A 72,089-nucleotide genomic window follows, 5' to 3' on the forward strand; every position below is an offset into this window, starting at 1 on the left:
CACTGCACTTTTTCTTTTTTTTTAAGATATATTTATGTATTTGAGAGAGAATGAGAGAGAGAGAGAGCGCATGAGAGGAGAGAGGGTGGGAGGGAGAAGCAGACTCCCTGCCGAGCAGGGAGCCCAGTGGGGACTCCATCCTGGGACTCCATCCTGGGCCCCCAGGATCATGACCTTAGCCAAAGGCAGTCGCTTAACCAGCTGAGCCACAAAGGCGCCCCCATTTCTTGATTGTTGTATTAGCCACAGATAGGAAACCTTCTGCTTCTTGTTCCTCTATCAGTCCCCTTGCTGAACCATTTTCTGAATTCTTGCCTTATTTGTATTTGTATCTTGTTCCACACTGTTGGAAAAGTTCAAGATATTTACGTCTTCTGGAGCTTCAAGCTCAGCTGCATTGGCTAACACGCCTTGAACCGCGTGGCACACAGGTGCTAACAGAGCCGCGTGATTCTGCCCAGGTGGTGTGGAGGTGTCTCCAATGCTGGAACGTTGCTTTGATTTACATACTGTTTGACGTGGAAGGAAACTACATCCCAATCATGTTAGGCATGTGTGTATGGACACCTGCTCATTTATACATGAAGTAGGGAAATGTGCGAGGCTTCACCAAGACTTAAATTGAAATGATCTTTCTCCCCCCATAGAGAACCCCATATAGGATCTATCACAGTGGACCCACTGTGAATCCCTGGGATAAATCCAATTTGATTATATTCGTCATTCTCTAACTTACTGGTTATCTGGCTTCATTTATTGGGATAATTGTTCCTCTCACTCACCCGTAAGTATCATAGATTTCCTTTGCATAATAAGCTGGATGGTCATACATCTTTTGTTCTTTCCTCAACAACAAAAAAAAAACCTGTATGAAATGGAAACGATCTTCTCTAAAATATAACACCGCCTAGATCCAAAGCCTCTGAGGCATTCTTCTTTGTTCTATTTTTTGTGTTTGTTTGTTTAATTTTGCTTCTTTCTAAATGTGTTTTCTTCCATATAGCCAATTTTGTTGGAATGCTCAATTTTATGAGTGAATGAGAAGCCAGAGTGGTGTTTTTTTCTTGTTTACATTTTCTTTGACTACTGTTTGGTGTACCACTCTTAATGTACCATCTTTATTTCTTCTTTAACCCTACTGCTCTTCCTTCTTCATAAGGGAAACTTGAATATTTTCCTCTTTATTTGCTCTCTACTCTTAGAGGAGGGGTGAACCACCCAATGGAAATTCAGGATGTCAGACCCGCAGAGGGCCAGCCATCAAAGAAGAGATTTTTCTCCACTCTTGCTGGGCTGCGCTTCCTGTACCTTATTCAAGAGGACTGTCTGAATTTCAGGGTTTTTTATGAAGTGTTCCCCCACTCCCCCCGTAATCTCTACACCCAATTTGGGGCTTGAACTCAACGACCTTAGGGATCTTGAGTCATATCCTCTTCCGACTGAGCCAGTCCAGAGTCTGTCCCAGCCATTCCAACCCATGCTCTGGATTCCACACTACCTCTTCTTGAATCTGTTCATTTCTTCAACAGTTATCTTAAAATGTACTTTTATTGTGATTGAAGCAATAGCTTTGTTTTTCAGGTTTTTCAAATGGCATTTAGAAGCAGTTTTTTACAACTTTTATAAGGCTACTCTCCGGCTTGTAACAAAAAACAACCTGCTGGGGCGCCTGGGTGGCTCAGTGGGTTAAAGCCTCTGCCTTCAGCTCAGGTCATGATCCCAGGCTCCGCAGGGAGCCTGCTTCCTCCTCTCTCTCTGCCTGCCTCTCTGCCTCGTTGTGATTTCTCTCTGTCAAATAAATAAAATATAAAAACAAAACAAACAAACAAACCTGCTACTAGTCCCATGCCCAGTCATATAAAATACAGACTTTCTGTAACGGTAGATGAAGATTTAACTCTTCTCTATCGATGTTCCTGCTATCCTCTTCCCAGTATAGTTACAGGACAGTTCTGATTAAGTTGGTAGTTAGTGTTAATGATTCCGTAACATTGTAAACCTCATTTAGCACAGCGAGAAATCCTATATTACTATTAAATTTCATCTCCTGTAACATTTGATTTTTTTTCTGGATCATCTAATTGCCTTTTGTTTTCCTCTTCCCTTGCTTTTCTAATTGTTCTCCCACTTGCTCTGAAAGAACACAAAATGCCTAACTAAGATTATTTTCTGAACTTTCAAATCAATCACATAATCAGTTAGGTCCCATCTTGTTTGTTTTTCTGGAGACTGCTATCCTATGCAGTGATTCATACCTCCCTAAAGACTTCCAGATCCTCTCTTCCTTTCTGGGGTTTTTTATTTCCCATGTGGCTGTGAAAACATTTCTTTACTCCCCTCTGCCATTTACTGGGCCCTTTCATTCCAGTGACTCTCTATTCTTTTTTTTTTTTTTAAGACTTTATTTATTTGACAGAGATCACGAGCAGGCAGAGAGGCAGAGAGAGAGAGAGGAGAAAGCAGGCTCCCCGCTGAGCAGAGAGTCCGACATGAGGCTTGATCCCAGGACCCCGGGATCATGACCTGAGCTGAAGGCAGAGGCTTTAACCCATTGAGCCAGTCAGGTGCCTGTGACTCTCTATTCTTAAATTCTGAAACATTTGCATAAAATTGTGTCTCTTTTGGCTTTCTTTGTTCCCTATTTCTGGAATTTCTTTCAGTGGCATTGGCTCTCTTTCATCTGTCCTTGAGGTTTTTAGGCTTTTCCTCCTATTTCCTGTTTCTCTGTCTTTTTGTTATACTTGCTGATAACATTTTTTTTCTTTACCAAATCTTTCATGGATTTCTCCCTCCCCATTATTCTATTTTTTGGATATTTTTATTTTTAAATAATTTTAAAATAATTTTAATATCTTAATATCTTAATTATATCTTAATAATATTTTTAAAATAATTTTTAATATCTACCATTTGATTCTTTAATGTCCAAGAGCTTTCATGCCTGCAGTTGAACACCCATAACTTTATTCATTTTGTGAGTTTACTAAATATTCTCCTAAGTATTAATCATCATTCTTTTAAATATTCACATACTTCTTTAATAACAAATCAAAATATATGGATTTAAAATAAGATGTCTTCCTTTTGAATGAATTGTGTCGTGGCCGGTGCGACAGATCGACCAGGAAACGTGAGGGTAAGAGGATGGTGAAAAGAAGTTAAAGAGACAAAGAGATGGGGGCAGGAGGAGCACTGAGGAGGATGTCCAACAGTGCCGAATTTATTCAGGGCAGTGAGGCATTATATAGCCAACAGAAATAATTACAAAGAAGTATCCATCATTAGGGGCGCCTGGGTGGCTCAGTGGATTAAGCCGCTGCCTTCGGCTCAGGTCATGATCTCAGGGTCCTGGGATGGAGCCCCACATCGGGCTCTCTGCTCTGCAGGGAGCCTGCTTCCTCCTCTCTCTCTGCCTGCCTCTCTACCTACTTGTGATCTCTCTCTCTTTGTCAAATAAAAAAATAAAATCTTTAAAAAAAAAAAGAAGTATCCGTCATTAGCTAATTACGAAAGAATTTGTTACATATGCATAAAACCCTCCAGGCTTCCCCATTAACTACTTCTCAAGGTCTAAATGCAGATCTTCCAAGGCCAGTGGTCTTTGTCTTCAGATAATAATTACGAAGAAGTAACATCAAACCTGAGAGTGTTTTTTGAGCTGTGCTGGAACAGCAAGGACCAGTTAAGAATTTATAACCCCACCCAAATTGCTCTCATCTCACTAGTAAACATGTGGGAAGTCACGTAGGCGAGCGCAAAAACACATAGCACAGACTCTTTCTCAGTGCAACTCAACTTTTCCATCCTAAGCCTTTTGTTAGACTATTCAGACTTTAAAGGGGACACAAGTCAGGGCCTGGTTTGGTCCTCGTCTCAAGCCTTATCGTGGCCTCCCACAGAACTGCAACCTTATCTGACAAATTACTTTTAAAAATTCAATTCCAGGGCGCCTGGATGGCTCAGTGGGTTAAGCCGCTGCCTTCAGCTCAGGTCGTGATCTCAGGGTCCTGGGATTGAGCCGCTCGTTGGGCTCTCTGCTCAGCGGGGAGCCTGCTTCCTCCTCTCTCTCTGCCTGCCTCTCTGCCTACTTGTGATCTCTCTCTGTCAAATAAATCTTTTTTAAAAAATTCAATTCCAGGGGCACCTGGGTGGCTCAGAAGGTTAAAGCCTCTGCCTTCGGCTCAGGTCATGATCCTAGGGTCCCGGGATCGAGCCCCGCATCGGCTCTCGACTTGGTGGGGAGCCTGCTTCCTCCTCCCTCTCTCTCTCTGCCTGCCTCTCTGCCTACTTGTGATCTCTCTCTCTCTGTCGAATAAATAAATAAAATCTTAAAATTCCATTACCGATCTAATAGATCTTAATCTCAAGTGTTTTAACGTCTTCAAAAAGCAGACAACAGTAAATACATAAATGATTTTTTTACTTTTGACCAAAATCAACTAAAAAGAGCTAGTTCTATGAATTGAATTCTGTTGCCTCAATACTATTTTTTAAAATTCTAATTTCTATACCTAGCTAAATTTTCCATAGAGTATGGTAATTTTACAAGGCCCTATATTTTCATGCCTCTCTAGGGATGCAGTAGCTTGCAATATCATCAGGAAAAATAATACATTCTGGGAATATGCATGCATATTGTTATCACTAAGTGGTATTTGGTTGGGCCTCTATACTTACTGATTTCTCCTTAAAGGAATTCAGACCTTACCCTCTGTTCAGATTCAGGTTCAAGATCATTGGCCTATCAGTAATACTTTGTCTCCAGCTTTATTGAGATGGGATTGAAATATATAACGTGTGTAAGTGTAAGGTGTATTATGTGTTGATTTGCTGCACACATATTGTGCAGTGATTACCACTGTAGCCTTAGCTAACACCCCACTACTTCACATAATTCCCATTTCTTTTTGGTGGTCAAAACAGTTAAGATGTATTCTTTTAGTGACTTTTTTTAAAAGATTGTATTTATTTGATAGAGATAGCAAGAGATAGAGCATGAGCATGGGGAGAGAGGAAGAAGCAGGCTCCCCACTGAACAGGGAGCCTGACTCGGGGCTCTAATCCCAGGACCTCAGGATCATGACTGAGCAGAAAGCGATGCTTAACCATCTGAGCCACCCAGGTGCCCCTCTTAGAGACTTCTAAGTATGTAATACAATATTGGTAACAATAATCCATATGTTGTACATCAGATGCACAGAAGGTATTCATTTTATAATCAGAAATTTATACGCTTTGATCAACTTCTCCCCATTTCCCCCCACCCCATGGCCTCTGGTCACCACTGTTCTACTCTGAGTTCAGGTTTCTTTTTTGGGGGGATTCCACATCTAAGTGACATCACACAGTATTTGTCTTTTGACTTTTCTGATGGACTGTGTCTGACTTTTTTCACGTAGCGTAATGCCCTCAAATTCCATCCATACTGTACAAATGGCGGGATTTCCTCCTTTCTCATGGCTGAATAATATTCCATTGTGTACACACACACACACACACACACACACACACACACACACATACCGTGTCTTCTTCATTCACCCACTGAAGGTTACTTAGGTTGTTCCCGTGTTGTGGCTTTTTAATGCTGCAGTGAACACAGGAGTGGAAATAATCTCACTGAAACCCTAATCTCCTCTCTTTAACGTATATACAACAGAGGTAGCACTATTGGGTCATATGGTATTTCTAGTTTTAATTTTTTGAAGAACCCCATACTGTTCTTGGTAGTGGTTGCACCAATTTACATTCCCCCCAACCGTGTGCAAAGGTTCCCTTTCTCTACGTCTTGGCCAATGCTTATCATTCTTGTCCTCTTGTTCATCGCCATTCTAACAGTTGGGAGTGATAGCTCATTGTGGTTTGGACTTGCATTTCCCTGCTGATGGTGGTGTTGAGCATCTTTTCATTTCTGTTGGCCATTAATGGGTCTTCTTTGAAAATAAAACCTCTACTCAGTTACTCTGGTTATTTTTTAATGGGATTTTGTTTTACTGTTGAGTTCTTTATATATTCTTATCAGTTCTTTGTATATTTTAGGTATTAGCCCCTCATCATGTATACGATTTTCAAATATTTTCTCCCATTTGATAGGTTATTTTTTCATCTTGTGGTTTGTTGCTTTGGGGCTGAACAGGAGCTTTTGACTTGGGTGTGGTCCCCCTATTAACTTTTCCTTTCCCTTCTTATGCTTTCATGTCCTATCCAGGGAATATGCTGCCAAGACCAATATCAAGGAGCTTCTTTTGAATGCTTTCCTCTCTCTTTTAAAAAATTTTTTTATTTAAAATTCACTTTAACACATACTGTATATTAGTTTCAGGGGTAGAAGTTAGTGAATCATCAATTGCCTCAAACACCCAGTGCTCATCACATCATGTGCCCTCCTTAATGCCCATCACCCAGTGAACACAGTGGAATATTATCCCCCACCCACCACCCGTCCAGCAACCGTGTTTGTTTCCCAGAGTTAAGAGTTTCTTATGGTTTGTCTCCCCCTCTGATTTCATCTTATTTTTCCTTCCCTTCCCGGTGTTCTTCTGTTTAGTTTCCTAAATTCCACACATGAACGAAATCATATATTTGTCTTTCTCTGACTGACTGACTTCGTGAATGCTTTCTTCTAAGATTTTTATAATATCAAGTCTTAAGCTTAAGTCCTTGATCCTCTTTAGTTTATTTTTGTGAGGGGTGTAAGGTTCTGCATGTGGTATTCAGTTCTTCAGCACCCTCTGTGGAAGGACTGCCTTTCCACACGGAGGACTCTTGGTTCTCTTGTCAAATATTAGTTTACCATTAACTGTGAGGATTTATTTCTGGGCTCTCTAGTCTGTTCTCTTGGCCCATGCATCTGTTTTTATGCCAGTATCCTACTGTTTTAAGTACTGTAACTTTGTAGTATAGCTTGAAATCCAGAAATATGATGCCTCCGACTTTGTTTTTCTTTTTTATGATTGCTTGGCTGTTCAGGGTCTTCTTTGGTTCCCTACACATTTTAGGATTGTTTCTTGTGTTTCCATGACAAATGCTATTGGAATAGTGATAGTGACTGCATTAAATCTATAGATGGCCTTGGGTAGTATGGACATTTTATTAATATTAATTCTGAACCAAGCACACAGAATAGATTTTCATTTATTTCTTCCCAGTTTCTTTCATGAAAGATTTATATTTTTTTTCCAAAGCTCTTTCATTTCTTTGGTTAAATGTATTCCTAAGTTTTTATTGGTTTTGAGGCTATTGTAAACAGGATTATTTATTTCTTTTTCAGGTGTTTCCCAGTTCATATAAATACCACTGATTTCTTTTTTTATTTTTTTAAGATTTTATTAATTTATTTGACACAGAGAGAGAGAGAGGTCACAAGTAGGCAGAGAGGCTGGCAGAGACAGAGAGGAGGAAGCAGGCTCCCTGCTGAGCAGAGAGCCGGATGCGGGGCTCCATCCTAGGACCCTGGGACCATGACCTGAGCCGAAGGCAGAGGCTTTAACCCACTGAGCCACCCACGCGCCCAGTCACAGTTCAGATTTAAGCTGAATAACCTTTGCTAGTATTAAGAACATTGCACATATTTTCAGTAACTTAACTTAAAAGTAAGTGTCTACTCTTCCTATCTTCACTTCTTTTTACTAGATTTAAGTAAATCGAATATTTACTCATGGTAGGAGATTCTGGCATTAACTATAGCTGAGTTTAACAGAAATACAGAAAACCACAAAGATTTACCAAGCATTCACAAATGATCACTTACAACAATTCCAATAGCACCTAAGGTTTGCTGCTTAGTGTAATTCAGCAGAACAGCACTCTGACCAATGATGAACAACTTAATAGGAAATTCTTTCGCCTATTCAAGGTTTCATTATAAAGCTACTATATTTGACCAATATTAAAAATCTTAAAACTCTGTTATATTGCCATTTCCATTATATGTTAACTTAGCAACAAGTCATCTTTTCGATACCATTTATTCAACTGGAAAAAAAAAAAAAGATGGTACGTTCTGGTTTTCTCCTGTTACAGATTTAATTCAATAATTTGATTTCTCACTATATGAAAACTACATTTTTTACCTCAGTGCTGGACAGCACTAAAGTGAAAGCAGCTTTCATGGTCTTTGACGTTCCTTTAAATGAAAGCATTCTGGAATTTTTAGCAGTGAACATTATCTGGTTCCTACCTGAACCCCATCTCCAAGGAAATGAGAGAATCTAAGGTAAAAGTCCCATTCAAGGCAAAAAGGTTCCAATCCTAAATATTTCACTCCAACAACCTTGTTCTATCACTGAGTAGTAAATGATCAATGACCACTAATGATGGTAACAATAAAACAGATATTTTATATCCAAAATATGCATATAAAATATCTGCAGAGACAAGTTAGTATTAAGAATTAAAAACACCTCTACAAATGTCCTTTCTTCTGAAATCTATATAATTATTTTCAAGACCAGAAACCTAAACATCCTGACTACATTAAAAACACATGTCTGGAAAAAAAGAAAACACATGTCTGAATACACATTATGGGAAAGTTCAGAACTAATCTTGTCATTTTAAAAAAAAACACAAACTTAGAGTACCTTTGTTATTGCTGAGTCTGATGAGACATAAAGGAGACCACTAAATACTAAATTCAGGTATTAACTAAATTGTGTTTATTGATTAACTAAGTTGTGTTAATCAACACTAAATTGTGTTGATTTCCACTCATCAAACAGCCCTAACAAACCAACAGTGGAACAAGGATAGTTTTTCTCTGTTCACTGTCTAGTAGGAAGTTGAAACATTTTCAATTAAAGCCTTCATTTTTCCTGTAGACTTCGACATGTGTGGCCCCAGCAGCACTGTTCTGAGGTGGTCTCTGATGCAGGTTTTGGAATATACCTTGACTATGGCTTCGATATCGATAGGCAGATGTCTTTTTCAGAGCCCCTGGTACAAGGGCAGCAGGGTATGAGGGTAGCATTCACAGGTTTGGGCTCTATATCCTGTTCTGAACTTTTCACTGACCGACATTTTATACTGTTCATATCTTTAAGAATCTCTAACATATTTGTCATATCAGATTTCTTTGGACTGTTCTTAACCAAGGTCTTTCTAGCACAGGTTTTTTTCTCTCTTTGCTCTTTCATCAGGTTGGCAGCCAGTGATACACTTTGGTGGAGCCCCGGTGGGGGAGGGTTGGGGGAGGTGGGGGCGGGGGCTGGAGAGGGACAGAGGATGGTGGTGTAGTAAGGACGTGGTAGGATCTAGGTCACCTGGAATGACATGTTGCTGTTCTTGCTGGGTCACAGTTTTGGCAGTCTGAGCTCTGAGAGCAGCAAGTTCATTTTCAAGGGCACAGATCTTCTGCAATGCCTCCTCATTTGCTAGTGCCGTCTTCTGTGGAAGCTCTTCTGGAGACAGGTTTGGTAAGGAGCACTGCCGGCTTGGCAGCTTCTCAAAGAAAGGAAGGTCATCCTGAAGAGACTCCCTTGATCTGACCTCTGTCCTTTGTCTTGCTGAACACTCTCCTCCTCCTCTGGTTACCCATCCGCCATCAGCAGAAGACGCCACTGCATCCTCTCCAGGATGGCTGGGGCTCCGTTCTGTTGTAGGGCTGGTGAGCTGGAACTGAACTTTTGGGCACTGGAACAGTGATAAATTAGTATCAATTTTCCTTACAATACTTGGAGATGAACCGTGTGGCTTGCAGAATGCATGCTTCCTCCAAGCTGTTGAAAAACCCAGGTACTTTGAACTTCTCCGGCTTCCAGCTTGGCTATCCCCTGATTTTATTCCTGAACAAGGTTAAATAGGAATCGATGAAGAGTGGACATCTTTCTCTTCTACCCAGTCTTAGGAGAAGGATCTAGTTTCTCATCACTAGATATGTGTGATTTGCTATAGGTTTCTGTAGATTTTCTTTATCACATTGAAGAGGTCCCCCTCTATTCTTAGCTTGTTGATTTTAATCATGAATAAGTGTTGGATTTTTTCAATGACTTTATGCATTTATATACATGCGTTGTATGATTTTTTCTTCTTTAGCCTATCAATGTGATGAATTACATTAGTTGATTTTCTTTTTTTTCTTTTTAAGATTTTATTTATTTATTTGACAGAGATCACAAGTAGGCAGAGAGGCAGGCAGAGAGAGAGGGAGAGGGGGAGCAGCAGGCTCCCCGCTGAGCAGAGAGCCTGATGTGGGACTTGATCCCAGGACTCTGGGATCATGACCTGAGCCGTAGGCAGCAGCTTAACCCACGGAGCCACCCAGGCGCCCCTTTTTTTAAAAAAGATTTTATTTATTTATTTGACAGAGAGAGAGATCACAAGTAGGCAGAGCGGCAGGCAGAGAGAGAGGGGGAAGCAGGCTCCCCACCAAATGGAGAGCCCAATGCAGGGCTCAATCCCAAGTCCCTGAGATCATGACCTGAGCTGAAGGCAGAGGCTTAACCTACTGAGCCACTCAGGCGTCCCTACATTAGTTGATTTTCAAATGTTGTACTGGCCTTGAGTGCCAGGGATAAACCTGGCTTGTTCATGGTGTATAATTTTTTAACACATTTTTTGATCCATTTGCTAACATTTTGTTGAGAATTTTTGCAACTATGTTCATGAAAAGTAGTGGTCTGTAGTTTACTTGTAAAGTCTTCATCTGGTTTATGATTAGGGTAATTCTGGCCTTGTAGAATGTGTTCGCAAGAGTTCTCTCTGCTTCTATTTTCTGGAAGATATTGTAGAGACTTGGTATTATTTCATTCTCAATTGTGTGCCAGAATTTACTGGTGAAAACCTCTGTGCTTGGTGCTGTCTTTTTAGAAAGTTATTATTTTAGAATATTTAATAGATACAGCCCTATTCAGATTATGGATTTCTCATTGTGTAAGTTTTGTGTCTTTCAGAGAATTTTATTGAATCTATTAAATTTGGAGGCATAGAATTGTTTGTAATATCTCTTTTTAATGTCTGTTTGCTCAATAGTGGTGATCGCTCTTTCATTTCTGCTTTTTGTGTATTTGTAATTTGTGATTTCTCTCTTTTTTTTTTTCTTGGTTAGCCCTGATAAGAGTTATATCAAAAAGTTCATGTTTGGTGATTGTTGATTTTTCTCTAGTGATTTTCTGTTTTCAAATTCACTAATTTCTGTTCGAATTTTTATTATTTCTTTTCTTCTGTTTGCTTTGAGTTTATAGAGCTCATTTTTCTCTGGTTTCCTAAGGTGGAAGCCTAGGTTATTGATTTTAGAAACTTATAATTTTCTAATATATATATTAATTGCTGTAAATTTCCCTATAAGCCTTGTTTTTATTGCATCCTACGTATTTTAATATGTTCTATTTTCATTTTCATTTAGGTAAAAATATTTTTAAACCTCTCTTTTGGTTTTCTCTTTGCCCCAAGTGTTATTAAAAGTGTGTTATTTAATCTCTAAATTTTTTGGTATTTTCCAGCTACCTTTAGGTTATTGAGTTCCAGTTTAACTCCATTGTGATCTGAGAGCACAATTTGTATGATTTTCATTAAAAGAAAATTGTTGGTTCACCAGGGTGGCTCAGTGGGTTGGTTGTCAACTCTTGATTTTGGCTCAGGTCATGACCTCAGGGTTGTGAAATTGAGCCCTGCATTGGGCTCTGTGCTGGGCGAGGAGCCTCCTTAAGATCCTCTCTCTCTCTCCTCACTTATCCCCACCCCACGATCGAGCACACTTTCTTTAAAAAAAATTGTTAAGGTGTTTCTATGGCCCAGGATGTGGAATATCTTGGTGAATGTTCCATGTGAGCTTGAGAAACATGTGTATTCTGCTATGGTTGGCTCAAATATTCTATAGACTGTCAATTAGGTCCAACTGATTGATAGTGTTACCTAGTTAAACCCTGTCCTTACTGATTTTCTGCCAACTGGTTGGGTCAGTTACTGACAAAAACAAATTTTAATCTCCAAACATAATATTTATCTATTTCTTTGTGCAGTTCTATCAGTTCTTGTCTCACATCCTTTGATGCCGTGTCTTAAGTGCATACGTATTAAGGATTATTATGTCTTCTTAGAGAATTGATTCCTTTATCATGATGTAATGTCTCTGTCTCATAACTTTTCTTCTTTTGAAATTAGCTTTGTCTGGAATTAATATAGCTTCTCCATCTTTCTTTTGATTAGAGTTAGCATGGTATATCTTTCTCCATCCCTTTACTGTTAATCTATATATGTCTTTGTATTTAAAGTGGGATTCTTATAGACAGTATATTGTGAGTCTTTTCCTATTTTAATCTACTCTGATGGTCTCTTTTAACTGATATACTGAGACCACTCACAGTGAAAGTGATTTATTTAGATTAATATTTAACATGGTTATAAGTTTTTCTCATCGATTGTTCTTTAATAAAAAAAACCTTCCCCTCTTTTTCTGCTTTCTCTGGTTTTAATTGAGCATTTTATATGATTCTATTTGTTTCTCCTTTCTTAGCGTATTATACTTCTTTAAAATTTTTATTGGTTGCCCTAAAGTTTGCAATATACATTTTCATTTCGTCTGTCTACTTTCTTCTAATACTAGGCTGTTTCATGGGTCATGCAGTTACCTTATAAGAATATTCCCAATTCCATATCCTTTCCTTATGACATTTTTATCATTCCTTTAACTTATTCATATACTATAATCTCATAATACATTGTTACTTTCATTACTTTGAACAAACAGTAGTCCACCAGAATTTTTTCAGTTAAGTTTTTATTACTGAAATATAGTTGATAAACAATGCTATATTAGTTCCAGGTGTACAATGTCGTGTTTTGACAATTCTATACATTATGCAGTACTCACCATTATAAGTGTAGTTACAATCTGTCACCAGACAGTATTATAATATTATTGACTATATTGTCTACACTTTACTTTTTCATCACTGTGATTTACGTATTTTGTAACTGGAAGTTTGTACCTCTTAATCCCCTTTACCTATTTTGCTCGTGTTCCACGGCCCTCTTCTCTGGGGTTTTGTGTTTGTTGTCTCTTTGTTTTTTAGATTCCAAATATATGTGAAATCATACAGTGTTATTCTGTCTGACTTATTTCACTTAGCATAATACCCTCTAGGTCCACCTATGTTGTCATTAATGTCAAGGTCTCATTCTTTTTTATGGCTGAGTAATATTCGATTGTGTGTGTGTCTGTATACACCTACATCTACTTGTATCCACTTATTTATCAATGGACATTTAGTTTGGTTCCTATCTTGGCCATTGTAAATAATGCTTCAGTGTACATAGATATATGTGTATTTCTGAACTACTGTTTTTGTTTCTTGGAGGTAAATACCGAGTAATGAATTACTGGATTCTGTGGTATTTCTATTTTTAATTTTTTGAGGAAACTTCATACTCTTTACTATAGTGGTGGCATCAATTTATATTCCCACTAACAGTGCACAAAGCTTCCCTTTTCTCAACATCCTTGCCAGCACTTGTTATTTCTTGTCTTTCTGACACTAGCCATTCTGACAGGTGGGAGGTGATACCTCATTGTGGCTAAGATTTGGATTTCCCTGATGATTAATGATGCTGAGCATCTTTCCATGTTAGTTGGCCATCTCTGTGTCTCCTCTGGAAAAATGTCCATTCAGGTGCTCTGCTCATTTTTTAATCTGATTCTTTGTGGGGTTTTTGGGTATTGCATAAATTCTTTATATATTTGAATATTAATCTTCTACTGCTTTTATCGTTTACAAATGTTTTCTCACATTCAGTATGTTGCCTTTTCATTTTATTTAGTTTCTTTCACTGTGTAGAAGTTTTTTAGTGTGGTGTAGTTTCAATAGTTTATTTCTGCTTTGTTTCTCTTGCCTAGGAGACTTATCCAGAAAAATGTTGTTAAGGCTGATGTCAAAGAAATTATTTCTCTGTGTTTTCTTTTAGAACTTTTATTCAGGTCTCACATTTATGTCTTTAATCCACTTTGAGTTTAATTGTTTGTATGGTGTAAGAAAGGGGTCCAGTTTCATTCTTTTGAAGTAGCTGTCCAGTTTTCCCAGCACCATTTATTGAAGGAGACTATCTTTTCCCATTGTATGTTCTTATCTTTTTTGTCATAGATTAATTGACTGTATACGTATGGATTTATTTCTGAGCTCTCTATTCTTTCTTTTTTTTTTTAAGATTTTATTTATTTATTTGACAGACAGAGATTGATCACAAGTAGGCAGAGAGGTAGGCAGAGAGAGAGAGGGAAGCAGGCTCCCTGCTGAGCAGAGAGTCCCACGCAGGGCTTGATCCCAGGATCCCAGGATCATGACCTGAGCCAAAGGCAGAGGCTTTAACCCACTGAGCCACCCAGGCGCCCCTGAGCTCTCTCTTCTGTTCTATTGGTCTATGTGTCTATATTTGTACCAGTACCATGGTGTTTTGTTTACTTTAGCTTTGTAGTGTAGTTTGAAATCGGAGTTTGTGATACCTTCAGCTTTGTTCTCTCTCAATAGAGAACAAAGCTTTGGCTATTCAGGGTTCTTTGTGGTGCATTTTAGAATTATTTGTTCTAGTTACATGAAAAATATAGTTGGAATTTTGAGAGGGGTTCCATTGAATCCTTGGATTGTTTGGGGGTAGTGTGGACATTTTAACATATCAACTCTTCCATGAGCATGGTATACCTTTGCATTTGTGCTGACTTCACTTTTTTCATCAATGTCTTACAGTTTTCAGAATATAAGTCTTTTACCTCTTAAATTTATTCCTCAGTATTTTATTCTTTTTGGTGTAGTCATAAATGGAATTGTTTTCTTTATATCTCTTTCTGCAACTTTGTTATTAGTATATGAAAATGCAACAGGTTTCTGTATATTAATTTTGTATAGTCAATATTATTGAATTCATTTATTGCTTCTAATGGTTTTTGCTGGGGTCTTTATGGTTTTCTATATATAGTATCAGTTGCAAATAATGATGGTTTGACTTCTTCTTTACCAATTTGCATGCCTTTTGTTTCTTTTTCTTGTCTGATCGCCCTGACTAGAACTTCCAGTCCTACACTGAATAGAAGTGGCATGAGTGAACATCCTTCTTCCTGATTTTAAAGAAAAATCAGGTTTTCACCATTGAGTATGATGGTAGCTGTGAGTCTGTGATTTATGACCCTTTATTATGTTGAGGTGTGTTCCCGCTACACACACTTTTGTTGAGCATTTATATCATGAATACATGTTGAATTTCATCAAATGCTTTTTCTGCATCTATTTCATGATCTTATGATTTTTTATCCTTCCTTTTGTTAATTGGATATATTACATTGATAGATTACAACATTTATAGATGTTGCAATCCATGAAATAATCCTTTCATGTATCTTTGAATTCAATTTGCTAATATTTCCTTGAAGATATTTTCATCTAGTTTCATCAAGGGTATTGGTCTGTCGTTTTAATTTTTTGTAGTGTCTTTGGTTTGGTATCAGGGTGATGCTGAATTTGGAATTTGTCTTTTACTTTGTGAGGATAGTTTAAGAAGCATAGGTATTACTCTTCTTTAAATGTTTAGTACAGGGGCGCCTGGGTGGTTCAGTGGGTTAAAGCCTCTGCCTTCAGCTCAGGTCATGATCTCAGGGTCCTGGGATCGAGCCCCACATCGGGCTCTCTGCTCAGCTGGGACCCTGCTACCCTTCCTCTCTCTCTGGCTGCCTCTCTGCCTACCTGTGATCTCTGTCTGTCAAATAAATAAAATTTAAAAAAAAAACTTTAAATGTTTAGTACAATTCACTCACCTGTGAAGCAGTCTGGTCCTGGTCTTTAGTTTGTTGGGAGTTTTTTACTCCTGATTCAGTTTTGTTGCTAGTAATTGGTCTGTCCAGATTTTCTATTGCTACCTGATTGAGTGTCTACAAATTTATCCATTTTCCAGTTTGTTGGCATATAATTTTTATAATAGTCTCTTATAATCTTCCATATTTTGTGGTATTGGTGGTTATCTCTTTGTCATTTCTGATTTTAATTATTTGGTCCTCTCCCTTTTTGCCTTGAGCAGTCTGGCTAAGAGTTTATCAAATTTGTCTATTTTTGCGAAGAACCAGCTCTTGGTTTCATAGATCTTTTCTATTTTTTTTAAGTCTCTTTCATTTATTTCGTCTCTGATCTTTATTATTTCCTATCTTCTATTAACCTTGAGCTTTGTTCTTATTTTTATGGTTCCTTTATTGATAAGGTTATATGGCTAATTTAAGATCTATCTTATCCAGGTAGAACTGTATCACTATAAACTTTCTTTTTTTATTAATATATAATGTATTACTTGTTTCAGGATATAGCTCTGTGATTCATCAGTCTTACACATGACTCACAGTACTCACCATAGCACATACCCTTCCCAATGTCCATCACCTAGCCACCCCACCCCTTCTCCTTCCCCTCTAGAAACCCTCAGTTTGTTTCCTGAGATTAAGAGTCTCTTATCGTTTGTCTCCCTCTCTGGTTTCATCTTGTTTCATTTTTCCCTCCCTTCCCCTATGATGCTCTGTCTTGTTTCTCAAACTCCTCATATCAGTGAGATCATTTGACAATTGTCTTTCTCTGCTTGACTGCTTTCATTAAGTTTATTACTCTGTAGTTCCATCCATGTCATTGCAAATGTTAAGATTTTGGTATTTTTATGACTGCATAGTCTTCCATTGTATATATGTACCACTTCTTCTTTTTTTTTTTTTTTAATTTGTTTTCAGTGTACCAGAATTCATTGTTTATGCACCACACCCAGTGCTCCATGCAATACATGCCCTCCATAATACCCACTACCAGGCTTACCCTCACCCCCACCCCTTCAAAACCCTCAGATTGTTTTTCAGAGTCCATAGTCTCTCATGGTTCATCTCCCTCTCCAATTTCCTTCAACTCCCTTCTCCTCTCCATCTCCCCATGTCCTCCATGTTCTTTGTTATGCTCCACAAGTAAGTGAAACCATATGATAATTGACTCTCTCTACTTGACTTATTTCACTCAGCATAATCTCTTCCAGTCCCGTCCATGTTGCTACAAAAGTTGGGTATTCATCCTTTCTGATGGAGGCATAATACTCCATCGTGTATATGGACCACATCTTCTTTATCCATTCATCCATTGAAAGGCATCTTGGTTCTTTCCACAGTTTGGCGACCGTGGCCATTGCTGCTATGAACATTGGGGTACAGATGGCCCTTCTTTTCACTACATCTGTATCTTTGGGGTAAATACGCAGTAGTGCAATTTCAGGGTCATAGGGAACCTCTATTTTTAATTTCTTAAGGAATCTCCACACTGTTCTCCAAAGTGGCTGCACCAACTTGCATTCCCACCAACAGTGTAAGAGGGTCCCCCTTTCTCCACATCCTCTCCAACACACATGGCTTCCTGTCTTGTTAATTTTGGCCATTCTAACTGGTGTAAGGTGGTATCTCAATGTGGTTTTGATTTGAATCTCCCTGATGGCTAGTGATGATGAACATTTTTCCATGTGTCTGATAGCCATTTGTATGTCTTCATTGGAGAAGTGTCTGTTCATGTCTTCTGCCCATTTTGTACCACTTCTTCTTTACCCATTCATCTGCCAATGGACATCTAGACTCTTTCCATAGTTTGGCTATTGTGGACATAGCTGCTATAAACATTGGGGTTCACGTGCCCCTTCAGATCACTACATTTGTATCTTTGGGGTAAATACCCAATAGTGCAGTTGCTGGGTCATAGGGTAGCTCTATTTTCAACTATTTGAGGAGCCTCCATACTGTTTTCCAGAGTGGCTGCACCAGCTTGCATTCCCATCAGTAGTATAGGACGTTCCCCTTTCTCCACATCCTCACCAACACCTGTTTTTTCCTGACTGGTTAATTTTAGCCATTCTGACTGGTATGAGGTGGTATCTCCTTGTGGTTTTGATTTGTATTTCCCTGATGCCAAGTGATGTTGAGCACCTTTTCATGTGTCTATTGGCCATTTGTATGTCTTATTTACAGAAATGTCTGTTCATGTCCTCTGCCCATTTCTTGATTAGATTATTTGTTCTTTGGGTGTTGAGTTTGATAAGTTCTTTATAGATTTTGGATACTAGCCCTTTATCTGATAAGTCCTTTGCAAATATCTTCTCCCATTCTGTATGTTGTCTTTTGGTTTTGTTGACTGTTTCCTTTGCTGTACAAAAGCTTTTGATCTTGATGAAGTCCCAATAGTTCATTTTTGCCCTTGCTTCCCTTGTCATCGGCCATGTTTCTAGGAAGAAGTTGCTGCAGCTGAGGTCAAAGAGGTTGCTGCCTGTGTTCTCCTCAAGGATTTTTATGGATTCCTGTCTCACATGGAGGTCTTTAATCCATTTTTAGTCTATTTTTGTGTGTGGTGTCAGAAAATGGTCCAGTTTCATTCTTCTGCATGTGGCTGTCCAGTTTTCCTAACACCTTTTGTTGAAGGGATGGTCTTTTTTCCATTGGACATTCTTTCCTGCTTTGTCGAAGATTAGTTGACCATAGAGTTGAGGGCCCATTTCTGAACTCTCTATTCTGTTCCATTGATCTATGTGTCTGATTTTGTGCCAGTACCATACTGTCTTGATGATTACAGGTTTGTAATAGAGCTTGAAGTCTGGAATTGTGATGCCACCACCTTTGGTTTTCTTTTTCTACATTCTTCTGTCTCTTTGGGGTCTTTTCTGGTTGCATATAAATTTTAGGATTATTCCATTTCTTTGAAAAAAGTTGATGGTATTTTGATAGGGATTGGATTAAATGTGTTGCTTTAGGTAACATAGACATTTTTACAATATTTGTTCTTCCAATCCATGAGCATGGAACATTTTTCCATTTCTTTGTGTTTTTGTCTCTTTGATTGGATTTATTCCTAGGTATGTAATGGTTTGGGGTGTAATTATAAATGGAATCAACTCCTTGATTTCTCTGTCTTCTGTCTTGTTGTTGGTATATAGAAATGCAACTGATTTCTGTGCATTGATTTTATATCCTGACACTTTACTGAATTCCTGTATGAATTCTAGCAGTTTTGGAGGGGAGTCTTTTGGGTTTTCCACATAAAGTATCATATCATCTGCAAAGAGTGAGAGTTTGACTTCTTTGCCAATTTGGATGCCTTTAATTTCTTTTTGTTGTCTGATTGCTGAGGCTAGGACTTCTAGTACAGTGTTGAATAGCAGTGGTGATAGGGGACAGCCTTGTTCCTGACCTTAGGGGGAAAAGATTTCAGTTTTTCCCCACTAAGAATGATATTTGCTGTGGGTTTTTCATAGATGGCTTTGATGATATTGAAGTATATCCCCTCTATCCCTACACTTTGAAGACTTTTGATCAAGAAAGGATGCTGTACTTTGTCAAATGCTTTTTCAGCATCTATTGAGAGTATCATATGTTTCTTGTTCTTTCTTTTATTATGTATTGTGTTACATTGATTGATTTGAGGATATTGAGCCAAACTTACAGGCCAGGAATAAATCCCACTTGATCATGGTGAATAATCCTTTTAATGTACTGTTGGATCCTATTGGCTAGTATTTTGGTGAGAATTTTTGCATCCGTCTGTAATTCTCTTTGATGGGGTCTTCATATGGTTTTGGAATCAAGGTAATGCTGGCCTAATAATATTAGTTTGCAAGTTTTCCTTCCATTTCTATTTTTTTGAACAGTTTCAGGAGAATAGGAATTAATTCTTCTTTAAATGTTTAGTAGAATTCCTGTGGGAAGCTGTCTGGCCCTCAGCTTTTGTTTGTTGGGAGATTTTTGACTGCTTCAATCTCCTTGCTAGTTATGGGTCTCTTCAGGTTTTCTATTTCTTCCTAGTTGAGTTTTGGTAGTTTATATGTCTCTAGGAATGCATCCATCTCTTCCAGTTTGTCTAATTTGCTGGCATATAGTGACTCATAATATGTTCTTAGAATTGTTTGTATTTCTTTGGTGTTGGTTGTGATCTCTCCTCTTTCATTCATAATTCTATTAATTTGGGTCCTTTCTCTTTTCTTTTTGATAAGTCTGGTCAAGGATTTATCAGTCTTATTAATACTTTCAAAGAACCAGCTCCTAGTTTCATGGATTTGTTCTGTTGTTCTTTTGGTTTCTATTTCATTGATTTCTGCTGTGATCTTTACTGTTTCTCTTCTCCTACTGGGTTTAGTCTTTCTTTGCTGTTCTTTCTCCAGCTCCTTTAGGTTAGGGTTAGGTTGTGTATTTGAAACCTTTCTTATTTCTTGAGAAAGGCTTGCATGGCTATATACTTTCCTCTTAGGACCACCTTGCTGCATCCCAAAGATTTTGAACAGTTGTGTTTTCATTTTCATTTGTTTCCATGAATTCTTTCAATTAACATCTGTATTTATTGGGTGCTAGCAGTTGGTACTGCCTCTTGTTCTTTGCGGGGAGTTTTTCCACTTTGTCATTTTGTCCAGAGAAGAATAGATGAATGAGAGAACAAAATCGTAAAAGGGTAACAAGGACCCCAGAAAAATACACACTCAGCAGATGAAGAGATCTGAAACTTGGGGGGAAATAAAGGAAAAAAAATATATGATCAAGCTGGTGAATAGAACAGAGCCACAGACTTGATTCGGAGTGTCTTTTGGCCTATTAGAAGAAACGCCTCCCAAAATTTTAAAGAAAGAAAAACATATATATATATATATATATATACACACACAAAAATAAGGGTAAATACAATGAAGGGATGGAATATGACTATAAAGTTGAAAATTAAAAAAGATTTTTAAAAAGTAAATTGAGAAGTTGGTTGAAAAAAGAAAAAAATTTAAAAAGAAAAAGAGAATATGATCAGGCAGAAGACTAGAACAAAGCTATACACTAGATTTAAGGTATATTTTGGTCTGTTAGAAGAAACTATCGCAAAATTTTAAAGAAAAACAAATTATATATACACAAACACACACATATACATACATACACGCATGCATGCACGTGCCACACACACATACGCATACACACACAATAAGGTTAAATACAACTAAGGGATAGAATATGACTGTAGGGATACCTGGGTGGGTTAGTGGGTTAAGCCACTGCCTTCGGCTCAAGTCATGATTCCAAAGTCCTGGGATCAAGTCCTGCATCGGGCTTCTTTTTTTTTTTTTTTTTTTTAATATTTTACTTATTTGACAGAGAGAAATCACAACTAGGCAGAGAGGCAGGCAGAGAGAGAGGAGGAAGCAGGCTCCCTGCAGAGCAGAGAGCCCTGCATCGGGCTTCTTGCTTGGCAGAGAGACTGCTTCTCTCTCCACCTATGCCTGCCACTCTGCCTGCTTGTGTGCTCACTCTCTCTCTCTCTCTGAGAAATAAATGAATAAATCTTAAAAAAAAATATGACTATAAAAATGAAAATTTAAAAAGAGTTTTAAAAAGGTATTGATAAGACAAAATGTTAAAATAGGAAAGGGGAAAATTCAAAGAAAATGAAAAAGAAAATTTTAAAATTTAACTTCAAAAGACTAAAGAATCATGGGGGGAAAAGCCATGAATTCTGTGTGCTGTATTCCTGTATCTCTTGAGTTTTCCAGTTTTCTTTGATAGATGAACTTGATCTTGGCTGGATGTTCTTGCTGATCTTCTGGGGAGGGGCCTGTTACCTGATTCTCAAATGTCTTTGCCTGAGGAGGAACTGCACCGCCCTTGCCAGGGGCTGAGCTAAGCAATCTGCTCGGGTTCACTCTCAAGAGCTTTTGTTCCCTGAGCACTTTCTGTAGAGTTCTGGAGGATGGGAATGAAGATGGCGGCCTCCCAATCTCTGGCTGGAGGAGCCGGGAGCTCAGGGCCCCACTCCTCAGTGCGCCCTCGTAGAAAAGTGCTCAGTCACTCCTGTCTCCCTGGTTTCCGGCCAGCCACGCATCAAGCTCACCCAGCCTTTGACCAAGCATCTCTGTCTCTGGCACATAGCCCCGTCTGGAGTCTCCAAACCCTGAAGATCCCTGCCGCATGCTCCCAGAGAGGAAGGTGAGTCTCCCAGATCTGCCGCTTGTGGGGTCCCTGCTGGAAGAACAGTGGCCTGACTGTGCCAGGGATCATGGTTTAAGGTAACCCCAAGCTGACATCCCCTTCTTGACTGTCTCTGTAGTCGGCTTCCCCGCCCTGACACCTGGCAGCTCTGCCACACTCAGGCACCCCGTCTTTCTGTGATCCCGCTGGTCCTGAGACCACACTGGTCCCTGCAAGGGCTCCACCCCCACCTAGCCTCTGGAGCGACATCCCTCAGTGGAGCAGACTTTTAAAAGTTCCAATTTTGTGCTCCACTGCTTGCTAGGAGCCGGCCCCTCCCGCCGTGGTCTATCTTCCCATCACTTCAGATTCCCTTCTCGGCACGTCCTACCTTCCAGAAAGTGGTCGCTTTTCTGTTCCTAGAATTGCTGCTCTTCTTTTCTTTGATTTCCTGTTGAGTTTGTAGGTGTTCAGAATGGTTTGATCTAGCTGAACTCCTAGGACCAGATGAAATTTAGGTCTCCTACTTCTCCATCTTGTTCCTCCCCATCCACTATAAACTTTCTTTCTAGAACTGCTTTTGCTGTGTCTCAAATACTTAGGACCATTGTTTTTCCATGTTCATTTTTCTCTGTCTTTTTCTCAAAATTTCTTCTTTGATTTCTTCTTTGACCCATTTGGAAGCATGTTGGTTAGCCTCCATCTGTTTGTGTTTGTTTTTCCACTTTTTCTTGTAATTTCTTGTTTCTTACAGTTGTGGCTGGAGAGGATGCTTGATATGATTTCAGTCCTCTTAAATTTACTGAGGCTTGCTTTGCAGTCTAATATGTGATCTCTCCTGGAGAATGTTCCGTGTGCACTTGAAAGGAATGTGTACTCTGCTCTTCTGGGATGGAATGTTCTGTCTATATAATCTCTTCAGTTTACCAGGTCTAACGTGTTATTTAGGCGCTCCTATGTTAGGTGCATAGATACTTGCAATTGTAACGTCCTCTTGTTGGATAGATTCCTTTTTTCATTATGAAATTCCCTCCTTTGTCTCATTACAGTTTTTGTTTTAAAGTCCTTTTTTTCTGATAGAAGTATTGTTATCCCAACTTTTTTTTTCTTTTCATTTACATGGCATATCTTTTTAGGTATGCCACATTTAGCATATACATGTCTTGAGGTTTGAACTGAGTTTCTTTCTGGCAACAAAAAGATGTTTCTTGTTTTTTTATCCATTGGGTTACCTCATATCTCAATTGGAGCATTGTGTGAATGTTATACTTTTTTTAAAAGATTTTATTTATTTATTTGAGAGAGAGAGAGAGAACACCTGAGCATGAGCAGGAGGAGAGGGAAGGGGAGGGGCAGGGAGAGAGAGAAGCAGCTTCCCCACTGAGCAGGGATCCTGACCTGGGACTCAATCCCAGGACCCTGGAATCATGCCCTGAGCCAAAGGTAGCCACTTAACCCACTGAACCACCCAGGCACCCCTAAGTGTTATAATTTTTGTAATTGTCCAACATTTTTTGGGTAGCTATTCAGTTAAAAAAATTTTTTCCGGGGCGCCTGGGTGGCTCAGTGGGTTAAAGCCTCTGCCTTCGGCTCAGGTTATGGTCTCAGGGTCTTGGGATCGAGCCCCACATCGGGCTCTCTGCTCAGCGGGGAGCCTGCTTCCCTCTCTCTCTCTCTCTCTCTCCCCCCGTCTGCCTCTCTATCTACTTGTGATCTCTCTCTGTCAAATAAATAAAATCTTTAAAAAAATTTAAAAAAAAAAAAATTTTTTTCCCTCAGGGCACCTGAGTGTATCAGTCATTAAGTGTCTGCCTTCGGCTCAGGTCATGATCCCAGTGCTCTGGGATCAAGCCCGGAATCAGGCTCCCTGCTCAGGGTCAGGTGTGGGAGGCCGTGATAAGGCTTGAGACGAGGACCAAACAGGCCCTGACTTGTGTCCCCTTTAAAGTCCGAATAGCCTAACAAAAGGCTCAGGACGGAAAAGTTGAGTAGCACTGAGAAAGGGTCTGTGCTATGTGTTGTGCGCTCGCCTACGTGACTTCCCACATGTTTACTAGTGAGATGAGAGCAATTTGGTCGGGGTCATAAACTGTTAACTGGTCCTTGCTGTTCCAGCACAACTCATAAATCAGTTTCAGGTTTGCTGTTACTTCTGGTATCAATACGGGACAATTGTACTAACATCGGCCCTTGCCTGCAGGTGCACCTCGTTCGTTTCTCACTAGTTCTCACAAGAAACCAGAGGGTCTGCAATTAGACCTTGAGAAGTAGGTAATGGGGAAGTCCTGAGGTTTTTTGTGCATGTAGCAAATTCTTTTGTAACCAGTTGAAAATAGTTACTGTTGGCTATATAATGCCTCACTGGCCTGAATAAAGTCGGCTCTATCGGACATCCTCCTCAGTGCTCCTCCTGCCCCCATCTCTTTGTCTCTGAACTTCTTCTTTTCACCATCCTCTTACCCTCACGTTCCTGGTCGATTTGTCGCACTGGCCGTGACAGTCAGGTTGGTGGGGAGCCTGCTTCTTCCTCTCCCACTTCCCCTGTTTTCCCTCTCTCGCTGTGTCTCTTTCTATCAAATAAATAAATAACATCTTTTAAAAAAATTTTTTTTCTCTTTGCATTTCAGTTTGAAACATCTCTACTGACTTACCTTAAAGCTCACTGATTATTTTTTTCAGCTCTGTTCATCTCTCTTACAGGGTTTTTTATTTCTGGTGTCTTTTAATTCTTCATGTTTCCATCTCTCTGCTTATATTAGCCATCTGTTCTTTCTTGTTACCTACTTTTTCCATCAGAATCCTTAACCTGTTAGTCATAGTTATTTTAAAGTCCCGAGAATACCAAAATATGTCCTATCCTAGTCTGGCTGTGATGCTTGCTTTGTCTCTTCAGACTTTGTGTCCTTTGCCAGTAGCTTCATAGGTTTGTGTTGAAAGATAGACATGATGTTTCAGGTCATAGCAACTTGAGGAGTCATGGGAGTTACATTTACTGTTTGCTATAGCTGTAAATGCTAAAGGCTTCAGTTTTCTGATTTTCTTTTCCCCTCCACTGTCATCTTGCTCTGACCTTCTAGAAACATTTCTTAGCTTTTTATCCTCCCCTTACATGAAGCAGGAGAGCTAGAGGTGTTTGAAGTTGTCTAATTTCCCTTCGGTCAGATCAAATGAGGTTCAGGTAGGAAGGTTGGGGGGAGGATGCTGGAAACAGGTGATGGAGATTGGGGCATGTTTGTGTTGTGATGAGTGCCAGGTGTTGTATGGAACACCATACAATGCTATACTGAGCATCTGAAACTAATATTACACTGTGTGTTCAATAACTGGAATTTAAGTAAACCTTAAAATATATATATATAGTTCTATATATATATATATATATATATATATATATAGTTCTGGTAGAGTAATTTCCCTAACAGTGTAGGCTTTTGTTATGGAGAAAGCCCGTAGCATATTTCAAAACAGTTACTTTCCCCTTCTGATACCCAAAACATGAGTGGATTTTTCTCTTTTCCCTAGGAGAACCTGTTGGGCGTCCTGGAAGTAAAATCCGTGAAAGTCTGAGGCCCCCCAAGGACTGATTCCCAGGATCTTTTAACACTCTGTCTAGTCCACACTCAGCCTGATTCATCAGGTGCCCTGTAAGTGTGCCCATCGGTACTGGCTGTACTGTCCGTACCGTGCATACAGTACAAGGTCAGGCAGTCCCAGCTTGGCTAGGATTCCCTGTGTGTGTGTAATTGCCCAGATTTGGGGGTGGCAGTTTTCTCTGTGACCTTAATTTTCTGATAAATCTAAGGAAAGTCATTGAATTCCAGTGTATTCTCCTTTTTCCTGTTGTAAGGATGGAAGCTGAAGTTGAAAGAGGAATCCTGGTAGTTTTTTTTTAATGAGTCCTTTCTGATTCTTTATTTTGGAATTTAAAATTCATTGCCATAGAATCTTTTGTAATCCAAGAATTCTGGACGTCCAGTCGCTGAAACAAAAATCTATGCTTTCCTGAAGCGCCTTTGCTGTGTTCGGCCAACCTGAGAACTCTGATGAAAAGGGTAGATGTGAGTGGATAGACATCCTATGAAAGAATCTTGGATCCATGAAAAAAGGGCCCCAAAAAATTGTTAGCATAAGCCAACAAAGGAATTTTATGGCTTATTATCAGAATGGTTTATATACTGTGGAAAGACTGTAATGAAGACTCTAATGTGTTTGCTTTGGAAATAGTAGGATTACATTCATATTGGAGATCAGGGTGGCCTAAGCAATTCTTTGCCTAGAGGTAAAGTGTGGGTTGTCTCCTGAACTCCAGTCTCCCACCCTGCTCTCCTTCCCAGCCTCCTCTCCTAGAGTGTCCGTCTTCTGCTACCATGTTTTGGCCAAAAGTGAGAAACAGGTTCTGGCTGAACCCGGTCATCCTCCGGGAGGCTCAAAGCTTCACCCAAGGAAAAGTTCCTTTTTAAAAATTTTTATTTGTGGGGGTGCCTTTAACCAGTGGGTTAAAGCCTCTGCCTTCAGCTCAGGTCATGATTCCAGGGTCCTGGGATCGAGTCCCACATCGGGCTCTCTGCTCAGTGGGGACCCTGCTTCTCCCGCGCCCCACTGCCGCCTGCCTCTCTGCCTACTTGTGATCTCTGTCAAATAAATTTTTAAATTTTTTTTATTAAGTTTAAATTTTAATTCCACTATAGTTAACATCCAGTGTGAGATTAGTTTCAGGTGTGCAGTATAGTGATCCCACAATTCTGTACATTACTCAGTGCTCATCATGGTAACTGTATTCTTTAATCCCCAACCCCTATTTTCATGCATCCCCTACCCACCTTCCCTCTGATAACCATCAGTTCTCTAGAGTTCAGAGTCTGTTTCTTGGTTTTTCTCGGTCTCTCCCTCTTTTTTTAGTGTGCTCATTTGTTTTGTTTCCTAAATTCCCCAAAAGAGGTGAGATCTTATAGTATTTATCTTTCTCTGGCTACTAATTTTGCTTAGCATAATACTCTATGGCTCCATCCATGTCTTTGCAAATGGCAAGATCTCATACTTTTTAATGGCAGAATAATATTCCATTATGGAATGGATTATGGAAAGACGATTTTCCACATCATCTTTATCTGTTCATCTATCAGTGGACACTTAGGCTGCTTTTCTAATTTGGCTATTTCAGTTAGACTGAAATAAACATATGGGTGCATGTATCCCTTTGAATTGGTGTTTCTGTAGTTTTGGGGTAAATAGTAGTGCAATTACTGGATTGTATGGTAATCCTGTTAATTTTCTGCAGAACCTCTGTACTGCTTCCACAGGGGTTGCACCAGTTTGCATTCCCATTAGTGGTGCAAGAGGGTTCCCTTTTCTGCACCTCCTAACCAACACTTGTTTCTGGTGTTACTGATTGCAGCCATTCTTACAAGTGCAAGGTGATATCTCACTCTAATTTTGACTTGCATTATCCCTGATGCTGAGTGATGTTGAGCATCTTTTCATGTGTCTGTTGGTCATCTGGATGTCTTCTTTGGAGAAATGTCTATTCTTCTGTCCACTTTTTAATTGGGTTATTTGGGTTTTTGGTGTTGCATCATGTAAGTTCTTTTTTTTTTTTCCCATGTAAGTTCTTTATAAACTTTGGATACTTACCCTTTATCTGACATGTCACTTGCATATATCTTCTCCCATTCCGTAGGTTGCCTTTTAGTTTTGTTGATTGTTTCCTTCACTCCGCAGAAGCCTTTTATTTTGGTGGAGTCCCAGTAGTTTATTTTTGCTATTGATTTCCTTGCCTTAGGAGACGTATCTAGGAAAGAGTTGCTACCACTGATGTCAGAGAAATGACCACCTGTGCTCTCTTCTAGGATTTTTATGGTTTCAGGTCTCACATTTAGAGCTTTAATCCATGTTGAGTTTATTTTTGTGGGTGGTGTAAGACAGTGGTCTAGTTTCATTCTTTTGCATGTAGCTGTTCAGTCTTCCCAACACCATTTATTGAAGAGACTATCTTTTTCCCATTGGATATTCTTTCCTCCTTTGTCAAAGATTAATTGACCATATAATTATGGTTTCTTTTCTGGGTTTCCTATTCTGTTCCATTGATCTATGTGCTTATTTTTGACATGAGGAGTTCTAATATCCAAGGATAAACTCTTCCAAGTGTCAGAGGAGAAACCTGTCAGTGAAGTTACAAAGATAACACCTTTTCTTGGAGGTGCCTTATTAACTCTTTGTTGGCAAGAGGCTTCCTCTTGCCCATGAAGGCCATATTGGAACCATGATAAAAGTCAAGAAAAAGGCAGCTTAGAATAGATATTTAGGCCTGTATTTGGTCCAGGACTAGATCAACAGCCAGTGGTCAGTATCTCATAAACTTGTATGTGAAAATATGTGGGGGAGGTTTGGTTGTCCCATTGACCAACACTTAAAAGGTGGTATTGTTATTTCTTGCCCAGAAGCCAGAAATGCTAAATGTCTTTTCATGCACAGGATTGCTCTAAACAATGAAAAACAATTCATAATGAAGAAAAAAAAAACCATGCAGGAACATGTTGAAGTTCACTAATCATCAGAAGAGTTTAAGGGGAATCCATGAGGTACTCTTTTGTCATTTTTTTCATTTATTTTTGTTTTATTGTTTTGCAAGATTTTAGTGACAGTATGCAATATGTACAGTGATGCTGTGAAGCTTATTTTCCTGCCTGTATTGCTGATCATGTTAATTAACACAACTCTTTGGAAACGTCACTTGGCTATATGTACCAATAGTCATAAATATTCATGTTCTTTCATGGAATAATTACACTTCAAGGAATCTGTCATAAGGGGGAGAATGCAAGTCAAGTAACAAGAACAAAATAGTTTGAGTGTTCATTGAAGATTTTTTTTTTTTTAACTTACATTTATTTCTCACAGTTTTGGAAGCTGGGAAGTCCAAGATCATGGAACCACACTATTTTGATCTGTGAAGGGCTACTTCCTCATCAACTACTGGTTTTTTTTTTTTTCTCTGTGTCCTCACGTGACCTCTCTGGCTGATATTTCATAAGGCACTACTTCCATTCATGAGAACTTCCCCCTCCTGTCTTCATCACCTCCCAGTGGCCCCATGAAGATGGGATGTAATTCACTAAAAATGGAAATTTTCAAGGGAATGGTTAATTAACTATAGTTGGATTTGAATTCATGCACATTTATGCAGATGTGGCTTGGGGGATGAATCAGTTCTGGTGATCTAACATTTAGCGGGGTGACCTTACTTAATAATGCTGTATTGTAAACATGGAAGTTGTTTAGAAAGTAGATCCTAAGGGCTCTCACCACACACACACACACACACACACACACACACACAATGGTAACTATGTGAGTAATGGATGTGATATTAAACTTGATAGTAGTAATCCTTCCATGGTGTGTACATATATTAAATCATACTGTACACCCCATATATACAGCTTTTTAAATTTGTCAGTTATACCTCAGTAAACCTGGAAAGAAAAAAAATGATTCACTAAATGCTATAATCATAATTACAGAGAAATACCCTCTTATGGGGCACCTGGGTGGCTCTGTTGGGTAAGCCTCTGAGCCCTGGTTTCAGCTCAGGTCATAAGCTCCTGGGTTGTGGAATCGAGCCCCAAGGTGGGGAGTCTGCTGGAGATTCTTTCCCTCTCCCACGCCCCCCCTACTTGGCGCATGCTCTAAAATAAAATCTTTTTTTTTTTCCTAAGATATACACACTGAAAATGTGTCTCTTAGACAATTTTTATATTGGTAACTGATAATTTTTTGGTTTTGGTAAAAAGAGCGTTTCAGAAACTACTTGTAGCCAGTAGTATAATGGCTGTACTTACCACCCCGTGTTCTTACCACATCATTTCTCATTTGTATACCCCCCACCTCCCAGTTTTCCCACTGAAACCCTGTCCTCACTTCCTGGGTCATGGAAGCACCAGAAAGGATGAGCGTGAACCACTCTGTATATTCCCCTGAACAATTCTCTGTTCCCGACTACCTCTTGATTTCCCTAATACGGAGTACGGGGCAGTGAAAGAGCTCTGGACGAAAAGTCAAAGTGCCTGGGTTCTGAGCAGAGCTTGGTGAATTAGCAGTAGTGTCAGCAACCCAATGCTTCTGATCCTCAGCAACCTCACCATCAAAGCTAAGAATAACTATGTTTCCTGGGTGCCTTCAAAGAAATTAGCTTCTGATGAATATCAAGTGAGTGATAAAATTATAAAGAGTGCAGGGAGTAATTTATAAAAACAAATTAAGCAGGACCCCTGCCCCTAATAATAACAGCAACACTTTATTGAGCAAGAGTTTGTCTATGGTAGATGCTTTTCTTTTTTATTTTATTTAAATTCAATTAACTAACATGTAGTGTATTATCAGTTTCAGAGGGAGAGTTTAGTGATTCGTCAGTTGCATACAACACCCAGTGCTTATTCTGTCAAGTGCCCTCCTTAATGCCCATCACCCACCCCCCCACCTGCCGCCTCCCCTCCAGCTACCCTCAGTTTGTTTCCTAGAATTAAGTCTCTGTGGTTTGTCTCCCTCTCTGATTTTGTCTTATTTTATTTTTCCCTGCCTTCCCCTATGAGCCTCTGCTTTTTTCTTAAATTTCACATGAGTGAAATCATAGGATAATTGTCTTTCTCTGGTTGACTTAGTTCGCTCAGCATAATACCCTGTAGTTCCATCCACAGCATTGCAAATGGTAAGATTTCATTCTTTTTGATGGCTACATAATATTCCATTATATATATATTCTCACATCTTCTTTATCCATTCATCTGTCAGTGGATATCTGGGCTCTTTCCATAGTTTGGCTATTGTGGACATTGCTGCTGTAAACACTGTGGTGCAGGTGCCCTTTCGGATCACGGTTTTGTATCTTCTGGGTAAATACCCAGTAGTACAATTGCGGGACTGTAGGGTAGCTCTATTTTTAACTTTTTGAGGAACCTCCATACTGTTTTCCAGAGTCGCTGCACCAGTTTACATTGCTACCAGCAGTGTAAGAGGGTTCTCCTTTTTCCATATCCTTGCCAAAATTTGTTGTTTCCTGACTTACTTGTGGTTTTGATCTGTATTTCCCCTGATGCCAACAATGTGGACCATTTTTTTCATGAGTCTGTTGACAATTTGTATGTTGTCCGTTCACGTCTTCTGCCCATTTCTTGACTGGATTATTTGGTTTTGGGGTACTGAATTTGATAAGTTCCTTATAGATTATGGCTAGTAGCCCTTTATCTGATAAGTCATTTGCAAATATCTTCTCCCATTCTGTAGGTTGTTTTTAGTTTTGTTGTTTCCTTTGCTGTGCCAAAGCTTTTTATCTTGATGAAGTCCCAATAGTTCATTTTGCTTTGTCCCCCTTGCCTTTGGAGACATGTCTAGCAAGAAGTTACTGTGGCCAAGATTGAAAAGGTTGCTGCCTGTGTTCTCTAGAATTCTGATGGACGCCTGTCTTACATTTAGGTGTTTCATCCATTTTGAATATATTTTTTGTGTGTGGTACAAGAAAATGGTCCAGTTTCATTCTCCTACATCTGGCTATCCAAGTTTCCCAGTACCATTTATTGAAGAGATTGTCCTTGTGCTCGCTTCGGCAGCACATATACTAAAATATTGAAGAGACTGTCCTTTTGTCGTCATTGGATAGTCTTTCCTGCTTTGTCACAGATTAGTTGACCATGTTATGGTCCATTTCTGTTATGGATCCCTTTCTGGATTCTTTATTCTGTTCCATGGACCTGTGTGTCTGTTTTTGTGCCAATACCATCCTGTCTTAATGGCTGCAGCTTTGAAATAGAGCTTGAAGTCTGAAATCATGATGCCTCTAGCTTTGCTTTCCTTTTTCAACATGACTTTGGCTATTCTGGGTCTTTTGTGGTTCCATGTAAATTTTAGAATTGTTCGTTCTAACTCTGAAAAATGCTGATATAATTTTGAGAGATACTGCATTGAATGTGTTGATTGCTTCCAGTGGTATCAACATTTTAACAATACTTGTTCTTCCTGTCCATGAGCATGGAAGGGTTTTCCATTTCTTTGTGTCTTCTCCAATTTCTTTCAAAAGCATTCGATAGTTTTCAGAGTACAGATTCTTTGCCTCTGGTTAGGCTGATTCCTAGGTATCTTGTGGTTTTTGGTGCAGTCATAAATGGGATTGATTCATTGATTTCTCTTTCTTCTGCTTCATTGTTAGTGTGTAGCAATGCAGCTGACTTCTGTGCATTGGTTTTTGTACGCTGCCACTTGGCTGAATTCCTGTATCAGCTCTAGCCATTTTTTGAAGTCTTTCTGGTTTTTCTGCAGAACATCATGTCGTCTGCAAAGAGTGAAAGTTTGATTTCTTCTTTTCCAATTTCCTATTTGGATGCCTTTTATTTCTTTTTGTTGTCCGATTGAGGCTAGGACTTCCAGTTCCATGTTGACCAACACTGGTGAGAGTGAACATCCCTGCCGTGTTCCTGACCTTAGGGGAAAAGCTCTCAGTTTTTCCTCATTGAGGATGGTATTCGCTGTGGGTCTTTTGTATATGGCTTTTATGATGTTGAGGTATATTCCCTGTATCCCTACGTGATGGAGGGTTTTTATCAAGAAGGGATACTGTATTTTGTCAAATGCTTTTTCTGCATCTATTGAAAGGATCATATGGTTCTTGTCTCTTCTTTTATTAATGTGTATCACACTGATTTGTTGGATGTTGAACCACTCCTACAGGAATAAATCCTACTTAATTGTGGTGAATAATTATTTTAATGTTATATTGGATTTGATTTGCTAGTATCTTGTTGAGAATTTCTGCATCCATGTTCATGAGGGATATTGGTCTGTAATTCTCAGTTTTAGTGGAGTCTTTGGTTTTGGGATTGAGGTAATGTGGCCTCATTGAATGAGTTTGGAAGTATTCCTTCCTTTTCTATTTTTTTGCAACATTTTCAGAAGGATAGATATTAACTCTTCTGTAAATGTTTGGTAGAATTCTGCTGGGAAGATGTCTGGCTCTGTGCTCAGCTTGGAGTCTGACTGTCCCTCTCCCTCCCCCTCCATCTCTTTCCCAGCTCAGGCTTGCATGTGCTCTCTCTTAAAAAAAAAAAAAAAAAGTAAAAATATAAAATACATTCTTGTTCAGATATATTGTTTTTATGTTTTGAGTAAATCCCTCACCATGATTTCCTCTTGATCTTTCTTTTGGCAGGAGTGCCTCTGTCTTCTCATTTTATGTTTCTTGCCCCTGAGAGTAATGCTCTACTAAGAAGGGGTCATGCACTGTGCAGTGTCTGATGCTTCGGGAAGTGTTTCTGGTGTTGTTGTGTTCTGGTGTTTGGCTGCTCTTCCCCACAGGTCAGTCCTCTGCAGAGTTCCTCCTTGCTTGCAATGGAGAGTGTCTGGGCCTTTAGGTGTGCTTTGATTTGTTTAAAAAAAGGGGGTGCCTGGGTGGCTCAGTGGGTTAAAGCCTCTGCCTTTGGCTCAGGTTATGATCCCAGGGTCCTGGGATCGAGCCCCACATCGGGCTCTCTGGTCAGCGGGGAGCTTGTTTCCTCCTCTCTCTTGTGATCTCTGTCTGCCAAATAAATAAATAAATAAATAAATAAATAAAATCTTTAAAAAAAATACAGACCTGTTTAAAAAAGAGAGAGAGAGAGAAAAGGAAAAGAAACAGTAACAAAAACAAAGAGATAAACAACTATAATCCTGACTCCATAGAAAAGGAAAGGGAAAAAAGGAAGCTACCTGATCCAAAGAGAGAGAAAAGAAAACAGACAAAAAACTATAAGCGTTATTAAAAAGAAAAAGAAAGAAAGAGAAAAAAAGAAAGAGAGAGAGATGAGAGAGAGAAAGACTGGTCCTGTTTCCACCAGAACTGAAGCAGATGCTTTGGAGCGTTCTGTGATCAGTAGACTTGGTGCAGGTGAGGTGCCTGTACGGGGTCTTCTGGGGGAGAGGCTGTCTGCGCTGGTTCACGGTCAGACATGGCCCTAGTAAAGACGCACCTGCAGGGCATGGAGGCAGGGTGCGTTGGTGAGTGGGGAGGGTTTCTGTGTAAGCGGTTCCAGCCTCCATGAGGGTGCTGTGTTGCTCACTGAAGCCCAGCCCTGTTGGTGGCAGGGAAAATAGCACTGCCCCACTCTCTCATCTCCGGACGGGGGAATCTCACGCCCACTGCTGCTTGGGAAGCCCTCACAGAAAAGCAAACAACCTCTGCTCATGTGTCCTAGGCCTCTCTCGGGTCCCTGCCTTCACCCTGTCAGTACCCAGGGCCGTCGGCACCGCTGGTACCGCAGCTCTTCTGCAAGAACGTATGCAGCTGGTATTCAAAACTGCAAATCTTAAAGGACCTGGCATGGTGCAGACCCATTCCCCTCCTCTGGGGAAGAGCTGGTTGTGCTGTGTCTGGTGTTGTTTTGTCCCAGAAAAACAGTCGCATGCTTGCACAGGTACCCAGAGTCAATGGTGAAGCACCATGAAAAGCAGCATCCAGGTTCCCTGCCCTCCGTGTGCCTCTGTCCCTGGCCCATGAACATCCGCTCAGTGTTGCCTGCCAGGTCTTTTGTCCTTGGAGAAGCAATATACCCTCTTCCAAATGTACTCCAGGAAAGGGAACGTTCTCTCCCAGTGTGTGTACCCAGAGAATGAACCACCGTGTGAGCCCCTGAGCCTCTGCCCTCCTCCCCAGGAACACATGCTCTCACTGTAGTTGTGCAGATCATTCTCCTAATCCTCAGATCGACTTCCTAGGTGCTCCAAGTGATTTGACGTTCATCTAGCTGTGTTTGAAGGATGAGGCAAGCCCAGTGTCCCCCGGCTACTCTACCATTTACCCCCAATTTTATATTACTAGAAACTCATAAGCCATCTTTTGAATTTGGTGAACATTTTAAAAGCAATTACGTGTTTCTTAAAAAGCTTTACGATGGGGCACCTGAGTGACTAAGTTGGTAAAGCATCCGACTCTTGATTTCAGCTCAGGTCATGATCTCAGCATTGTGAGATCAAGCCGTGCATTGGGCTACCCGCTTAATAGTCTCTCTTTCCCCCAGTCCCCTGCCCGCCCTTCTGCCCTCCCATTTTCTCTTTCTCAAAAAATAAAGCTTTTTATTTATTTATTTATTTAAGATATAATTCATATGCCATAAAATGAACTCATTTAAAATGTAAAATTCAATGGCATTTCATGTGTTCTGAGTTTTAAAAAATTTTTAAGTTTAAATTTTTTAAAAGATTTTATTTGAGGGAAAGAGATTGAGTGGGGAGAGGGGCAGATGGATTGAGAGAAGCAGACTCCCCACTGAGCAGAGAGCCCGATGTGAGGCTCGATCCTGGGACCACGAGATCATGATCTGAGAGGCAGATGCTTAACCGACGGAGCCACCCTAGCGCCCCTATTCAGAGTTATTTGACTATGATCACAATCTTCTTTTAAAATACTTTCACCACCCCAGAAAGAAGCCCTATTCCAATTAGCAGAAACTCTCATCCCACTCACCACCCCTGCCAGGCCTAGGTAGTCACTAATCTATTTCCTGCTTCTATAAATTTGTCTATTGGCATTTCGTATAAATGGAATTACGTAACACATGGTCTTCTTTTTTTTTTTTTTTTTTTTTTGTCTTTGCCAAGAATTATATAACACAGGTTCACTGCAGGAATTATAAATTATAACTGTAACATCTCACAAGCCAATAGGATTAAGAGAATGTCAATTAGCCCACTAATTAAAGAAATTACCTACTACAAACCAATGATAAAGTATACTGTTGTCTAGGCAAAGGGTAGATAATAATAAAGTACAGATATAGTTGAGATGAACCTTTCTACAAGTTGGTTCTCTGTGGAGTCTGTTCTTCCAAGTAAAACTGGGTACCAGCTGAGAGCTTTGGGTCCCTTGATGCTGGGGTGCGTAGCTAGTGGATGACGGCATGAGTGTAACAGGAAAGCAGGGCTGCTCTGAGGGCTAGTGTTCCAGGGACCCTTACATGGCTTGCACCACGGTGCATGAGGAGAAGCCTTGCCAGCGCAGGAACAGGTACCCTTCTTCCTCTGAAACTCTGTATGGCTTAACACCACTGCCCACTGGGAATGGCCTGGCCAACACTGGGGCACGGGTCTCAAAATCTCTGGGGAGCTATTTATTTAGGTCAGCAAGTGTGTCCAGATCAGACACTCTCAGTGAGTCCTCACAATTCTTGGTATTTATTATTTTGTTTTATATCAGGCATTTTATTCATCATGCTGAGTGTATTCTCTACCCCGCCTCTCCAATTCACCCACCCCTCCCCCACCTCCCATCTGGTAACCATCAGTTTTTCTCCAGGGTTGAGCCTGTTGGTTTCTCTCTGTCTCTTCCATTTGCTCATTTGTTCCTTAAATCCCACATATGGTGAGATTAGATGGTATTTCTCTTTCTCTGCTTTATTTCAGGTAAATCCATCTGTTCCCGTGTATTCAAAGCCACTGTTTGTGTTTTGTGTTTGGTTGATCTGTTCGTCAATGTAGATGAGGTGTGAGACCCCCCTAATGTTACTATTACTATTGATTAGTTTCTTTATATTTGTTAGTAACTGTTTGCTGTATTTAGGTTTTCCCATGTTGGGTGCATATGTATTTAAATTGTTATATCCTCTTGTGGGATTGTCCCCTTTGTTATTATGTAATGTTCTTCTTTAGTTCTTGTTACAGTCCTTTTTTAAAAAGCATTTTGTCTAATCTAAGTATTACTTGGGTGGATTTCTTTTGGCATTTATTTGCATACTAAGTACTTCTCCATCCCCTCACTTTCAATCTGCGGAGTCTCTTACAGGCAACATGTAGATGGCTCTTGTTTTTTAATCCACGCTGTCACTGTCTTTTGATGACTGTGTTGAGGACATTTACGTTCAATAGATATGTATTCATGATCATTTTGTTACTTGTTTTGTGGTTGTTTCTATAAATTTTCTATGATTCTTTCTCTTGCTCTCTTTGACCGTTTATTGGCTTTCTTGAGTGATATGCAAAGAAAAAAGAGAGAAGGATCTAAATTTATCTGCTTCTGGTTTTCGATTTGTGGTTACCATTAGGTTTGTGTGTAATGCATCTAGCTGTCTATATGAAGTTGATGGTCACCTAACTTTAGGTGGTCACCTAACTCTTCCTCACATTCTAGGTGTAGAGAGTCCTGCTTTACATTCTACTGTTTTATAATCCCATGACTGATTTTTATAGAAATATTTTTACTGCCTTTGTGTTTTTTTACTTTTCATACTCTCACTTATGGTCTTTCCTTTCCACTCAGAGAATCCCCTTTAATATTTCTTGTAGGACTGATTCAGTGATCATGAATTACTTTACTTTTATCTGAGAAACTATAGCTCTCCTTCTAATCTGAATGATAGCCTTGCTGGATAGTTTTCTTGTCTGTAGATTTTTTTCCTTTTAGCACTTTGAAGATATCATACCACTTTCTTTCAGCCTGCAAAGTTTCTGCTGAAAAATCCAGTGATAGCCTTATCGGGGTTTGCCTTGTACGTAACAGTCGTCTTTTGCTGCTTTTAAAATTCTTTATCGGGGGGGCGCCTGGGTGGCTCAGTGGGTTAAAGCCTCTGCCTTCAGCTCAGGTCATGATCCCAGGGTCCTGGGATCGAGCCCCGCATCGGGCTCTCTGCTCAGCGGGGAGCCTGCTTCCTTCTCTCCCTACCTGCCTCTCTGCCTACTTGTGATCTCTGTCAAATAAGTAAAATCTTTTTTTAAAAAAATTCCTTATCACTACCTTTTGCCATTTTAATTACTGTATGTCTTGGTGTGGACCTCCTTGGGCTGAGTAACTGGCAGGGGGCAGAGGGGGAGAGGGTGGGGATCTCCATGCCTCCTGGATCCCGATAACTGTTTCCTTCCCCACATTAGGAAAGTTTTTGGGTTTATGCCTTCAATTTTCCTGCCCCCCCCTTTCTTTTTTCAGGATTCCTCTAATCTGAATGTTATTATGCTTGATGGAGTCACTGAGGTCTCCAAGACTATTCTCAATTTGCATAATTTTTCCCTCTCATTTGCTCAGCTTGATTACTTTCCATTACTCTGTCTTCTAGGTCATTAATTCATTTCTGTGCTTCTTCTAGCCTTCAATTGATTCCATCCAGTGTATTTTTAATTTCATTAATTGTGTTCCTCATCTCAGATTTTTTTTTTTTTTTTAATCTTTTTGCTAAGGGTCTCACTGATGATGTCTACACTTTTCTCAAGTCCAGGGAGTATGCTTATGATCCTTACTTTAAATTCTCTATCACGCCTATTACATACATTTGTTTCACTTTGATCTCTTGCTGTGGTTTGGTTCTGTTTTTTCATTTGGGAGATGTTTGTCTCTTCATTTTGTCTGACTTGCTTAACACAGACACAGAAAGTCAGCTGCTTCTCTTGCTCTTAATACCCTTAGGAAGAAGAGGCTCTGTATTGTTCTGAAGTGTAGTGTGCCCTGTTCCCCAGGTCCTGGTCTTCAGAGAGTGTCTCCTGTGTGTGTTGCACATGCTCTGCTCTTGAGTCTTGGCCCCTTTTTTGTTCGGTCCAGTCGTATGCAAAGGCTCTGCTTGCCTATTTGGGCAGTGAAGTGTGAGGTGGTCTGCCTGCAAAACGAGACCTGCCCCCACCGCTGCCAGAACCAACGTCCTACAGAACACCTGGGTCAAGAGATGGGGTGGCAGGGCTTGTGCTGGGTTCTAGAAGGAGGGGCTCACAATGCCAGGACTGAGGTGAATGTGACGGGGAAGGGTGGATCCACTGAATCATGGGAGGCGGGGCTTGGTGCAAGCAAGTTCGGTAGTGAGTGTCCAGTGTCACACTGGTTTCTGCCGGTGGCTCTTGTGTATGCCAGGGATGGGGGTGTGAAGCAGGGGAGAGGGTGCCTGGCAGCTGGTTTTTTTTTCCTAGAGGGGTCTGCCCATGATCTCTGTCTCTCCAGGCAGCACTCGGAGTGGAGCAAATCACTCTTCTGTCTGCCCCTAGCATTTTTCAAACTGCCCTTTCTAAGCTGTATCTGCAGGGGCTGTTTGTTGTGCTGTCTCTTTAAGAGTGGGGGCTCCACTTCCGAATGCTGTCAGGGCTCTCCGGGAGCTGAGCCTGCTGGCTTCTAAAATTCTAGGCCAGATCATGGGCATTAAGGAGGGCAGTGTTGTGATGAGCACTGGGTGTTACATGCAACTACTGAATCATTGAACACTACATCACAAACTGATGATGCTAACTGAACGTAATAAAAAAAACTTATGAACAACAACAATAAAAATTCCGGGCTTTAAGTCCTGCCAGTTTTTAGAACTCACTTTCCAAGCAAATACTGTAGAGATTCAGTCCTCCTCGTTTGTGGGCTCCCCGTTGAGTCTGTTTTCCTTCCTCCTCCGGGCCACTGGCTCCCACTGCAGCTCGGATAGCCATGGTCCATTTGGTTCCCAGGCTGCATCTCTGCCTTCCTGCCTTCTTCAGTGTGGCCTCTGCCCTGCCTTTAGTAGTGGAGTTTGTTCTTCCAGTCTTCGGGTCGTTTTCTGGGTTATTTATGCTAATATGGGTGTTCTCTATTTGTTTGTATCCGTAGGATGAGGTGAGCTTAGGGTCCTACTCCCCCATCTTCCCAATTCTAATACGTGGTCCTTTTTATTTTCTGGCTTCTTACTGTAATGTTTTCACAGTTCATCTGTGGTTATGAAATACATCAGCATTTCATTTCTTTTTATTAGTAAATAATCTATTATATGGACATACCAGATTTTGTTTATCTTTCTTCCCCCATTTCTCTTTTTACCTGATTCATGTCTTGTCTAAGAAACTGTTAACCACTGACTATAGGATACAAAGATTTACTCCTGTGTTTCCTTGTAAAAATTCTAGAGCTTTAGCTTTTACATTTAACTTTATGACCTATTTTTTAAGTTTATTCACGTATTCCCTACACCCAACGTGGGGCTTGAACTCACAACCCCAAGGTCAAGAGTTGCACGCTGTTCCAACTGAGCCAGCCAGGTGCCCCTAGTCTAGAACCCATTTTGAATCCATTCTCACTGGCCGTAGGGGGTAGGGGTCCAACTTCATTCTTTCGCATGTGGATATGTAGGTCTATTTTAGAACCATTTGTTGAAAAGAAAATTCTTTCCTCCCTTGAATTATCATGGCACCAAAATTAAGTGCCTATAACTGTAAGAGTCTATTTGGAGACTCAGTACTATTTCGGTGGTTGTCTTCGTGCCAGCACCACACTGTCCTGATTATTAGTTTTACAGTAAGTTTGAGATCAGGAAGCACGAGTCCTCCAACTTCGTTCTTTTAAGATCATTTTTTTCTTTAATTTTTGTAGCTTCATTTTGTAGTTCATAATATACAAGTATTATACTTTGGTTAGTTTATTCCTAAGTATTTTGTTTTTTTCAATGCTGCTGTCAACAAGATGTTTTCTTAATTTCATTTGCATATTGCTTACTGTTAAAGAAATGCGGCTGATTTTTATACACAATCTTGTATCTTTCAACCTTGCTGAAATCGTCTGTTCCCATAGTCGTTTAGTAAATTCCTTTTGGATTCACTCTACACAAGATTATGCCATCTGCAAATAGAAATAATTTTACTTCTTTCTAACCTGAATGCCTTGGATTTTTTGTTTTCTCTTTCTTTCTCTCTCCCCCCATGCTACCCTTTCCCTCTCTTTATATGTCCTCCCCCCCTCCCCCCGCCAGCCATTTTTCTGGCCAGAAACTTAAGTATAATATTAATGAGAAGCAGTAAGGGGATACTCTTAACTTTTTTTGTTCCTGTTCTTAGGGGGAGGAAAGGGGAAAAACTTCGGTGTTTGACTTCAAGTATGATGTTGACCTTGCAGATTATGCTTATTGTTAATTGGTATCTATATTTTGTATTAGCAGTGATACTAATGCTACTATTTAGCTATATCCTACTCTATCCTTTCTAAAAAATGTTTTAAATTACTATTTAATGAACTTAAATTTCTAAAACCCAAATGTATTATTACCTTAAAACACGGGAAAAAGCAAGTAGTGTACGACAAGTGGAAGGGAGCTCATCCTCAGAGTTCCCTAGGATGTGACCGCTGTGGAGCGTCAGAAAGCCCAGCCCCAAAATCTCAGGAACCTGCATGCTGGAGAAGGGCCTGAGATTACTGCAGGGCTGCATGTGGGGACTCAGCAGTCACAAAACCTGAACCAAATTATGGTGCTTGATACTGGGGAAAACATTTCATGACTTTTTTCCTCATACCTTCCACTGAACTCTTGACTAGTAGTCAATACTAGTAAGTATTAAAATGCATAAAATGGTTGCACCCTTTGTTTTCAAAGGCTGTAGGAATGAGACAAACATCTTGCGTACTGGATGTACCTCTCAGTCTCCCATAAGAACAGGTTCATGGTCTCTGGAGTGTCCTCCCAAGTTGCAGAGCTGGGCTGGGCAGAAGGGGCTGACAGACTTCTCCATGGTCAACCAGAAGCGCTGAGGCTCAAGATGGCGCTGCACGATCCCCTGAGGGAACTGTACTGTTGGGGGGAGAAAAAAGAATGCTAGGCTGAAAGAGACACGTTAGGACTGGGAAAAACAACTTGTGTTCTCTTTTGCTAACTCAGCTGGGTCTCTTAGAAGAATCATCACGAAGGGCTTTGTCATGAGGTCCACATCAGGTTGGAGGTTTCTTGGGTTTGTGTTTCTAAGTGGTCTTGGAAGAGAGAGGGTTGCCCTGTGGTTTACCCTCCAAGGGCAAGACTTTGGTCCACCATGTTCTGGGGTCCTATGGGGGCAGACTAGGCCACCCTGAAATCTCTTTGGCTTTGTCACCCCATAAGTGTTTCTTATAACCTCTTAAGTCATAGAAGCTGAAGAAGGCAAGGGTCAGGGTGTTCCTCCTTTGGGTGGGGTGGGGAGCACAGAGCATCCTGCCTGTGTCCGCAGGATGAGGCTGGAGAGAGGAGATTCCCAGGAAGCTACTGAGCAGGTCTTGTAGGTGCAGGTGCAGTGCTCTGGCAGGATGATCCCAGAGCCTAGAGGGACTCTGCCCAGACCAGGCAGAAGCACTAAGAGCGTGGGTGGGAGAGGGAGCCAGGCTTGTCTACTCCCCAGAGCAAGTGCCCTGGAAGTGTTTGTTTGTTTTTTTTAAAGATTTTATTTATTTATTTGACAGAGAGAAATCACAAGTAGGCAGAGAGGCAGGCACAGAGAGAGGGAGAAGCAGGCTTCCCGCAGAGCAGAGAGCCCGATGTGGGGCTCGATCCCAGGACCCTGAGATCATGACCTGAGCAAAGGCAGAGGCTTAACCCACTGAGCCACCCCCCTGGAAGTGTTCCGTCAGCACAAGCAGAGTCTTACAACTGCCCTCTGTCCCTTGACCACTGTCTAAGTCCCCTGGGCCTGACGCAAGTCCCCATTTCCTCAGTTGTGTTCAACCTCACAGGGTTGAGTGTAACGAGCCCAGTGGGACCAACACCAGTGGAAGTGCTCTCCTCGGGAGCAGCTGGAGCTACTTGCGGTCCCTCCTGATTTTCTAGCTGTGGAGGCCAGGGTCTGGGAAGGGAAGGAAGCTGCCGTGTTGTTCTCTCGGTTCCTCTTGTCACTGTGCCTGTGGGTCCCTCTCACGGAGTGTGCAATGGGGAAGCCCTCCTGCTTCCAGCAACTCAACCCTGGATTCTCCATGGATGGAAACCTGGGGATTGTGGGATTTTCCCCCTCTTACTGTTGAAGTGAGCAGCTTCACTGACTGGCAATTGTTCAGACACTGTGTGTGTGTACTTTAAGTTAAGTGTGTGTCTCGGATTTTTATTGACTGGACTGGCTTTTTCCCTAGGGCTTGTAGGAGAAGCATCCAGGACACTGCTTTCATCTGTACCCAGGAGCCTGTGACAGCCATCTTTGCATTACCCTGAAATACAAAGCTGAAGGTCCAAACCATCCCAGCTCCTCCGGGGCCTTCCCAAGGAGATCAGGGAAGGGATGCTGTGAGGTAAGAGCTGTGAGTCCGTGAACTCAGCACTTCAGGGCACTGAAGGTCAGTCCTGCCCTGAGTTCAGAAGCAGAGGCAGGATCTGGGTGGTCACAGTGACAGTCAACAAAGCCACAGGCAGGGGGCCTTCCTCAACTTCTGCTCTCAGGCTTTTCCCTGGCTCTACCCACTGAGTTGGGCTCCGGGCACTGCTGGGAGATGGGATTATCTGGAGGGAGCTAGGCTGCCCTGAACCCATAAGCACGACCTGCAGGCCTGGTCCTTCTCTTTCCAGAATCTGAGTGCTCCTGTCCATGGAGGGTCAGGGGTGACGGGCCCGGGATCAGAGCCAACTTGTAAGAAGAGGCCCTTTTAGAGTGCCCTATCTGGTTGCTCTCCTTGGTCCTGAATTCTCTGGGATAGAGTCAGGGAGTGTTTAAACAAACAAAAAAATCCTCCTATGGCTAAAAACACCAAAGGGAGATGGCTGGAATGTGGCATTTTCATCAGGCTTATTAAGGATGTAAAAATAATTGTACTGATACCCCGTTATTCACATGAAGATGCTGACTGGGACCCTTGCCTGCTGTTCACAAGCTGTGGGACCACGTGGTTGGGCTGCACTTTCGGAGAATCCCGGCTGAGATGCCAATCACTATACAGCCAGAAAGTGGCCAAGGTTATGAAGCCACTCGTTAGTCCGTTCCTGAGTGGTTTAGATGAGTTTATGTGAAGCCTAGGAACCGGGCTCTGAATCTGAGTGGTTATCACACAGTGGTGGGCAGAGTAGCAGTGGGAGGACAAGAAGGTTTGTTCATCTCCCCCAGGACTTCTCTATTTGTGTGTTTAAAATGAGCGTTTTATTTGCAGATCTGTTGTATTAGCAATACAGCATCACACATATGCCCAATAGCTAGCCTCAGATAGCACTTTAGACCTTAGTCAAGACACTTAGGCTGGCAATGAAATTTTCAATTTTTCAGTATAAAACTCGTATGTAAAGTCATGGGTATTTTTTGAGAACAAAAAGACTACACAGACATTTAAGCTCTTTGCTAAGTGTAAAGAACAGAAGGCTCAGAATAGAGCTTTATAAAACCTTACATCTATGGAACAACGGGCACAGAGGGACCTGGGTAGAAGACTCAGGAGTGACCAGAGGAGTCAGAAGAAAATCCCTTGGGAGCTGTGATTCAGAGGATGGAGTAAGTTTTTCGTTGTGATTTCTTTTTTCTTATCAGTAGTTTTTAGTAACTTTCTTTTTCTTCTTTAAATGGTTTATTATATCCATAGGGATAAAACTTGGCACATGGAATACAGACCCTGCTTAACATTTCGTATTATCAGGTTTATGAGACTAGAGCACGGTTTGGAGGTGGGCAACCTCGGTGTCTCCCTGGGTGGGGGCCTGAGCTTGCTGGGCGAGCAGCACTATTTTTCTGTCCTCATTTCCAGCAACTTCCATGGATTCCGTGAGTACATTATTTTCAATGAATACAGTTATTTGATGAATATTTTACTCTTTTCTGGATTAAATCTAATGTGGTACCTGTTTGGACTTGGGTCCCTTCACACTTTGTCATTTTTAACTGAGGTCGTTGAAGTTTTCTCATCTTCTGCTCTGAAGGCCACAAATTCCCTTTTCTACCCAACAGTCCTCTCCCATTTCCCATGAGCGACCTGAGGCATTTGCTGAAGAGTCATGATCTGCTGCATCTTGGTGACCCTCCCTGGCCTTCATGATCTTGACCAGTGCGGGTGCGGTGATTTCTGCTTCTTGCAAGGTAAACCCGTTTTCAGATAAACACACTCCATGCATGTGCATCAAAGAGTAGAGGTTCCTCCTCCCAGAGGCGGGGAAATCTCTCCTTCTGCGCCCAGCAGTGAGGCTTAGCATTCTCTCTGAGGGGGCGTGGCCACTGCCAGACCATAGCACAGGTGGAGGGCACAGGAGGCACCGGGGACAATTAGGGTGAGGTTGAGCTGGAACCCGCACGTGCTACCTGGGAGGAGCACCTGGCAGAAGAATCAGAGGGCACAGGGCCCCGGCCTTCTGCCGTGAGGACAGCAGAGAGGGAAGATAAACAGCAGACCATAAACCTCCTGGGCACTTGGACACAGCGCTTTTAGACCAACCACTTGGGGATGTGGACAGGCAGCGCCCTGGCTTCCATAGGCTGCCAGCAGACAGGGAGAAAAGTCACGGGCTTCCTGGGAGCCGCTCCAGCCTCTTGCCCGTGACTGAGCGGAAGTCCATGCCCAAGGTGCTGGTGAACTTGCGGTCCTCGGTGCCACCGCCAGAGTCGACACTGGGAGACGGCAGGTGCAGAGCGCCGGGCCGGCAGCCTCCCTCTCTGCCTGGGTTTTAGTAACTTCGTGAAGTGGTGTGACCACAACTCAGTTTTAGAACATTTAAGATTGTATTTGTTTGAGAGAGGGAGAGAGACTGTGAGAGCATGAGCGGAGAGGGGGGAAGCAGACGCCCCACCGAGCAGGGAGCCGCATGCGGGACTTGATCATGACCTGAGCGGAAGGCAGACGCCTAACCCACTGAGCCACCCAGGCGCCCCCAGAACATTTTCATGTCCTAATAAGATCTCTCATGCCTATTTATTGTTAGTCTACATTTTCATTCCAAGTATTTTTGTGGGGGTGGGGCAAAGGGCTTAATTATTCAATTTTCTTAAAATTTGCAGAAAAATTTAATAACCTGAGTAGACCTATAAGAAGAAATTGAATTTTGCATAAGTCAGTGTTGGTAATCGGTGACTCACCCAGTTTATCTACTGGGTGATATATTGTCAAATGTGTTGGAGTCATTCCTAATATTCTTTCCTAGTTATTTCCTTTCTGACCCATGGATTACTTATACAGGTGCTGTTTAATTCTAAATATTTGTGGATCCCAACAATTGGAGTGACTTTTAAGGTGTCCAAAAGACATAAAACAAGGTATGGATAGGAAAGTACCTGTGGGTTTCAGCAATATGCAGTTTTTACAATTGTTCTTATAGAACATAAAATGCCCAGTGTAGTCCATAATATCAAAATACTCCAGGAACTGTACTGCAGAAGAGAAGTGATCCCAGAAGCACGGTGTGGCTTATAGAAAGGTACAATAAATGAGTAAGTGTCCTAAGTAGTAATATAGTGTTTGTCTAGTGAAGCCAAAAAGTATTTGAAATATTGAGCCATAGAAATAGGTATGAAACTTTAAGCAAAAATGCAACAATAAGCTTTTAGCTTTAATTTTTCTTTGGTAATTACCTGTACATGCTAAAATGTCATGGTTAACCACTAAGAGTATGTAAATTCCAAACTAGAGGAAAAAAAATCAGAAGCAGGAAAAATAGTGAACTGAATATTAAAAAAGGAAAGAAAGGAAAAATATGCAAAAAAAAAGTCACATAGAGAATTAAGATAAAAATAAGTCCAAATATATGAAAATCAATCGTTAATTCATTAAACATAAGAGGTAAAAAAGATTGTCAGATTGAGTAATAATAATATTGATAACAATCCAGCTGTATGCATTTATTTTTTTTTAAAGATTTTATTTATTTATTTGACAGAGAAATCACAAGTAGGCAGAGAGGCAGGCAGAGAGAGTGAGAAGGAAGCAGGCTCCCTGCCAAGCAGAGAGCCCGATGCAGGACTCGATCTCAGGATCCCGAGATCATGACCTGAGCCAAAGGCAGTGGCTTAAACCACTGAGCCACCCAGGCGCCCCCAGCTGTATGCATTTAAAAAGAAACTTAAGGGGCGCCTGGGTGGCTCAGTGGTTTAAGCCTCTGCCTTCGGCTCAGGTCATGATCTCGGGGTCCTGGGATCGAGCCCCGCATCGGGCTCTCTGCTCAGTGAGGAGCCTATTTCTCCCTTTCTCTGCCTGCCTCTCTGCCTACTTGTGACCTCTCTCTCTGTCAAATAAATAAAATATTAAAAAAAAAAATAAAAAATAAAAAACTTAAAATGTAAGGGCATAGAAAGTTTCAAAGTCTATATAAAGATCAAGCAGATGCTAACCAAAAAAATCTGGTATACTTACACTGCTATCAGATGAAATAGACTTTTAAGACTTAAATAGTTAAGGGTCTTCCAGTATAATAAAAATGTGCATTAAAGATATAAGAATTTAAAGATATAAAAATTCTATACCTGTATGCATAATAACAGATTGTATTTATCCAAACTTTATTAAGTCGTACCAGAGGCATTTTATAAATCTGACTTTTGTTCAGTATTAGGTTTTAATATTCACACAGGTTGTCTTACTCAATTTTTGTGGCTACATATTAGGATATGAAAACCTCAGTTACTTTAACCATCCTCCTGTTCTTGGATTCTACAAAGCAGAAGTTGATAGAACTTTGATAGCAAAGTGACAAATCATCTATCATACTGGGATCTTTGAACATTCGCTCTCAGTTACTGATTGGCCAAACACACAAATATTATCGCAAAAAAACATTTAAATGGCCCAGGTAATACATTTGAGCAAATGAGTACACAGAATTGGGCCATCAACAATTAGAATACACAGTCTTGAGAAGGCCATTTGGGAGATGTATAAAAATTAGCCCACAGGGGCGCCTGGGTGGCTCAGTGGGTTAAGCCTCTGCCTTCAGCTCAGGTCATGATCCTGGGGTCCTGGGATCAAGCTCCGCATCGGGCTCTCTGCTCAGCGCGGAGCCTGCCTCCCCCTCTCTCTCTGCCTGCCTTTCTGCCTCCTTGTGATCTCGCTCTCTGTCAAATAAATAAGTAAAAAAATCTTAAAAAAAAAATTAGCCTACAGACCGTGTTCTCTGACCACACCATACTTAGAAAGCAGTTATAAAAATTTTTATTCACTTTGAAGACCTTGGGCATGCACATTCTCTTCCTTGGGTCTCAGTTTATCCACCCAGAGAAAGTGGAAGCACAGTTTTTGCTTATCCATAGGAATGTTATGGGACTTAGTGAAGCAATGCTTGTGTAAGGATTCGCTAATGTAAATGGCCTGACCAGTGCATTACATTCGCTGGCCCCTCTAATGAACATGAGCTTTGGAAATGGCAGGCTGTTAAAAGAGATAAAGCTAAAGCTAAAATTGGGACTCAGTCATTTCTCTTAGAGTCACCTGAGACAAAGATGGAAGCTATGGAAAGATGGTCAAAGACACAAACCACGAACAGTTTTAAAGGATTGAAAAACCATAATGATATGTCCTTCACACCCACTAGGATGCATGTAATTAAAAAGACTGACACAATGAGTGATGGCGGGACACTTGGGTGGTTCCGTCAGTTAAGCCTCTGCCTTTGGCTCAGGTCACAATCCCAGGGTTCTGGGATGGAGCCCCACATCAAGCTCCCAGCAGAGTGGGGAGCTTACTTCTCCCTCTGCCTGCTGCTCCCCCTGCTTGTGTGCTCATACTACTGTCTCTCTCACTCTCTCCTGACACACAAAATCTTTTTTTAAAAAGAGTGTTGGTGAAGAGGTGGAGAGATTGGAACCCTCAGACATTTCTGGAGGGAATATGAAATGGTATAGCTTCTTTGGTAAACAGTCCTGCAGTTCCTAAAAACAAAGGTTAAATAAGCAAATATATATGTGTGTGTGTCTAAAACATATATATATAGATAGAAAGATAGATATAAATAAAGGGTACAAGATATCAATGGAAATAAAAAGCATTTAGAAATAAATGATGGTATTTAAATAACTGAAAAGTTGAATATTAGTCAAGTGTCCAAATTAAGAACTTAATTCAAAATAGAATAAGGAAGGGCGCCTGGGTGACTCAATGGGTTAAGCCTCTGCCTTCAGCTCAGGTCATGATCTCCGGGTCGTGGATCGAGCCCTGCATCAGGCTCCCTGCTCATTGGGGAGCGTGCTTCCCCCTCTCTCTCTGCCTACTTGTGATCTCTGTCTGTCAAATAAATAAAAACCTTTTTTAAAAAATAGAATAAGGAAATAAAGATAAAAGATAAAACAGACACAATAGAGGATCAACAGTGCCTTGCGTGATGAAGTAGAACCCCCCCACCCCAATTTTTAACAGAAATTGTCATAGCAAATAGCCAAGTCTCACTTCAGATCTCAAAAGGAGTCAGAATTTCACCATTTCGTATGATGTTTGTAGTAGAATTTTGCAGATACTCCTAGTCAAATTAGAGAAATTTCTTTCATTTTAAATTTTATTACAAAAGTTTCAAAACAGTATGGAGATTCCTCAAAAGGTTAAAAATAGAGCTACCGTACAACCCAGCAATTACTCTACCAGGTATTTACCTGAAGGATGCAAAGATAGTAATTGAAGGGTCACCTGTACTGTGTTCATAGCAGCGATGTCCACAACAGCCAAACTATAGAAGAAGCACAGACGTCCAGCCACAGGTGAATGAATTAAGAAGATGTGGTGTCTACACACGCTGGAATATTATTCAGCCATCAAAAAGAAGAAAGAAATCTTGCCATTTGCAACAATGTGGATAGAACTAGAAGGTATTAAGCTAAGAAATATAAGTCAATCAGAGAAAGAAATATATGATTTCACTTATAACATGGAATTTAATACACGAAACAGATGAACATAGGGGAAGGGAAGGAAAAATGAAAATTGAGAGAGAGGCAAACCATAAGAGATTTTTTTTAAGATTTTACTTATTTATTTGACAGATATCACAGGTGCCCCACCATAAGAGATTCTTAACGATAGGAAATAAATTGGGATTGCTGGAGGGGAGGTGGTGGGGAATAGGGTAATTGGGTGATGGACATTAAACTTGGGCACTTGATGTAATGAGAACTGAGTGTTATATGCAGCTGATAAGTCACTAAATTCCTCCACTGAAACTAATTTTTTAAAAGTTTTCAAAAACAAAAGAATTGGATGTACTCTATATATCTATCTGGCATAATTCATTAGCCTATCACATAGTTTAGCAATTAACATTTTGCCACCATTATCCCCTCCTATCTTTTTTTGCTAAGGTGTTTTATTATTTTCAGTTTGAGAGAGAGAGCAGGGAGAAGGGTAAAGGGAGAATGAGAGAACAGACTCCCCAATGAGTGGGGACCCAGACAAAGGGTTCAGTCTCATGACCCAGAGAGAATGACCGGAGCCACAATTAAGATGCTTAACTGACTGAGCCAACCAGGTGTTCCATTGCTGATTTTATATATATATATATATATATATATATATATATATATATATATATATATAATATAAAGATTTTATTTATTTGACAAAACACAAGAGAGGGGGAGCGATGGGTGAAAGGAGAGGGAGAAGTAGGTTCTCTGCTCAGGGGTTGGATCCCAGGATCCAACTTGAGCTGAATGAAGGCAGAAGCTTAACCCACTGACCCACCCAGGTGCCCCCCACCCCTGCCGCTGATGTTTTAAAGTAAATTTGCTGATATGCCAGGTTACCCCCAAGAATTTTAGTATGACCTTTTCTTGTACATGTGCTCCCTCATACTTAGATTGTTTTTCTCTAATGACCCTTGGCTCTTTGGAGTAAATAATATTTAGAGGATTTAATCTATGCAAGGCATCCTCGTTGATATTGAAGTATCATTGTCTCCATGCCTTTTCAGATTAGAAAGGTCGGCTATGTCTTTTTTTTTTTTTTTTTTTTAATAAAAAGGAATCAGGGGCACCTGGGTGGCTCAGTGGGTTAAGCCTCTGCCTTCAGCTCAGGTCATGATCTCAGGGTCCTGGGATCGAGCCCCGTATCGGGCTCTCTGCTTGGCAGGGAGCCTGCTTCCTCCCCTCTCTGGCTGCTGCTCTGCCTACTTGTAATCTCTCTCTCTCTCTGCAAAAAAAAAAAAAAAAAAAATTTAAAAAAAAAGAAAAAGGAATCATAAGTTCATGTTGTGGCTTTAAAAATCAATTCTAACATTAAGATTTTATTCCTTTTGTTTTATAATCAAATGTTTTTCTTACAATAAAGCTATTCCTGGGGCGCCTGAGTTAAGCCTCTTCATTCGGCTCAGGTCATGATCTCAGGGTCCTGGGACCGAGCCTCTCGTCGGACCCTCTCCTCAGCGGGGAGTCTACTTCCCTCTCTCTCTCTGCCTGCATCTCTGCCTACTTGTGATCTCTGTCAAATAAATAAAGTCTTTTTTAAAAAACTTAGTATACTAATGGAGGGGAACTTCAACTTGATTAAAAAAAAAAAACTCTACAGAAAAAGTACAGCTCACATTATACTAAAACAGTGATAAATGAGAGATTTTCCTGTTAAGCTCAGGAAGAAGACAGATTCATCTTCTCATCACTCTCTTCCCACATCATTATTATCTAGCATATATCTAGCAGTCCTAGATAATTCAATAGGACAAGAAAAGGAAATGAAAGGGGGCGCCTGGGTGGCTCAGTGGATTGAGCCACTGCCTTCGGCTCAGGTCATGATCTCAGGGTCCTGGGATCGAGCCCCACGTCGGGCTCTCTGCTCCGAAGGGAGCCTGCTTCCTCTTCTCTCTCTGCCTGTCTCTCTGCCTACTTGTGATCTCTCTCTCTGTCAAATAAATAAAATCTTTAAAAGAAAAAAAAAGGAAATGAATACAGATTGGGAATGAATAAAATTGTCTTTGTTCACAGATGACATGACTATATGAAGAAAAGTCACCCTCCCCAAACAAAACCTCCTGGGACTAATGAATAAGCAAGGTTACTGGATATAAGGTTAATACACAAAAATCAATTACTTCCTTATGTACCAGCAATGAACAAGTGGATTCTGAAATTAGAAACAAGACCATTTGCATTAGCAACCCCCAAAGTGAAATACTTAGGTATAAAACAAAGTATATGTGAAGATCTACATGAGGAAAACTATAAAACTCTGACGAAAGAAATCAGTGAACTAAATAAATGGAGAGAGAACCCTTGTTCATGGACAGGAAGACTCAGTAGTGTCAAGAGGCCAGCTCTTTCCAGCTTGACCTATAGATTCAGTGCAGTCCCAATGAAGTTTTCAGCAGACTATTTTATGGAAATATACAGAGAGGAAACAGATCTACAATAGCCAAGACAAATTTAAAAAGTTGAACTGACACTACCTGATTTCAAGACTTACTGTAAAGTTATCAGGACACTGTGGTATTAGCAAAAGAACAGACAAATACATCAATGAAATAGAACAGTCCAAAAATAGATCTACACTAATACAGTGAACTGATATTTGAGAAGGGAGCAAAAATACAAAAAAAAAAAAAAAAAAGGAAAAGGAAGGAGATACCACCTCACACCAGTCAGAATGGCTGAAATTAACAAGTCAGGAAACAACAAATGTTGGCAAGGATGCAGAGAAAGGGGAACTCTCTTACACTGCTGGTGGGAATGCAAACTTGTGCAGCCACTCTGGAAAACAGTACAGAGGTTCCTAAAGAAGTTAAGAATAGAGATAGCCTACAGTCCAGCAATTGCACTAGTAGGCATTTAGCCAAAGGATACAAACATTGTGATCTGAAGGGGCACCTGCACCGCAGCATTTATAGCAGTAATATCCACAATAGTCAAACTATGAAAGAACCCAGATGTCCATTGACAGATGAGTGGATAAAGATGTGGTAGATATTCAAAATGGAGTATTACTCAGCCATCAAAAAAGGATGAAATCTTACTATTTGAAATGACATGGATGGAACCGGAGGGGATTATGCAAAGCAAAATAAGTCAGAGAAAGACCATGTTTAGCTTTTAAAAAGATTATATACCAATGGGCAGAGAAACAATTTGAAGATACAAAGATGCTCTAAAAGAAAAAGGAGAGGTAGTGTCTTTTCCTTTTAACACCAGAAAAAATTTTTCAATTTGCACTAACCCTTACTCCTGAAGATGATTCAATAACCCCCCTCTGCCAGTTCCTCTTCAATATTACCCCACACCCAATTCAGCCATGCTTTCCTCCACTCTGGAAGTCCACTCTAGGACTCCCAGCTGACTTCCCCTCCTTGTATTCTCATCTCAATTTCCTTACTTCAGGGGAACCCCCACTCTCTGCCTGGATCCCCACCTCACTGAATCCTGGAAGCTCTGCAGACTGAGCTGGGCAGTTTCGGGGACCCCAGCCTGCTTCCTGCCTCCAGACACGTCTGCCCTCCTTTTGTCCAGTGTCTGAGACATTCAGATGATGTCATTCATCTGGCTTTTTACTCGATGCTGGAGGGAGTCTGGATCTTGTTACTCCATCATAGGCAGAAGGGGAAGCTCAGAAAGAATTTTGAGGTCAATTCTTGATTCCTAACTTGACTTAGATTCTTTTCTACTTTAAAATGACACATTTCTCACTTAGTTCTTAGCATCCATAAGGTAGACTATTCTCAGTACTATATTTTAACAGATTCATAGGCAAGGCATTACAGGGTATTTTGTGCAAAATTATGTTAGAATTTTTATAATTCTGTCAAGAGTCACCTAACACAGAAGGGAAGAAAAAAAACAAGGTGGTGCTTTTGGTTACAACAAACTAGCAGCTACTTTTGGTTTTCTCAGTATTTCTGGCCCCAGCCTCAGGGCCTTCAGCAGCCCCAAGTTCCCCTCCCAGCCTGCAGGGAAGCTCTGAGGATGACAAGTCTGTGACTTTGTGGGCAGAGTCAGAGCTCCAGGTACACAAAGTCCTGGTGACCTAAAGGTGAACAAGGCCCCTCATAAGGACTGTTAATATTCCCTGAAACCAAGGGAGATCCCTTCCTGACCAGTAATCAGTTAAAATCCTTTAAACGGTTCTGAAGGTTTTCAGATTCTATTCATTCATTATTGAACAAACAATATTGAGGCACAGAGATGCTTTCCAATATGCCTGTGAGTAGAGACATTGGATGTTACTTCCAGTGATGCTAGTTCCTATCTTCCCTTTTAAGTATTTCTCATCTTCCACCAGCAGACAAAGGCATGTGTGGGCCTTATCAGTGTAGGAGTCTCTGAAAACCACTCACACATACATAGTGAGTCGTTTCAGGGTGTATCCACATTTCTCTGTCCTTTCCAGGCCAGTCCTTGGGAGAGACTAGGGAATCCAGAGTTTCCTACAAGACTGGGGAATGCTTGGAAATGAGTTTCATCTTGAAGAAGATCACATCCTGACAAGGACAGTTGCCCTCCCAAGCCCAGGGCCATAAAGAGCTGGGAACAATGTCCCCAGATGCTGATGACTTTACAGAACTTACTCTGGACAATACGCACAGCCAACACTAAACCCTAGCCCATCCCTATGGAGAAGCCCTGCAGCAGACACCGGGCCTCAGGTTGGTCTCTTCTATATTCAACTTCAAGTGACCAACAAGGGCTGGCCCAGTCACCACACTGTGCCCTAAGCAGGGTGGAGAATTATAAGACCAGCATCAGGGCTGGGGAGCTGTTCTACAGCTGGTTTCACTTACACATAACAATCGATCTCACCAAGCTTGGAAACCAGTGGGAGAGGTGGACTTAACCAAAGGGCCAACACTGGAATTTACTAAGAGTTAGCTGAGGTCAAGGGCTAAGGGCACAGTGCCTAACAAGATGTCCTCATCTGAGAGAGTCTCTGTGCACAGGGAGCCGTGACCTGAGCCAGGAGGAGCAGCCAGCTCAATGACTGGCATTGGAGAGTGATGAACAACATAGAAGGAACAAAGTTTGAGTCAATGCCTTCCCAAGTACATTGAGCACACTTTTGCCTCAGAAATATTTGCAGTTGGCACATGGGGCCCAGTGATGTGCTATCACTGCCTTCATTGTGGTCATGCATACCCTCTCTCCCAGTTACCCAATCAGATGCTAGTTTACGGGCTCCTGTAAGTGATTGGGGAGATGTAACCCAAGCCCCAAATCCTTAAATTAACCACAGGCTTCATGGATTGGCCTGACTCAATCAGGTGGGTGAGACAGAAGTTCTCCTCCACAGTGCAAGATGCCAGGACTCAGGAAAACAGAAGACAGGCCCAGATCAGGGCACACGGGAATGCTGTGACTTACCACAGACTTTCTCACTGGAACAGAGGTCTTGATGCCCAGGGCTCACTCCCTAGCCAGGACACAAGCTCTGAAGGGAACTGTCCTACTGTGGGCTGACCAGCTACTCTGCCTGCATGTGGGATGCATTAAGCTCAATCACATCCATGCCTTTTGCTACCGGTTGGGGCTCCCCCTGCAACAGGGACAGCCAGACGTTGAAGACAACACATTTCCACACTTGGGAATTCTTGACTACCCAAATTCCAGAAAAAAATCAGAGGAAGTGCTAGCTTCAAGGACCCTAAATGCCGCCCTGTTGCTGCCTGGAGATGCATCCCAGGGAAAACTCAAATAAAAGTGGAAGTCAGTCAAGGGAGGCAGTGTTCTTTGGGTTTATGGGAAGATAGCTGGATTGTCTCACTTCCTCTTGCAAGCATTTTTACATTGAAGAACTGTGCTGTGCACAGTTATGTATTTTACAAATGTGGAAATTTTCAATCCTCAAGGCATGTCAAGCTACTACTACGCTCCTTGGCAGAGCAGGGTGGTGGCCTCCTTGATCCAACTGCTCTTCTCAGCTGGGAATAGACTCAGCACTCAGGCTCCAGTGCAGGGGGCTGCTACATGCTCCTCCAGAAAGCCTTCCTGGGCTGTTCCGGCAACATTCCTGATGTTAAGGAGACTGTGTGTCTGCTCTGAACTGTGAGCTCCCTCATTCTATTGTGCATCTCCAGTGTTGAATTTAGGTCCTAATTATGGTTCTTATGTCCTGTGCTCAGACTCTCCCTAAATGCTTCACCAAAGCAGTTGGTTTATCAGAGATGCTCTCGAATCCTTCTGATTTTCCCCTCTTGTCATTTCCTATTGTCTGCTTGTAGTGGGTTTTGTGCCTGCTGATTTTAGATGTCAGCATCAGACATTTTCCTTGTTGGGACTTGGATAATTTGGTGTTTTTTTGTTTTTTTTTTTTTAATTTGGTGTTCTTAAATGCTAGTTTTGTTCTGTGGTGAAGGTGAAGACTTGAATGAGACTGATTTCACAATTTTTTTAAAATATTGTATTTTGCGGGACACCTGGGTGGCTCAGCTGGTTAAGCCACTGCTTTCAGCTCAGGTCATGATCCCAGAGTCCCGGGATCGAATCCCACATTGGGCTCCCAGCTATGCAGGGAGTCTGCTTCTCCCTCTGACCTTCTCCCCTCTCATGTTCTCTCTCACTCTCTTTCTCAAAGAAATAAATATCTTTTTTAAAAAAAAATATTACATTTTGCTTTGCTTCAGATGGTCTGAGCTAGGATCTCCAGTGAAAGAGCTGGAAGAACTGATGGAAAATCCACAGAAGCAAATGCAGAAAGATGAGGATCTTGAATAGAAGGTGGAATTTAAGTTTAAAGCTCCCCAATGTTTACCATATACTCTTTAGGAGCCACACTCAAGACAGGAATGAACTAGTCCCACAGGGCCACATGAGCCACAGCAAGGCAGACTTACCCACTATGGAGACCCAGGCCACACAGAACACAGGGCACAGTAATCAGCAAGCTCAGAGATCCCTTACTACCTGAGACAGGATCCTAGGACCAAGCGAGGGGGAAAAAAAAAAAATCAAGATGAAGAGTAAAGAGATGGAAAAGAAGAAACCTCCAGAAGCTGACAGAAAAGGAGCTAGACCTAGACCCAGAACTGGACCAAGAAAGAAAAGAGGAAATAGGTGGTACGGCTCCTTTGGGAAGCATGAAGTGGACAAGGAGCCTATGGACAAGAGTCCATGGTCTGCCAGGGAGTTGAACAATTCCATCCCAAAAATGTTGGCTGGGCCTCCTGAGTGGGAATGAGATGAAGAAGATAATCTAGAGAGGTGGCCCACTGCTGACCCTCCACCAGCACCCAGGCAGTTAGATCCTCCTCACTTCCTCCCCTGTCCTTCGAATGTTTACCCTGCCTAGTGTTCCCACTGTGGGGGCTGCTCTAAGGACATATTTTGGGGAATATAAGGTGTCGAGAACATTTAAATGGCATGTGTATCTGAGCCTAGTTAAGACCATTCCATAAACTTCCAGGACTCGTCGTGGATATGGAGTGGGTATGGAGATCTATTTGTCTTGTGGCCACCTAATATAGATATAGATATAGATATTATATGATAATATAATCTATATATATCATATATATATCATATAATATATATATCTATATATTATATATATATCTATATATATCATATAATATATAGATATCTATATATCTATATATCTATATATATATTTAGGTGGCCACAAGACAGATATATATAGATATATAGGTATATGTATATACAGATACATAGATATATATCAATATATATGAAGCTTGTCTTATTAAACCAGCCGCCTACTTTCTGGAGTGGTCTTCCTCCTCCTCAGTCTCTCTCTGCCCTCCTAATATGAGAAATGCTTCAGATTTCACCTGCAAAATTCCAAGTAAGTTGGGACCAACAGAAGGCACTAATTATTTGATGAAGACAGCAGATGAGAAGCAGCTGGGAGATTTCTTTGGCCTGCCCAACAGCTGAGCAGCATGCTGCCAGACACCATGGAGAACATGGCTATGGAGAGTGATGAGGAGGAGGATTATAGTAGAGTGAATCAGAAGCACAGGAAGCACCCCCATCGGCTGCTGAATTGGATACCCATGAGGAGTACAGCCTGTATACGAACAACCAAGGGAATTTGCCCAAGGCTGCATTGCCAGTATGACATCCAGATGTCTGGAGGGCTGACCACCAGGCACTTCAAGGAAAAGGCCATGTTTGATCCCTGGTGGAAGACTACTAAAGCAAAGTCGAGACCAAGGAACCTGATGGAATTGAAGTCAAAATCCCAAATAGCTTGTTTTGAGTTCCAAGTCCAAAAACAGTCTACACAAGAAAATGTTCCCACTACTTTCTCTGCAGTTCCTAAAATGTTGCTAAGGTTGTTTTGGAAACGTGCATAAATATTTTACTATATTTTAGTTCCATTAAAATGGGTTAAGCAGCCCATTAAGCATTAGCCTTGAAGGACTTTCCCCCTGGACTTGCTCAGAGTGAATACAGCCCTGGGTTTCAGGCAAAGATTCAGCAAGAAGATATGTGAGGTCTTCATGAGGTTTCCCTAGGCCTCTCTGTCTTCTCTGGTTCTCCCATGCAGATGCCACCAACCAAAAATCTCACCAAAAAATTCTTAGGAAAATCCTGGTTCTGGAGCCCTGCATGGTTCTCACTGTGCCTGTGTCCTGCCTTTCTCACAGTAGCTGGCAAAGTCCAGCAGCATGGTCCACCTCCCTTGTCCATCATCCAGATCCTGGACCTAAAATTAGAACCAAGATCCCAGTTCCATTTGCAAGATTTCCATGAACACGTTCTTCCTCAAAACAGTAAAGTGACAGAAAATGAAATATAACTAGATTATCCTTTAGTTCTGTGGTAGCAGGGGCTTAGTTTTGATTCAAAAAATAAAGACAAGAGACATGGAGGGACCTTGGTTTCCTAGGGAACTTGGCACTATCACCTTGTCATTATCTGTCCATATGCTTTCTGCACAGAGCCTCCTTTACAATCATCAGCAACCTTTACCACCCAGAACCTGATCAAACATTTATCACTGGAAACAGGACTTTGATTCAGCTTGAGAGAGAAACGAATATCAGAATTACGAACTCACCACTCATCCCCCGAACCCAGTGCAGGGAAAACAAGATTTGAACTTGAATAACCTTCCTCTCTACTTGGACCCTGAGGTTCAAGGAATCCCTGAAAAGACAAAGGTCAAGTTACAACCTGGAACTCAGGCTCTGGCAGACTTGGGGTCATACTTTTCACATTCCTGTCCCCATCTTTCTTGCTCCTTGAAAGGTAAGTTACCAAAGAGAACCACATAGAGCAGGTGACCTAAGGATCTGTTAGTTACAGATAGGAACATGCTCGGCATCTTTCACCTTAATTGGTGAGACCAGACCTAGACTTAGTGGCTGCTTCCTGGGAAGTCAGGATCCAGGCTGGCTGGGGCATTGGGGATTGAAGCAGATGCCCACAGACTCCAGGTACCCAGACATGAGCATCTGTCTGAAACTCTCCTGCAGAAGCTATACAGAAGCAGCCCCAGGCACCACCAGGGGATCCAGGCACCGCCTCCCCGAGACTGTTCCCCTGTGCATGTTGGGGCATCCTGGGTGGGGTTTAGGATCCAGAGAGTCACTGAACCACTTTTTTCCTTCCACCTGCCACTGGACCCCAGGGACAATTATGTACCATGTAATGGCATGGAACATGCCCACAGTATCACAGGTTCACCATGGTGCTCTGTTCCATGATGAGTCAGAGTCCATGACACACTCTCACCCCACCTCCTTCTCGAAACCAGCCAGGAGGTATGTGATATCCCAGGGCAGTGGACCTGGCAAATGAGCCCTCACTGGGGCTGAGCTGATGCCAACTGGGCTTTTCGAAACCATATGGAGAGTGATACCCTACTTCCCCAATCGGGGGGGGCCTACTGAACAAACACTAGAGGACCTTCTGGAAGGGGTAATGCTCAAGAAGGTCAGGAAGCCCACAGGACCGGTCTTTAAAAACAACCACAGGTATCTCACTGGAATCATTCATGCTAGACCAATCATGAGTGAGCTTTCTATCCTATTAGAGAAAATAGGATGCTCCTTTGGCCAAAGAAGAAGCTATAAACAAGCTTTGAAAACACTTTCCAAAAGTGTGCTCATTTCATCCAATATATAGACATGGAGTTTCAAGCAGGATGATGAATGATTTAATTGAAAGTTGTCTGAACATGTGAATCTGGACTCCCCCTACCTTCCTCTGGGCCACAGCACACGCACTCCCAGTATTCCAGTCAATACTGGAATGCCTCGTCCAGATACAGGTAGGAAAGGGCTTGCAGAGAAGAACAATGTTCCACATCCTGGAGTGAATCAAGAGGGAGAGTGGCCTGGCTGGGCTGGACTCAATCTACAGGCAGCCATGGAAACCTACCAGGACACATCTCTAAGGTCCAGAGATAGCTCTCAGCAGAGGGGAAGGGAGGCTGCAAGCCATGGCTGCATTCCAGAACCTTTGAGCTCAGCCTCATGCAAGCAGCCTCCCTTTGGAAAGTGAGGAGCGGCCTGGAAACTACCAACCTCCCCCCACATGGTTGGGAGCTGATGAGCTGACACTGGGTGACTTGAGGCTGAAGGAGCAAGGGGATCCAGAACCTCAGTAAGGTTAAGAGGCAAGTGGAAGCTCTCTGGCCCATGTTCAAGGTCCATCATCAGAAATCCCACTACATCCCAGAGTTCTGTCATCCCAGAAGGCCATTAGCAGACAACTCCATGAACACTGCCTGGAAACATGTTGGGCAGGTAACACCTGATTGCCAAATGGAAAAAAAACAAGATTATTAGCATGTCACCTGCAGTGTATTCAGATTCCAGACTTCAACTTTGAAACCAGCTGTCTTTTCCAAGTTCCCCCAAGTGAGTGGGGTGGGTCACATTCCTGGACTGCAGGCACTGTGGCTGCGGGGGCTGCTCTGGCTGAGGGCACTCTGGCCCTGGCTCATCCTTTGCTCTGGGCTATGAACTTCAGACATGACTAGGGCCCTTCAGGGGCTCAGGGGGACCCGGCAATTGATGTGTGGTGAGAACCTCCAGGATCCAGCCAGGTACCCAGGGCCTGAGTCTTCCCTGGGTCCATCTCCCAAGTTTGCCCCCAAGAGAGGCTCCCAGCTCTCAGGAGCAGGAGCCAAATGCTCCTAACTGTGAACCAGATCTAGAGGCTTTGAGAATCTTGGAATACTGACCCTAGTTCCACTAGAGAGACAAGGCCTTAGCATAGTCCATTGTCATCACGAATCATTCCTTCCCCAAGCCAGTTTCATAAGATAGTCTGGAATGGCAACCAGGGGGTTTTGAAGGGGCGGGGGAGGGGGGTTTGAGGAACCAGGTGGAGGGTAATAGGGAGGGCACGAACTGCATGGAGCACTGGGTGTGGTGCAAAAACAATGAACACTGTTACGCTGAAAATAAACAAATAAAAAATATATCAAAAAAAAAAAAAAAAAGCCTGGAACGGAAGCAGACTAATACCCTTTCTGAACGGTCCATGGACAAAAGGATGAGACCGATACAAAGCAAAGGTAAAGCAAAGCTTTATTTCATGCCAAGCATCAAGAACCAAACCGACCAGCGGGGACCACCTCTTACAGAGAGCGCAACCCCTCCCAGCCTCACAGACTAACTTTTATAGAGCAAAGGCCATGTGGTTGAGCCTGGCCACACACAGGTGGCCAAGGAGATTGCAACACACAGAGAAAGTTGCACAGTCATCCTAGGTCACACACAGGTGGCCAATTGAATTACAATTCACCCCATAGTAGCTATTTGAACTAGCCTATCACCTTGGTCAGAACTGGTGCCCAAAAGGCCGGCCCCACCTTCTTTGGTAGTCAGGGAGAAAGTATGTGCCCTTTACTGATTGGATGTCTCCACCTGGCCTGACCCGCCCTTGCATTCTGGGCTCTGTTATCTTTCCCTGACCTGACACGTCCTGATATATGGGCTCTTTTATCAGGGGCTGGTCGGCCATATTTTAGGGCTTTCCCAGATCCGTTTCTAAGTGAGTTCCTCTGGGGGGGCAGGGTCAATCTAAGTTCACTGCATAAACAACAAAATGGCTGTTCTACCGAGGTGGGGCTGCTCGGGCTAAGTAGGCCCTTACATTTCCACCTTGGTGGCCACGATTGGAGGAGAGGGACAGGGAAACTAAGGACCTGAGAGGGGCCTCAACTTCCTGGGGCCTTGAGATTAGCCCCCTTCTCCCCCGCTTTCTCTTTCATTCTTAGCACTCAGAGGCTCACTGACCTTCCAGGAAAAACTTGCACACCAGAGGGGACAGCTCTTCCATCCTGCCTTTGGCATTTCCCAGCTGGCCAGCATCATAAATTCATTTACGTTATTACACTTTCCTGGCTCATTAACATTGAGCTGAAGTGTCATAAATAATCTCTTATTAGAACATTTCTGTGTCATTTGGATAGGTCGGGGTCATGCTGCATCTTGCATCAGTTTCTCTAATTTCTGGCAAGAAGTGAATGCGCTTTTTCCCCCACTTTAGATCCTGACTTGCCCCAATATTTCTCTTGAAAAGCTGCCCCTGTTATTAAGAAGTTTAGTCAAAGTTATCAGGATTCAGCCTTTTGACAAGCATTGCCTTCCTGCCAAGAATAGAAGCTTCATGAGAATCGAACTGGCTCTGTGGTTGCTATAGGGCACCTCTGAATGGCCAGGATCCAAAAATGAACATCCTCATGGACTTGGCCCCTCGGTCTTGTTTGTCAAAGCCAGAGAGGGTCTCTGCTAGGACCCAGAGTGGGCAGCCCACCCACAGATCAGTTAGCAATCAGCACGGGCTCAGACACATGGAACCATCTCTACACAGGTGGAGGCATTGGTGGCTTAACCCGACTAGTCCTGAGCGCCAAGTTTTTGCCCTGCCAAGCTGTTCAAAGACTTTCCTCCATGGCACAGAAAAGAACCATCAGCCCCCGGTACACTAGGACCGAGATTCCTCTATCTTATCTGATAGGTGGGTCTTGTACCTAGCATGGCTCTGGGCTGATACCCGTCCCCAACCCACCACACACCCAGAAGCTTCCAGGGACAACTGGCTGCCCTTAGATTTCAGGAAGCATCCGAGGAGTCAAGACTGAACATGCTGCGGCTCTGACCCAAGTTCACAGCTGGATGACCCAGATGTCAGACTGCTCTTCCTCACCCTTCTCCTAGAGACCTGTGGGAAGTACCAGCCACCACCAGGGGGCAGTAGAGACATTGCCTGGCTGGAGGGCCAATACTGGAGGAGGCAGAGCTGTCTCTAGTGGAAGATCAGGATGGGACTCCCCCTGAGCCCAGTGTGGTCACTGTGGCTGACCCCCCCCCGACACACACACACACACACACACACACACACACACACACACACACACACACACTCCCCCCCCCCCATCTCACCTACATTCAGGCTCTCATCACACTCTGAGACACTGTTTGAGGCCATTTTAGCCCACACCAGTTTCATTCTCTCGGCTCTCATCACATTTCCCCTGAACTGTAGCCTCTGTTGAAATACAGTTTTCCTTATGCCACCCAGGAATCTGAGGTGACGACCTCTCCAAACACTTCCAGTCACTTCCAGGGACTTCAGAAACTGTCCTAGGCTCACCTAGGCACCTAGAGTTCTCACCCACAAAGACCCTCTTTCAGGGAAACCTAGTATGTTCATTCACTGCAAGTACTTTGCCTATAAGATACCACCAGCATTCCCTGTATTCAAGCATTCAGTCACGAGCTTAGATGTATTTGCACAGAAGTATTTTATTTCTACTGAAAGTGTTTTACATTGCAGAGACACAGTTGCCCTTACAGTGAGGAAGTGCCATAAGCTTTAAAAGGCAAACACAAGGATTTCCTCACATGTCTTCAAGCAGACAGACAGCCCTAGAAACATCTGAAATGTCACTTCCTCACATGCAACATACCTCCAGAGTGCATCTCACGAAGATTCTAGAACAGACCCTTGTCCTTTTCACTGAGCTGCTCTGGTATTTTATAAAGAGCTTTTCAGTCTCTCAAGGGGAAAATAGAAAAATCTGGCTCGTTGGACCCTCTTCTCCACCCAGAGTGCACATGACAGCCACCCAGGACCTTCGGGTCCTGCTGCTGTTTAGGTCCCACCTGGACCAGGTCATCAGACTCACTGAAGAAGGATTTCCCATTGCACAGGAGGGTCCCTCTCCAACTAGTTCTAATCTACAGCATCAGTGTGAAAATCCCAGCCCCCTGGAGCAGGGGGAGGTGGGGAAGGACCAATAAGGCCCCTGCTCTTAGGTGCACCTAATGATAGGATCACAGCGTTTCTAGGGAGTAAATCTCTACCCAGGTTACATGTTGAAATCACCCAGAGACTTTTCAGTAATACAAATCCCTGGACCTCTGTCCAATATTCTTATGTTTGAAGCACTGGGAGAGACCTTGGAAAAGAGGAGTCTGCCGTAGCATCATGGCTAGGAAGTTATTCTGCCAAGTGAATTCACTTGCGTACATGATCATGAGCTCATGGAGCTTAGACAGCAGTGGGATGGGGGCTTGATCAAGGACTTACACTAGGGTTTACTAAATGTTGGTTGAGGTCAAGGACAGACTAAGGGGGCAACACCTACAAGTGGCACCATCTGGAAGGCCTTCCTGCGTAAGGTGACTGGCACCTCTGTCAGGGTTGAGAGCCAGCTGGATTAACAGAACTGGAGGGTGACATGCAACTAACAGAAGGAGGAGAGCTCCTGAGGCAGGAAGGTGCTTGGCATACTCAGAACAGTGTAGGACATCAGTAAGGCTGGAGCACAGATAATGCACAAAGACCAGCATGATCGGTCAAGTGGATGTGGGAGAAACCACTGTCCTGAAGAGTTAAACAAGAAGGCGTAGTCCACATACCAGCAACCACGTAAGCAGGGTCCCCATCAGAATGCTATGGCAGGGGGAGGAACAAGACGACAGAGGAAAAAGGACCTAAATATTGGGTCGTAGGAGTTCAGCTAGATAGTTATCAATCCATTCTGAACACCTACAAACTGAACAGGAGATTGAAGACAAGAGCAGCAATTCTAGGAACAGAAAAGTGACCACTTTCTAGAAGGTAGGACGTGCAGAGTAGTGAATCCCAGGCGACTGGGAAGATAGACCATGGGGGGAGGGGCCAGCTCCCCGCAAGCGATGGAGCAGCTGAGCACAATATCCGTGTGGAGGCCAAGAAAAATTAAGGCCATCCCACCTCAGGGTTAGCCTTAGCATAAGTATGGCCATCTTAGCTCCCGCAGCCATCTCAGACCCCTGTGCCCAAGGGCTGAACTTTCCCCTACTTTACACTAGTTCTAAGGACCCCCCACCCTGCTTTAGTAACAAGAACCCCCACCCTGCTTTGGTTCCAGAGACCCCCACCCTGCTTTAGTTACAGGAACCCATAAATACCCCTGCCTTAACTAAGCTCAGGGTCCAAGTCCCTACTCCGCTGTGTCGGGTATACTTGGGCCCAAGCTTAAGCTTGTCAAATAAACCCTCATGTGATTGCATTGGTGTTGGCTCTTTGGTGGTCTCTTGGACGCGAAAATTCGGGTACAACATTTGGAGGTCCCACCAAGATCTGGGAGACTCCCAGGGCCCCAACCCAGAGGGTCTTGCGCCAGCTGGTGAGTACACTCGTTTTTTTCTTTTGCGCGTGTACTTTGGGAGCTCTGATCTGCATTTTTACCCGTAGGAATTCCAACTTGTATCTGGGTTGACACTGGCTCAAGCGGACACATCGCGGGCCATTGACCGGGGGTCTTGAGAGACGTCACTTGACCCCACAGGGGTTTTGAGTACCCCGCTGTTTCAGGGAGTTAGAGTCCCCCTAGGTGGTCACCAGGGGGTTCATGGTCCCCCAAGGTAGTCAGGGGTTTCGAGTCCCCCTAGGCAGTCAAGCGTCTTGTTTTTGTTGTCAGTTGTGATGTTTGTTAAATGTATGGGAATTTTGTCTGTTGTGCTGGTTGTTAAGTTTATGGGAATTTTTGGAAGAGGTATCCCTTACCCCCGCCTGGAGGGCAAGATCCTCATCTGTGAGGAGAGTCAGCTGCCGTTGCTGTCGGATTCTCCCTTAACTTCCTTTCAGTTCTGTCTTCGGGGCCGCGCTGGATCATTTGTCTGTGTGAGTGTGTTCTTGTTAATTGTTGTAAGTGTATGTGCCTTGTTGTGGACTGAAGGCATGATGGGACAGACACAGACTACCCCTCTGTCCCTGATGATTAACCACTTCTCGGATGTCACGGAGAGAGCTCATAATCTGAGCACAGATGTACAAAAGGGAAAGTCTCGGACTTTCTGCATGCCTGAGTGGCCAGCTTTTAATGTAAAATGGCCCCAGGAGGGAACCTTTCAACAGTCTATTATCTTACAGGTTAAGGCCGTCACCTTCAGAGAAAAACCACACGGTCACCCTAACCAAATACCTTATATACTGGTCTGGCAAGACATGATAGAGAATCTTCCCTCCTGGCTTAAACCTTTTCTCCCTCCCAAAGCAGGACCTACACCCAAGATCCTGGCCCTGCAGAAACCAACTCCTAAGTCTAACAAGAAAGCGGAGTCCAAACCAAAGACTCCACTTTACCCGGTCTTCCAGGACACTCCCATGGAGGACTTGATTTTTCTGCCACCACCTGATTTTTCTCCCCCCACCCCGTCTACCCCTCCAGTAGAGGCATCAGGGGCTGTCAAGGGATTGCTACCCCCCCTTCCAGATGGAGGGGCCCCCATGCATGAGCCGGTGGCAGGGATGGGTGGACGGACCCATCGAGCGGCCCCAGCCTAAAACCTGGGACCGGCCGATTCCATTGTCCTTCCCCTCTGCTCTATGGGACCCCCTGATGAAATGGGGGACAACAATTGTTATATTGGCCATTCTCTATTAGTGATTTATACAATTGGAGAACTCAAAATGCAAGGTTCTCTGATAACCCAAAAGATCTGATTGGTCTTTGGATACTGTTCTTTTTACCCACCTGGGATGACTGTCAGCAGCTCTTGCAGGTCCTCTTTACCACTGAGGAAAGAGCGAATCCAGATGGAAGCCCGGAAGTCTGTCCTGGGTGAGGACAGACAGCCAACTCAGAACTCTGATCTCATAAATGCAGCTTTCCCCTTGTCTCACCCTGCTTGGGACTACCACTCAGCAGAAGGTAAGGAGAGGCTCCGGGTCTACCGCCAGACTCTAATGGCAGGTTTCAAGGCTGCAGCACGCAAGCCTACCAATCTGGCCAAGGTATATGATATAAAACAGAGTAAAGATAAGAGTCCGGCAGCATTCCTAGAAAGGATCATAGAGGCGTTCAGAAAGTACACCCCTATGAATCCAGAGGCCCCAGGGACCAAAGCTTCCATAGTTATGGCTTTTGTTAACCAAGCCACTCTGGACATTAAAAGGAAATTACAGAGGGTGGAAAGACTAGGAGAGAAAAGCCTACAGGATCTGATAGTGGTTGCAGAAAGAGCCTACAATAACAGAGACCCTGGAGGAGCAACAGGCTAGGATAAGTGACCGTCAGACTCGGAACCTGGCTAAGATCCTACTGGCCATGACCATGGATGACCCACATGAAAAACAGATGTCTCAAGAAGCTGGCTTCAGGAGAAGGTAAGGGGGACGGCCCCCACTGAGAACGCCCAAAACTGAATAGAAACTAGTGTACTTATTGCAGGAAAGAAGGCCACTGGGCAAGAGTCTGCCCCTGGTTAAAGGAATCCCTCGACAAAAGACCAAAGGCCTCCACTACTATCTTGGAGGTCGAAGAGTTAGAAGACTAGGGGAGTCGGGGTTTGGCACCCCTCCCCGAGCCCAGGGTAACCCTTAAAGTGGAGGGGCAACCAATTAAATTCCTAGTAGACACCGGGGCACAGAACTCTGTCTTGTACAACCTCAAGGGAAGACCTCATACAGGGGGCCACAGGCACTAAACAGTATTCATGGACTACCCGAAGAACAGTGGATCTCGGCGTGGGCTGGGTAACCCACTCCCTCATGGTCATTTCTGAGTGCCCCTACCCCGTTAGGCCAGGACCTACTCACCAAGATGGGAGCCCAAATTAGTTTCTGCCCTGAAGGGGCAAAGGTTCTGGATAAAGAGGGACACCCAATCCAGGTGCCTGTCATGAACCTGGAGGATGAAGATCGTCTTTACCAAACACCCCCAGAACCAATGACCGACATTGATCACTGGTTGCAGAAGTTTCCCCAAGCGTGGGCAGAAACTGGGGTCATGGGTCTGGCCCAACATCGGCCAGCCATATACATTGAACTCAAGCCAGGAGCAGATCCAGTCAGGGTCCGCCAATACCCCATGCCTCTCACAGCATGGACTGGGATCATCCCACACATCCGGCGACTGCTAGACTCAGGCATACTGCAACCTTGTCAGTCGGCATGGAACACTCCCCTGCTGCCGGTGCGAAAGCCACACTGTAATGATTATAGACCGGTCCAGGACTTGAGGGAAGTTAACCGACGGGTGATGGACATGCACCCTACGGTCCCAAATCCCTACACCCTCCTCTCCACCTTGTCCCCAGACAAGACTTGGTATACAGTGCTAGACCTAAAGGATGCCTTTTTCAGCTTGCCCTTGGCCCCAAAGAGCCAAGACCTCTTCGCTTTTGAATGGGCAGACCCAGAGAAGGGCATCAATGGCCAGCTCACCTGGACTCGACTACCGCAAGGATTCAAGAATTTGCCCACCATCTTCGATGAGGCACTGCATGAAGACGTAGATGAGTTCCGTGCCAAACACCCTAATCTGACTCTGTTACAATATGTAGATGATATCCTGTTGGCAGCAGAGGAGCAGGAAACATGCCTACAAGGCACCAAGGACTTGCTCCAAACAATAGCAACTCTGGGATACCGGGCTTCAGCTAAGAAGGCCCAGATCTGCAGAATGGAGGGGAGATACCTGGGGTACAAATTAAAAGATGGACAAAGATGGTTAACGGATGCATGGAAGGAGACTGTCATGAGAATCCCACAGCCTCGAAATGTCCGCCAGGTACGTGAATTCCTAGGGTCGGCTGGGTTCTGCCAATTGTGGATCCCAGGTTTCGCTGACATAGCTAAGCCCCTCTATGAGGCCACGAAACAAAAACAGGACTTTGTATGGACTGAGGCCATGGACAAAGCCTTCAATGACCTTAAACAAGCCTTGCTTTTGGCCCCGGCCCTCAGGCTGCCTGATCTGACTAAGCCCTTCCATCTTTACATGGATGTAAAGGAAGGGGTGGCAAAGGGAGTCCTAGTTCAATACATGGGCCCTTGGAAGAGACCGGTGGCCTACCTCTCAAAGAAATTAGATGCCGTGGCCACTGGACGGCCTCCATGTTTAAACATTATTGCTGCAGTGGCCACCATGGTTAAAGATGCAGATAAGCTGACTATGGGGCGGGAACTATAAGTCACTAGCCCACATGCCATTGAAGGGGTACTCAACCCCCAGACCGATGGGTCAGCAGTGCCCACATGACCCATTACCAGAGCTTGCTTTTGAACCCTACCAGAATTTTGTTCCAGGCACCGACAGCCCTAAACCCAGTGACACTGCTCCCCAGCCCTGACGGGGACCCCCCCCCAACCACATCACTGCCAAGAAATCCTGGCTCAGGTGTAGAGTCAGTGCCGATCTCCAGGACCAACCGCTGCCAGATGCAGATGACACCTGGTATACAGATGGCAGTAGCTTTGTCCGGGAAGGAATCAGGTATGCAGGGGCAGCTGTGACCAAAGAGACAGAGACTGTCTGGGCAGAACCGTTGGCGGCTGGGACTTCTGCCCAACGTGCAGAACTGATTGCACTAACCAAGGCGCTAACAATGGGAGCAGGCAAGCAGATAAACATCTATACTGATAGCGGGTACGCCTTTGTCACAGCCCACATCCCCGGAGCCATTCATAGAGAAAGAGGGCTCTTAACAGCAGAAGGAAAGACTATTAAAAACAAGGCATAAATCCTCGAGATCCTAAGGGCCCTCTGGCTGTCTAAGGCACTGGCCATTATCCATTGTCTAAGACATCAAAAGGCAGACACGCCCGTGGCCAGGGGAAACTGGCTGGCTGACTTAAAGGCAAAGGAGGCAGCTCTTTCAGTGGACCATGTCTTAGTGACCACACTGCCCGATCTGGGAGCATCGAGCCTGCCAGACAGCCCCAACTACGCTGACGCAGACTTACAATGGATTAGGCATCTGCCCAGGACACAATGCCTGCATGGCCGGTGGAGAGCTGCAGACAGCAGCATAATCCGACCAGAGGAACTAAGATGGCGACCCCTATCCAAAATGCACAGGAGGACACACATGGGAACAAAAAAATGGAAGACTTGGTGTGACATGCAACCATCACTATCAAAGACTCCCGATCAAAGATTGAACAGGTTGTGGCAAGCTGCCACACATGCCAATTAACTAATGCCACCGCCCATGGATCTAACCCAGGCACCCGGCTCTGGGGGGACCACCCAGGAGCCTACTGGGAAGTGGACTTCACTGAGATAAAAGCTGAAAAATATGGATCCAGGTATTTACTGGTATTTGTAGATACTTTTTCAGGATGAACAGAGGCATTTCCCACCAAACATGAAACCACACAGACCGTGACCGAGAAACTGCTGGAAGACATCTTACCAAGGTATGGTTTTCCCGTTAAGATTGGATCAGACAACGGACCAGGATTCGTCTCTAAGGTGACACTGGGAGCGGCACTGGTCCTTGGGGCAGATTGGAGATTACATTGCGCATATAGGCCCCAAAGCTCAGGACAGGTAGAGAGGATGAACAGAACATTAAAAGAGACCTTGACTAAATTAGCCTTGGAGACTGGCGGGGATTGGGTGACTCTCCTCCCCTTCACCCTATATAGGGTACGAAACTCCCCATATAAGACTGGACTTACCCCTTACGAGATCATGTTTGGTATTCCTCCACCTTTTATTCCCAATTTAAAACCTAAGGTGCTTGCTGAGTTTGATCACCAACTCCTTTTCTCCCTCCAAATGTTACAACAAACCCATGAACAGGTGTGGCCTAAGCTGAGGGCCCTCTACGAGACTGGGCCACCCCCGGACCCCCATCGATATCAGCCGAGTGATGGGTGTACGTCCGGAGATAAACACCAGACACTTCAACCACACTGGAAGGGACCCTACATCGTGATCCTGACCACTCTCACCACTCTCCAGGTTGATGGGATTACTCCCGGGGTCCACTACACCCATGTCCGGCCAGCTGACCCACACAGCGTTCTCAAGGACTTTGTCCCAGAATGGAAAAGTCAGCCCGACAAGGACAATCCCCTAAAGCTAAGACTGTGTGTCATTCTCACTTATCCCACAAATGTTGCTTACTTTTGTCAAAGACCAAGTCAGTACAGTTCAGTTCATGGTACTCAGACAGCAATACCACTTGTTGCTGAGACCAGCCTGGACCTTGTTGCTGAGACCAGCCTGGACCTTGTTGCTGAGAACAGCCTGGACCTTGTTGCTGAGACCAGCCTGGACCTTGTTGCTGAGACCAGCCTGGACCTTGTTGCTGAGACCAGCCTGGACCCATGATTGGGTCTTCCTTAGGTTCCTCTGAGAGGGGGAAATGTGGAGGCTGAGAAAAATTAAGGCCCTCCCACCTCAGGTTTAGCCTTAGCATAAGTACAACCAACTTAGCTCCGGCAGCCATCTCAGACCCTGTGCCCAAGGGCTGAACTTTGACCTACTTTACGCTAGTTCTAAGGACCCCCCACCCAGCTTTAGTAACAGGAACCCATAAATAGCCCAGCCTTAACTGAACCCGGGGTCCAAGTCCCTACTGCGCTGTGTCAGGTATACTTGGGCCCAAGCTTAAGCTTGTCAAATAAACCCTCAGTGTGATTGCATCGGTGTTGGCTCCTTGGTGGTCTCTCGGACCTGAAAATTCGGGTACAACAATACCATTCTTCAGCTCTTGGCATATGAAAATGCCAATTCTGATTGCAAAAAACTGATAGCACCTTTAAGCGCAAAGGAACGTTAACAGATTCTATTAAGTTATGTCAAGGAGTGGGAACAGGGACTTACAAAGCTGAAGTTAGCCCAAGCAATGGCTGCTTTAACTACAGGCAAGTTTAAAGGTCACTGCTTTAATTGTGGACAGACAGGGTATACCAAAGCACACTGATTTTGTGCTACCTAAAATTACCTCTAAAAACCCACTAATGGAGGTTCCTATTTACTTTTCTGACGGCTCCATCAAAGGAAAAGCTTGTTATTATGGTCCGACCTCAAAAATTATATCTACAGAAGGCCACTCAGCACAAAAATCAAAATTAATGGCAGTTATTACATTGTTTGAAGATGTTCCTTCTGAATAAGGGCCATCTGTACCCCCAATGTTTATAGCAGCTATGGCTACAGTCACCAAACTGTGGAAAGAACCAAGATGCCCTTCAATGGGCCAATGGGTAAGGAAGATGTGGTCCATATACACGATGGAGTATTATGCCTCCATCAGAAAGGATGAATACCCAACTTTTGTAGCAACATGGAAGGGACTGGAAGAGATTATGCTGAGTGAAATAAGTCAAGCAGAGGGAGTCAAGTATCATATGGTTTCACTTATTTGTGGAGCATAACCAACAACATGGAGGACATGGGGAGATGGAGAGGAGAAGGGAGTTGAGGGAAATTGGAAGGGGAGGT

The 72,089-nt window shown here is 42.8% G+C and overlaps 2 pseudogenes; one reads left to right on the top strand and one right to left on the bottom strand.

Moving 5' to 3' along the window:
- Positions 1-8,769: 8,769 nt before the first annotated feature.
- Positions 8,770-39,316, bottom strand: LOC123939210 (annotated as a pseudogene).
- Positions 39,317-66,193: 26,877 nt separating this feature from the next.
- On the top strand, positions 66,194-69,828 carry LOC123939211 (annotated as a pseudogene).
- The last annotated feature ends 2,261 nt before the right edge of the window (positions 69,829-72,089 follow it).

Source organism: Meles meles, chromosome 3 (assembly GCF_922984935.1).
Source record: "Meles meles chromosome 3, mMelMel3.1 paternal haplotype, whole genome shotgun sequence".
Taxonomy (NCBI): Eukaryota; Metazoa; Chordata; class Mammalia; order Carnivora; family Mustelidae; genus Meles; species Meles meles.